This window comes from Carcharodon carcharias, chromosome 4 (assembly GCF_017639515.1).
Source record: "Carcharodon carcharias isolate sCarCar2 chromosome 4, sCarCar2.pri, whole genome shotgun sequence".
Taxonomy (NCBI): domain Eukaryota; kingdom Metazoa; phylum Chordata; class Chondrichthyes; order Lamniformes; family Lamnidae; genus Carcharodon; species Carcharodon carcharias.
In genome coordinates this window covers 191,736,647-191,808,735 of record NC_054470.1, presented here as the reverse complement: position 1 = coordinate 191,808,735, position 72,089 = coordinate 191,736,647, and the positions used below count along the sequence as shown (strand labels likewise).

Here is a 72,089-nt window from a genome sequence, read left to right as displayed (position 1 = left end):
CCTACACCACATGGACTGCAGCGGTTCAAGGAAGCAGCTCACCACCACCTTCTCAAGGGCAATTAGGGATGGACAATAAATGCTGGCCCAGCCAGTGATGCCCACATCCCGTGAATGAGTAAAAAAAACAGTCATGACAATCAATCTCCAAGTGAAGGTAGATTGGAGAAGCTGGGACCATTCTTCTTAGAGAACAAAAGATTGAGGGAGGAATTTAATAGAGGTATTCAAAACCATGAGAAGTTTGGACAGGTCGATAGGGAAAAGCTGTTCCTGTTGGTGGAAGGATTGAGAACCAAAGGACACTAGTTTAAGGTAAATGGTAAAAGGAACAGAGGCGGCCTGAGGGAAAAACGTCTTTACGGAGAGAGTGGTCAAGGTCTGGCACTGCCTGAGAGTGTGCTGGAGGCAGACTCAATCATGGCTTTCAAAAGGGAATTGGATAAGTGGGACCCTGGGGAAAGGGGCAACAGAGTGGGACTAGCTGGGTTACCCTTGCCCAGAAGCAGCATGGGCCTCCTTCCGTGCTGTAACCACTCCATCGAAAAAGTTAACAAAAAATAACCCGGAGACACTATTCTGTTCACTCAAGTGTGCTCTGCTAAGACAAACCAGATTCTTCATTTCGCATTCATCTCACCGCAGTGTTGATTAAACACGGGACGTTGTGTGTATGACAAAGTGGGAGCACCTCTTTACAAATCCGGGGTTATGTTATCACTCAAGGAGATAGTAACAACTCGCATCTCCCTGGCACCATTGGTGACCTCGGGTTGCCCTAAAATGCTTTGCTGTCAACAGTAGTACTTGTGAGCTGTAGCCACCGTTATAATGCAGGAAGTTTGGCATCGCTGGGGCAGATGGTTGTATAGTGGAAATGTCACTAGACTAGTAACCAAAAACATGGAGACATAAGTTCAAATCCCACCATAGCAGCTGGTGAAATTTGAATTCAATAATAAATTTGAAATGTAAAGCTTGTCTCAGTAATGGTGACCATGACAAATATTGATTGTTATAAAAGCCCATTCACTAATGCCCTTTAGGGAAGGAAATCTGCCATGCTTACCTGGTCTGCCCTACATGTGACCCTTAAATGGCCCAGAAAACCACTCAGTTCAAGGACAATTAGGGATGGGCAATAAATGCTGGCCCTGCCAGTGACACCCACATCCCATGGAAAAATAAACTTTAAAAACGCCAATTACAGCAATGTAATTATTGCCAGACAACCTTTTATTTTAAAAGTGATATTGGGTAAGGATAAGTGTTGGCCAGGACACCAAGGAGAATTTTCATGCCCTCCTTCAATATCATGCCAATGGGATCTTTTACATCGAGGGCAAGCAGGGGCTTCAGTTTAACATCGGCACCTTCAACAGGTTGGCACCTTCAACAATGCAGCATTCCCTCACTGGGAGGATTAGTCATAGAGTCATAGAGTCATAGGGGTCTACAGCACAGAAAAAGGCCCTTCGGCCCATTGAGTCTGCACCAGTCAAACAAGTACCTAATTCCATTTTCCAGCACTAGGCCCATAGCCCTGTATGCCATGGCATCGCAAGTGCACAGCCAAAAACTTCTTAAATGTTATGAGGGTATCAGCCTCCACCACCCTTTCAGGCAGTGAGTTCCAGATTCCCACCACCCTCTGGGTGAAAAAATTCTTCCTCACATCCCCTCTAACCTCTTGGCCCTTACCTTAAATCTATGCCCCTTGGTTATTGATCCCTCCGCCAAGGGGAAAAGTTCCTTCCTGTCTACCCTATCTATGCCCCTCATAATTTTATACACTTCAATCATGTCCCCTCTCAATCTCCTCTGCTCCAGGGAAAATAACCCCGGTATATCCAATTTCTCCTCATGACTAAAACTCTCCAGCCCAGGCAATATCCTAGTAAATCCCCTCTGCACTCTCTCTAGTGCAATCACATCCTTCCTATAATGCGGATTCTAGAAATGCATGCAATACTCTAGCTGTGGCCTAACCAGCATTTTATACAGTTCCAGCATAACCTCCCTGCCCTTATATTCTATGCCTTGGCTAATAAAGGCAAGTATCCCATATGCCGTCTTAACCACCTTATCTACCTGTCCCGCTACCTTAAGGGACCGGTGGGCATGCATACCAAGGTCCCTCTGATCCTCGGTACTTCCCAGGGTCCTACCATTCATCGTGAATTCCGGAGCCTTGTTTGTCCTGCCCAAGTGCATCACCTCACACTTATCCGGATTAAATTCCATTTGCCGCTGATCAGCACATCTGACCAGAACATCTATACTCTCCTCACTATTTACCACCCCACCAATTTTCGTGTCATCCACGAACTTACTGATCAATCCTCCTACATTCAAGTCTAAATCGTTTATATATACCACAAACAGCAAGGGACCCAACACTGATCCCTGTGGAACCCCACTGGACACAGGCATCCAGTCACAAAAACACCCCTCGACCATCACCCTCTGCTTCCTGCCACTCAGCCAATTCTGGATCCAATTTGTCAAATTGCTTTGGATCCCATGGGCTCTTACCTTCGTTATCAGTCTCCCTGCAGGACCTTGTCAAAAGCCTTGCTGAAGTCCAAGTAGACTACGTCAACTGCATTGGCCACATCTACACACCTGGTCACCTCTTCGAAAAATTCAGTCAAATTGGTCAGACATGACCTCCCCTTAACAAAACCACGCTGACTTTCCTTGATTAATTCCTGCCTGTGCAAGTGTAGATTAATTCTGTCCCTCAGAATTGCTTCCAATAGTTTCCCCACCACTGAGGTTAGAATGAAAGTATGGATTTTGTGCTCAAGTCTCTGGAGTGGGACCTGAACCCGTTGTGTTGCCAATTGAGATTTGGCTGGCACTATCTGATAAACAGTCGTGCTTTTCCTGGCTCTATACAAATATATTAAAAAAATTAAACACAATCTTCACTATGCCCTCACCACACCCCACCCCAACCCACTACCTCCATCCCGCTGACAAGACATATCTAATTAACCCGAGCAGAGCAGACCTGACACCTACTCTATACAGAATAGCCCAATGACCAGCTCCACAGTGGCAGCAGTGGGTGTACCATCTACAAGATGCATGGCAGCAACTCACCAAGCCTCCTTCAACAGCACCTTCCAAACCTGTGACCTCTTCCACTGAGAAGGACAAGGGCAGCAGACACATGGGAACACTACCACCTGCAAGTTCCCCTTCAAGGGGGAGCTAGCGACCTGCTCAGCTGCACCCTCATTTTCACCTTCGATGCCCTATGCTCTCTCATGCTGGCCACTCCCCTAGTTCAACCCTCATCTCTGCAATCTTAAGTCCAGGGGATGCAGATTGAAATGAATATGGTGGAGAACAGGTTTATCCATTCACCATCAGATCTGCTGGGTCACACAAAGCTCCATTGGGATTAAAAAGAAAAGTGCTGGTAAAACTCAGCGGGCCCGGTAGCATCAGAGTTAACGTTTCGAGTCCATAGGGCTCTTCTTCAGAACTAAAGAGAAGTAGAAATGTGATCTGATGAATTTTATACGGTTTATGAGGGGGTGGAGTAGGTGGAGCAAGATAGAAGGTCTGGGATAGGTGGGGGCTAAGGAGAGATTGACAAAGATGCCTTGGGCGCAAGACGAAGGGAGTGTTAATGGTAGCGGTAAAGAGTAAAGAAGGTGCTGATAGTGGCATAAAGTCAAGAAAGCAGAATGTGTTAATAGCAGAACAAGGGTCAATGCTCTGTGAAAGCACAACGTAGAAACAAGTGACAGATGTCCCTGTGTGGGGGGGGGGGGGGGGGGGGGGGGGGGGTGCGGTTGTGGAAAAAGGATCAAAAAAAGAACAAATAAATAAGAGTAAAACAAAAATAAATAAATAAACAAATAGATTTTTAAAAAGAGGTCAAGATGGAGGAAAGAGTTCATGGTCTGAAGTTGTTGAACTCAATATTCAGTCCGGAAGGCTGTAAAGTGCCTAGTCGGAAGATGAGGTGTTGTTCCTCCAGTTTGTGTTGAGCTTCACTGGAACAATGCAGCAAGCCAAGGACAGACATGTGGGCAAGAGAGCAGGGTGGAGTGTTAAAATGGCAAGCGTCTGGGTCATGTCTGTGGACTGAGTGAAGGTGTTCTGCAAAGTGGTCACCCAGGCTGCGTTTAGTCTCCCCAGTTTAGAGGAGCACACATTGGGAGCAACGAATGCAAGAGACCAAATTGAAGCAGGTGCAAGTGAAGCGCTATTTCACCAGAAAGGAGTGTTTGGGCCCTTGGACGTTGAGGAGGGTGGAGGTAAAGGGACAGGTGTTGCACATTCTGCAATTGCATGGGAAGATGCCATGGGATGGGGATGAGGTATTGGGGGTGATGGAGGAGTGGACCAGGGTGTCCCAGAGGGAATGGTCCCTACAGAATGCTGACAGGGTTTGAGGAGAAGATATGTTTGATGGTGGCATCATGCTGGAGTTGGCAGAAATGGTGGAGGATGATCCTATAAAGCTCTAATGGCTTTCACTGTGAAAATTGCTCAATGTTCCAGGATCATCCTGAATTACTAAAGGTAACCCCCAATTTCTTCTCTTTACTGTAAGTCATCTTCTTAAACCCTTCTCCCTGTCTCCTCCACCCTCACCTCCAACGAGAATTGCAAGGAGCTCATGGACTTCTTTGTGATGAAGATCGAGACAATCTAATCAGCTGACTTACCCTTATTCTCACAGCCGATTGAGCTACACTTTCTCTAACATTGCCCCCCGACCTCCTGGCGTTGCCCTGAACTTGCTTGCATCTTTAGTTTCTCTCCTATCTCCACTCACCGCCTTTGCAATCTCATCTTGCCCAGGAGATCCACCTCCTGTTCTCACGACCCTATTTTGACTAAATTACTAACCCTACAACTTCTAACACAAGAACACAAGAATTAGGAACAGGAGTAGGCCATTCAGCCCCTCGAGACAGCTCTGCTATTCAATGAGATCATGGCAGATCAGATTGTGGCCTCAACTCCACATTCCATAACCCTCGACTCCCTTGACGATCAAAAATCTATCCAGCTCAGCCTTAAATATATTCAATGACCTTGCCTCCATTGCTCTCTATGGAAGAGAATTCCATGGACTAACAACAGTCAGAGAAAAATATTCTCCTCATCTCTGTCTTAAATGGGAGATCCTAATTTTTAAACTATGTCCTCTAGTTTTAGCCTCTCCCACGAGGGGAAACATCCTGTCAGCATCCACCCTATCAAGCCCTCTCAGGATCTTATATGTTTCAATAAGATCACCCCTCAATCTTTTAAACTCCAATGGATACAGGCTCAACTTTTTCAACCTTTCTTCATTAGATAACCTCTTCTTCCCAGCAATCAGTCAAGTGAACCCTCTCTGAACTGCTTCCAATGCAGTTAATTCCTAATTCTAATTAGTTCCTAATTCTAAGTTAATTCTAATTCTTTTTTTATCAGGGGAACAAAACTGTACACAATACTCCAGATGCAGTCTCACCAAGGCCCTGTACAGCTGCAATAAAAGTTCCCTTCTTTTATATTCCACTCCCCTTGTAATAAATGCTAACATTCCATTTGCCTTCCTAATCACTTGCTGTACCTGCATGCTATCCTTTTGTGATTCATATACCAGGACGCCCAGATCCCTCTGTACCATGAAGTTCTGCAATCTCTCTCCATTTAAATAGTACACTGCTTTTCAATTCTTCCCACCAAAGCGGACAAGTTCACTTTTCCCACATTATACTCCATCCGCCAAATTTTTGCCCATTCACTTAACCCATCTATATCCATTTGTAGGCTGCTTACGTCCTCTTCACAATTTATTTTCCTACCTATCCTTGTGTCATCAGCAACTGTCCCTCTCTCCTTTAAATCTGCTGTCATCACCTCCCTCATAAAAGAAAAAACAACTCTTAACCCCACCCTCCTTGCAAACTATCGTCCCATCACCAACCTCCCTTTCATCTCCAAAATCCTTGAATGTGTTTTCGCCTCCCAAATCCATGCCCAACTTTCCTGGAACTCCGTGTTTGAATCCCTCCAATCAAGTTTCCTTCCCTGTTAGAGTATCAGAACAACTCTTACCAAGGTCACAAATCACATCTCAGCCTCCTCCAGAGGTCTCCAGCATCACTGATGCCAGTCTTCAGCCAATTCGATTCACTCCATGTGATATCAAGAAACGGCTGAAGGTACTGGATACTGCAAAGGCTATGGGCCCTGACAATATTCCGGCAATAGTACTGAAGACTTGTGCTCCAGAACTTGCCGCGCCCCTAGCCAAGCTGTTCCAGTACAACCACAACACTGGCATCTACCCGGCTATGTGGAAAATTGCCCAGGCATGTCCTGTACACAAAAAGCAGGACAAATCCAACCCAGCCAATTACTGCCCCATCAGTCTACTCTCCATCATCAGTAAAGTAATAGAAGAGGTCATCAACAGTGCTATCAAGCGGCACTTGCTTAGCAATAACCTGCTCATTGATGTCCAGTTTGGGTTCTGCCAGGGCCACTCAGCTCCTGACCTCATTACAGCCATAGTTCAAACATGGACAAAAGAGCTGAACTCCTGAAGTGAGGTGAGAGTGACTGTCCTTGACAGCAAGGCAGCATTTGGCTGAGTGTGGCATCAAAGAGCCCCAGCGAAACTGGAGTCAATGGGAATCAGGGGAAAAACTGTCTGCTGGCTGGAGTCATACCTAGCACAAAGGAAGATGGTTGTGGTTGTTGGAGATCAGTCAACTCAGCTCCAAGACATCACTGCAGGACTTCCTCAGGGTAGTGTCCCAGGCCCAACCATCTTCAGCTGCTTCATCAATGACCTTTCTTTCATCATAAGGTCAGAAGTGGGGATGTTCGCTGATGGTTGCACAATGTTCAGCACCATTCACTACTCCACAGATACTGAAGCAGTCCATGTCCAAATGCAGCAAGACCTGGCCAATATCCAGGCTTGGGCTGACAAGTGGCAAGTAACATTCGCGCCACACAAGTATCAAGCAATTAACCATCTCCAACAAGAGAGAGTCCAACCATTGTCCCTTGATGTTCAATGGCATTACCATCACTGAATCCCCCACTGTCAACATCCTGGGGGTTACCATTGGCCAGAAACTGAACTGGGCGAGCCATATAAATACTGTGGCTACAAGAGCAGGTCAGAGGCTGGGAATCTTGTGACAAGTAACTCACATCCTGACTCCCCAAAACCTGTCCACCGTCTACAAGGCACAAGTCAGGAGTGTGATGGAATACTCCTCATTTGCCTGGATGAGTGCAGCTCCCACAACACTCAAGAAACTAGGCACCATCCAGGACAAATTTGATGGCACCACATCCACAAATTCACTTCCTCCACCACCGATGCAAAGTAGCAGCAGCGTGTACCATCTACAAGATGCACTGCAGGAATTCAACAAGGCTCCTTAGGCAGCACCTTCCAAACCCACAACCACTACCATCTAGAAGGACAAGGGCAGCAGATACATGGGAACACCACCACCTGGAAGTTCCCCTCCAAGTCACTCACCACCCTGACTTGGAAATATATCGCCGTTCCTTCACTGTCGCTGGGTCAAAATCCTGGAACTCCCTCCCTAACAGCACTGTGGGTGTACTTACACCACATGGACTGCAGTGGTTCAAGAAGGCAGCTCACCACCACCTTCTCAAGGGCAAGTAGGGATGGACAATAAATGCTGGCTCAGCCAGCGACGCCCACATCCTGTGAATGAATAAAAGAAAACCTATGTGACTGTGACAAAGGTAAACTTTCCCTTCTTGTCCTCCTCGGCCTATCTACAGCCTTTGACATGGTTGACCACACCACCCTCCTCCATCACCTCCCCACTGTTGTCCAGCTGCTCTCAGCTGGTTCTATTCTTATTCTTCCAACTGTAGCCAGTGAATCACTTGTACTGGCCCCTCCTTCCATTTCTGCACAGCTAACCCTGGGGTCCCCCCAAGGATTAATCCTTGGCTGCCTTCTACTACTCATCTGCATGCTGGCCCTGGGTCCCATCATTTGAAAATACAATATCAGTTTCCACATGTACGCTGGTGACCCCAGCTCTCAGTCACCGCCACTTCTCTCGACACCTCTACTGCATCTAATTTATCAGACTGCTCATGGACTGCAGAGATTCAACAAAGCAGCTCACCACTACTTTCTCAAGGGCAATTAGGGATGAGCAATAAACGCTGGCCTGACCAGTGACACCCACATCCCATCAATGAGTTAAAAAAAAAACGTCCAGTACAGGATGAGCAAAAATTTCCTCCAAGTAAATATTGGGAAGGCTGAAGCTATTGCTTACAGTCCCTGCTCCAAAACTTGTTCCCTAGCTACCGACCCCATCCCTCTCTCTGTCAACCATCTGATGCTTAACTAGGCTGTTCACGACCTCTGTGTCATATTTGCCCCCAAGATGAGCTCTCAACCATTTATCTGCCCTAAAACTGCCTATTTCCACCTCTGCAACATCGCCTGACTCTGCCACATCTTAGTTCTTCTGCTGGTGAAGCCCTCATTCCTGCGCTTGTTACCTCCAGACATGACTATTCCAATGCATTCCTGACCAGATTCCCACATTCCACCCTCCGTAAACTTGAGGTCATCCAAAACTCTGCTATGTCATGTGCCAAATATGTTCATCCTTCACTCCTGTGCTCACTTACATTGGCTCCCAGTTAAACAGTACCTCAGTTTTAAAATTCTCATCCTTATTGTCAAATCTCTCCATGGCCTGATCTACCTCCACATATAACCCTACAAGACATCTACACTCCTCCAATTCCAGCCTCTCGAGCATCCCTGACCCCATCAGTGATGACCATCCTTTCAGTTGCCTAGGTCCCAAGCTCTGGAATACCCTCCCTATACCTCTCCACTTCTCCACCTCATTTTCCTCCTTTGAGACAGTCCTGTAAACCTACGTCTTTGACCAAGCTTTTGGTCATCTAACCTAATGGGCTAAATTTTCCCCCTGTCGCGGGGGGAAGTTGAATGGCGAGTGCAATGCGCTATGCACTTCCTGTGCGGGTGGGGGGAGAATCCCTAAACCTGAGAGTGCGCTCTTTCACACATACGCACGACAGAGCGCACTCATCTCCCTGAGGCTAAGTGCTGCCTCAGGGAGATCGGCTCTAAATGTTAAAAAAGATAAAAATAGAAAAATAAGATTTCCCTAACTTGTCCCCTCATGTGAAACTGTCTCATGAGTTGGGACATGTCCATAATTTTCACAAAAACTTTATTAAAATTTTTTAAAAGCTACATCAAGCCTCATCCCACCAGTGGATGAGGTTTCATGTTTTTTCCAGTTGCCGCCGGGGCTCCTGGTCTGTCCGACAACCTTAAGGCTGGACGGGCAGGTCCTTTAATTACATAATTGACCCTGTCAATGGGTCTCAATTGGCCAGTGACAGGTCGGCGGGCGGACAGCTGATTTTGCTGCGGGCCCACCTTCCTGAAAATTTAAATGGGGAGGGGTGACATCGGGAGATCCCCCCCCCACCCTCCAACCCCCCCACCCCCATGTCATCCTGCATGTCAATGAGCGGGGGTGTAAAATCCTGCCCAATATCTCCTTATGTGGCTCAGTGTCAAATTTTGTTTATTATGCTCCTATGAAGCACCTTGGGATGTTTCATTATTTATTATTATTATTTAAAGGTGCTATACACATACAAGTTGCTGTTGTTCTTTAATAGTGCTGGTGATGAGTGATGAGACCTCGAGGGTCTCTGGGGGCTCAGCAACAAGTCATTCCACAATCAATGCTCTTACAGATTAGGTGGTGTCTATTCAATAGGCAGTGGTGAAGAGGTCTTGTGATGCAGTGGTACAGTCCCTACCTCTGTGTCCAAAGCCCTGGGTTTAAGTCCCACACCAGCGCTTGCTGACTATGGAAGGAGTGTTCATGATGTGTTTCAACAGGCTGATAACCAGTCTGGGGACCCTTCCATCACCTCCCCTCTATTCCTCAAAGTATGTGTGAAGATCTGCTTAAAGAAGAATTGTAGCTGGATAAACACTGGCAGTATACATACAGACACTTGGGGTCCCTAAGTCTTGTCTCTTTCCACTTGTGCTGATGCTGTTTGATGTTTCAGATGAGAAATTACCCCAAGGTTCTCTCAGATGCACATTAAAGGAGCCCACGGCGTTATTTCGAAGAACAGGGGAATTCTCTTTGATATCCCTCAACCAACAGGATGTATCTGTTGATTCTCAATGCTGTTTGTGAGATCTTGCTGCGTGCAAATTGGCTGCCATGTTTCCTACATTACAACAGTGGCTACACTTCAAAAGTGCGCCATTAGCTCGCGAACGCTTTGCGACATTGTGAACTCTACTCTGGAAATACAGAACCTCTGGTTTTCTATTCATATTTTGGCTCAGAGGCTCTTGAAAATCGTGGTGGGTTTCCAAACATTTCAGGTGCTGAACTTTGATGCTGCCATAGCATACACAGCTTCTGCTAATTGCCTTGGGTGGTAGGGGATCAGTCTACATCACGAGGTGCTATGCTTACATCCGATCTGGCTCAATCCTGTTTCCTTTATTGTTTCTGTTTGCAGGTTAAGGTTGGAGGTTAAGTGAATGCGTCAACTCTACTGCTGTACTGTGAATGTGCCAGCCTCAAGCAAAATCGCTTTCAATCTCTTCTGTAACCGGCGCAAGGTTTCCTGGTGTTATTTTCACCTTCCTCAGGAATCTCAGTGTGATAAGAACTGGGAGCTAGGTAGAAAATTAACAGGCAAGACCTCAAATGGAGTAATCTCCAGATTACTCCCAGTGCCATGTGCCGCCAGTGAGTACAGGAATAAGAGGATCAGGCAGACAATTGCATGGCTGGAAAGATGGTGCAGGAGGGAGGGTTTTAGATTCCTGGGACTGGCTCTGAGGGAGATGGCACTTGTACAAGCCGGACGGGTTGCACCTGAACAGAGCTGGGACTGAGTTCCTTGCGGGTGTTTTGCTAGTACTGCTAGGAGTGCTTTAAACTGACTCGGCAGGGGTATGGGAACCAGGAGAGAATATTAGAGAGGAATACCAGAGTGCACAAAATACTGGAAGAGACAGATAACACCAGAATAGAGAATAATAAGTTAATAGGTGAAGTCGGGGTGAGGGAGAAAGTAACAAAATCTAAATCAGGGTTACTATGCATGTATGTGAATGCACGGAGTACAGTAAATAAGATTGGGGAGGTACAGGTGCAGATTGCCATGTGGAAATTTGATGTTGTGGCGATAACAGAGACCTGGCTCAAGGAAAGGCAGACCTGGATGTTAAACATTCCTGGGTACAATGTGTTCAGAAAAGATAAGAAAGGAAGGAAAGGAGGAGGGGTGGTGGTATTGGTTAAGGGGAGCATTGCAGTGCTGGAGAAAGAGGATGTCCCAAAGGGTTCAAGGACAGAACTAATTTGGCTAGAGCTAAGCAACAAAAAGGGTGCAATTATATTGCTCAGTGCAGTCTATAGACTGCCAACTAGTGAGAAGGATGTAGGAGAATAAATTCGCAGGGAAATTGCAGAGAGACGCAAGCAATATAGAGTAGTTATAATGGGGGTCTTAAATTACCCAAATGTAGACTGGGACAGTGGTAGTGTAAAGGGTGGAGAGGGGAAAAGGTTCCTAGATTGTGTTCAGGAGAATTTTTTACAGCAGCATGTGTCCAATCCAACAAGAAAAGACCTGGACCTGGAAATGAGATGGGCCAATCAAGTGTCAGTGGGGGAACATTTAGGAGATGGTGATCATTGTATTGTACATTTTAGGATGATGATAGAAAAGGACGCTAGGCAATCAAGAGTAAGAATAATTAACTGGACAAGAGCCAACTTTGATGGGGCAAGACCTGAGCTGGGCCAGATTAACTGGAATGAAAAATTGGCGGGAGAAACTGTAGCTGAACAATAGGCTACCTTCAAAAAATAATTGGTTTGGGCACAGTCAAGGTATATTCCATCGAAAGGGAGAGATAGGGCAAACAAATCCAGAGCTCCCTGGATGAAAAAGGAGGTAGAAATTAAGATAAAGAAGAAAAAGTGCACTTATGACAGGTGTCAGGTAGAAAATGCAATTGAGAACCAGGAGGAATGCATAAGGTTCAGTCGAGAGGTGAAAAAGCATATTAGAGAAGCGAAGAGGGATTATGAGTAAAGACTGGCAGCCAACATAAAGGGCAATCCCAAAGTCCTCTATAGACATATAGATAGTAAAAGGGTAGTAAAAGGAGGAGTAGGGCCAATTAGAGACCTAAAAGGAAATTTACGCATGGATGGAGGAGCCATGGCTGAGGTGAATACTTTGCATACGTCTTTACCAAGGAGGTAGATACTACCCAGGCCATGGTGACAGATGAGGAAACTCTGTCACTGGAAGGATTCAAAATTGATAAGGGGGAAGTGTTGAATAAACTGTTGGTACTTAAAGTTGACAAGGCACCGGGACCGGATTGGATGCATCCAAGGATATTGAAGGAAGTGAGAGTAGAAATTGAAGGGGCACTGGCCATAATCTTTCAGTCTTCCCTCAAGGGTGGTGCCAGAGGACTGGTGAATTACAAACATTATGCCCTTGTTCAAAAAAGGCTGTAAGGATAAGCCCAGCAATTACAGACCAGTCAGTTTAACTTTAGTGATGTGCATGATTACAGAAATAATTATTCAGGATAGACTTAGTAGCTGCATGGAAAAATATGGATTGATAAGGAAGAGCCAGCATGGATTTCTAAAGGGGAGATTGTGTTTAACTAACTTGCTGGAGTTTTTTGAAGAGGTAGCAGAAAAGGTCAATCAGGATAATGCTGTTGATGTGGTATACATGGACTTTCAAAAGGCATTTGACACAGTGCCACACAATAGCCTTTTGAGAAAAGTTATTGCTCATGGAATAAAAGGGACAGTAGCAATGTGGATACAAATTGGCTGAAAAATAGGAAGAAGAGAGTAATGGTCAATGGATATTTTTCAGGCTGGAGGAAGGTTTGTAGTGGAGTTCCCCAGGGGTCGGTATTGGGACCCTTACTTTTCCTGATATATATTAATGTGCAGGGGACAATTTCAAAGTTTGCAGATGATATGAAGCTTGGGACTGTTGTAAACTGCGAGGAGGACAGTGTAGAACTACAAATGGACAAAGACAAGTTGGTGGAGTGGGCAGATAGGTGGAGATGAAGTTCATTGCGGAGATGTGTGAGGAGGTGCATTTTGGTAGGAAGAACATGGACAGACAATATAAAATAAGGGGTGAAATTTTGAAGGGGGTGCAGGAGCAGAAAGACCTGGGTGTATATGTGTATAGGTCTCTGAGAGTGGTAGGACAGGTGGAGAGAGCAGTTAATAAAGCATAGAGTATCCTGGGCTTTATTAATCGAGGCAGAGAGTACAAGAGCAGAATTTATATAAGACACTCATTAGACATCAACTGGAGTATTGTGTATGGTTCTGGGGTGCCACATTATAGGAAGGATGTGAACACATTGGAGGGAGTGCTGAAGAGGTTTACAGGAATGGTTCCAGGGATGAGAAACTTCAGCTATGAGGATAGATTGGAGAAGTTGGGACTGTTCTCCTTGGAAAGGAGAAGGCTAAGAGGAGATTTGATAGAGATGTTCAAAATCATGAGGGGGCTGGACAGAGTGGATAGGGAGAAGCTGTTCCTGCTTGTAAAAGAATTAAGAACAAGAGGGCACAGATTTAAAGTGATTTGTAAAAGAAGCAAATGTGATGTGAGAGAGAACTTTTCCACACTTTGAGTGGTTTGGGTCTGGAATCCACGGCCTGGAAATGTAGTGGAGACATGTTCAATAGAGGCATTCAAGAGGGCATCAGATGATTATTTGAATAAAAACAATGTGCAGGGGTACAGGGAAAAGGCAGGGCAATGGCACTAGGTCATAATGCTCATTCAGAGAGCCAGTGCACACACAATGGGCCAAATGGCCTCCTTCTGTGCCATTTAAATTCTGTGATTCTGTGAAAAATTTGGCCGTGCTGGATTTTTCCCCACTTTTTTTCTGTATTCTGACTCCTGATTTTCCACCCCTGAGTCCTTCCCTTTTAATCCTTGGTACAAGTTGCATCAGCTGAGTTCAAGCAGGCGGTGGCATTAATGGTGGGGCAAGAGGTGTGGTGATTATAGCCAGTATTGGATCAGACAGGGAAAGAGAATTAAGCAGTCTCAACTCCCAATATGGCTATCCTCTTGGTGCAAGGCTTGCTCATCTGATTGATCCTGAACTGTTCACCACTTGACCACCAGCCTGCAACCTCTCCCTCCCTCACATGACATAATATAGAATTACATTGACCCATAAGCATGCGGTCATCTGATTCTGACCTCTTGAGCATCCCCTCATTTTAATTGTTCTACTATTGGTGGCCACGCCTACATCTGACTGGGCCCTAAGCTCTGGAATTCCCTCCCTTCACCAGTCTGCCTCTCTACCTCACTCTCCTCCTTTAAGGTACTCCTTAAAGAAGCTACCTCTTTGACCAAGCTTTTGGCTATCTGATGTAACATCTCCTTGTGTTGCTCGGTGTCTAACTTTGCTACATAATGCTCCTGAGAAGTGAGTAGGGGTGTTTAATCAAGTTAAAGGTGCTATATAAATGCAAGTTGTTGTTGTCTATGGCTATTCCATCCAGTTGGTCCACTATGCCCCACACAAGCCCCCTCCCATTCCTCTTCATCTCGCATTTATGCCATTGGTCACCCATCCTCCTTACACACCATTTGCCCTGGCCAATCGAAGAGCAACCAGACTCTGTCACCTGACTGGGTGATTATTGGCAGCTGAACAACCTTGTAACCGCCCCCCCCCCCCCCCCCCCCCATCTCCAATCATTTTTGAACTAATTAAGGAAAGTGTTTAAAGAAAGTTGACAGAAGTCAGAAACAAAAACAGAAACACCTGGAAAAACTCAGCAGGTCTAGCAGCATCGGCGGAGAAGAACACAGTTAACGTTTCGAGTCCTCATGACCCTTTAACGGAATTGGTTCTAGTTCTTTAACAGAACTGGTTCTAGTTCTGTTGAAGGGTTATGAGGACTCAAAATGTCAACTCTTTTCTTCTCCGCCGATGCTGCCAGACCTGCTGAGTTTTTCCAGGTAATTCTGTTTTTGTTTTTGTTTTGGATTTCCAGCATCCGCAGTTAATTTTTTTTTTTGCTTTTATCTATTGACAGAAGTCATTTTTTGCTTTTACATTCATGTTTCTCCTGGGTTTGCACAAAGCAGCTGAGGGAGATTAACCTTTCATTCCTGGAGATTCCAGGGCAGCTCTGGAGAGTTGGCAAACTCACTGGGAGCCGGGAGCAGATTCTCATTGGGTACGTTCCTTGGCAACGTTCAACATCCCACCCCCCCCTCCCACCCCCACAACCAACCCTTAGACTCCCAGTGTCCAGTTTGCCCAGCACACTCAGTTATCAAGTGCAAGCTTTGCACCGCCTTCAGGATAGAGAGGGGGGTGGGGGGAGTGAAGAAATTGACTCAAAACAGCCACACACAATGTGTTGAAGGAGCTGGTGAGAGAGAGAGAGAGAGAGAGGCGGGCTCGGGTTTTTTTTTGTCTGGATTCACCCGCACTGCAGTCCTTTCTGATCTCCCACTAAGAACAGGCAGTCAGGACCTTGGCTCACACACTCCCAACATCGCACTTCGCTTAACAAGCTGCAAACAGCGACAACAATACTATGTTAAGCCTAACTTTATTCCAGAGCACCGTGTGTGTGTGTGTGTGTGTGTAAACAGGGAGGGGGGGGGGGGGGGTTGGTGGGGAGGGAGATGGGAGAACTAAATAAACCAGTACAATGTCTAATTTATTTCTACAACATGCTGGGTTCTGCCAAGAATCATCGACATCAGGCAGTGTGGGCTATAAACTAATATGGTCTCGACTGAAGTGTGAGCAGGCGGGAGGTGGGGCGGTGGTTGGGATTTAGAGGCGCGCACCCGTAATTCGCCTCCCAGCCAAGGTTATTGTGGCGTTGTTGAAATCTCTCAAATCTCGACATTGTGTGCGAGTCAGTAACTGCCTGGGGCGACCCAACAACAGTCAAGAGCTTCTCGCTTATAAACCAGGAGCGGTGGGTCTGGCGCTGGAGGATTTTTTTTTGGGGGGGGGGGGGGGGGGGGGGGGGGAGCGCCAAAGATGGGCCGTTCGGCCCATCGCGCCCATGTCGGCTCTTTGAAATAAAACATCTTTCTTCTCTCTCTCTCTCTCTCACACACACACACACTTGGACACGTCTTTTCCAAATCCACAACGGAGAATGGGAAGAGTGAACACCAAATGCTGATTATTGTCCGAATCAACGAGGCTTATTAGAGGCAACAGGGAGAGTTTCACAATAACCCCTTTTTTAAAAAAATATATATATAGAAACTAAAATTCCACAGTTCAGAATTTGGTGAGGAACTGTCTCACCTCTTTAGAACCGTCCTGCTTAACACCAGACAATATTCGGCCAGTCAGCACCCCCCAGGGTTAAATATTGTCCGGTGACCCAGCTTAAGCTTCATATAGCATCCCCCCAGCACCCCCCACCAACCCTAGCCCAGTTTCTGCTGATCAGCTGCAAGAAGATTCGAGATTCGGGTCCCGCCACAAAGCCCCTTCCATTACTATCGAGCTCGCTATTCCAATTCAAGCATCTAGGAGTAAAAATTAAACCTCTCGCGTCATTATTTCCCCCAATTGAAACAGAAAGGCTTTAAAAAACAAACTTTAAAACGCGTTTATTAAATGTGATCGGGGGACAAAAAAATTAGTGTGAGCATTCAGCTTTGCCCTGAGAATTGTCCTCAATCGATGACACAGTCCGGGAGTGCCCAGATACCCCCCCTTCCTCTCTCTCTCTCTCTCTCCCTCCCTCCCTTCCTCTCGGATTTCCAATCCTACAATTCGGAATCTGAAACAATCCCCATTCCCTCCAAAATACAACATGTCGCCTTCACAAAGAGGCAAGAAACAGGTCCTGTTTTTTTTAAATATATATATCTCTTAAACAGAGACCACCCCCCCCCCAACACACACACACACACACACATCAAATAATTGTCATTTTAAATCGCCGCTGTGACCCTCTCCTCGAGAGGGACCTCACTCCAAGCACAACCGATAGAAGCCTGGATCCCGCCAGGGGTTTTTTTTTATAGTGAAGGAAGATTTCTTCAAAGCAGAATTCATTTATTTAAAAAAAAACCCTTCCTTCCATCTTTGCACTATTTTATTGAATCCGAATCTAATCAGGTATCACTCCCCCTTCCTCCATGAAATCACATTTTACTGAATACTAATGATCAATTATTGTCGAAATCCAGTCATTCATCGTTATATACCGAATATGCACATCTAAATTCTCCAATAAAATACTTTTTCTCTCAATCTTTGATGACGTCCCCCGCCTAACGCCTCGCTGTTATCCAATATCTAATGTTAGCCCAGATTCAAAGCAGAAGCTGCGTTGGCGATCGTTGTGACATCAGTGTCAATCCCTCACCAATAAAAGATGGTTATTTATTAAAAAATGTATTATTAATAAGAAGCGGGCTGAAGATTGCGCGCTCGGTGTTGTTCCCAAGGTTATTCTCAATGTTCTGCCCTTGTTCCAGTCCAATGGAGATTAGACAATCCCGCTAATGTGTTGTGTGTGTGTGTGTGTGTGTTTAAAATGGTGTGTGCGCGAGTGGAAGAGAACACAGTACACTCAAGGAATGGTCTACAGCAGATATGGCCGATATCTTGTATAAACGCTGCTAGGGATTTGGGATACTGATATCCAGTCCCGAGCTGTCAGAGAGGGTGCAACAGAGGTGATTGGAGGGCGATCGGATGAAATCCTGCGGTAGGGTAAATATTCACTCCTTAAACCCGTTTCTCGTAAAACTCCCCTTCAAAACAATAGTTGGATTTAAACCGGTGGCTGGTACACAGACAGACAGTATTTTGGGAAGTCGGTGGTGGTGGTGGGGGGGAGGTGGGAGGGTGGGTTGTGTGTTTGGAGGGAGTGAGGAGCATAGATTATCATCTATTCCATCCTTTGGTCGGGGGGGACAGAAAGATGGCATTAAATAGGGAAGTAAATAAAATGGTGAATTTTGCCCTCCTTTCTTTCTCTCTCTCTCTCTCCCTCCCTCCCTCACGGCTGATGTGCGCTGACTGTTTATTTCTTAATTTTGCTATTTTTTTTTTGTTGTATATTTGTATATGTGCGTGTGTGTGTGTGTGTGTGTGCGCGCAGATAGAAAATGTGATAGTACTTGCAAATGGGAAGAGGGGAGAGTTGCTTCAGGGAGAAATGCCCTCCCCCCCTTCCTCAAACCCCCCACCTCCACCCCCAGACCACATGGGGAACCTTCCCTGGCCAACTGTAGAGCTGGCTGGATTGGCAGCGTGAGCTCATGGTCCCTTATAAATGGGCCGGGAAGGGAAGGAGCGCAGCAGCTCATTCATTTCAGACATTGCTGCAGGAGGTAGGAGAGATCAGGGGAGGGGGTCTCTCTCTCTCTCTCTCTCTCTGTCTCTCTTCATTTTCCACCACCCCCTCCACCCCTTCCCCACTCTCTCTCCCCTCCTCCCTCTCTCCTACCTACCCACCCCCATTATATATATATTTTTTTTTTATTTTTATTTTTATTTTGTGTCTGTTTCGCTTTGGCAGAAGGAAAGGGTCCGCCAGCTATTTTTTATGCATTTTTTACCTGCCACCATGGTTTGCGAAACGAAAATCGTGGCGGACGAGGAGATGCCGGGCTCCAAGGGCGACGCCATGGTCTCCTCCAGCCAGATGTGGCCAGCGCCCGGGTCCCCGCCGCCAGTGGCCGCTGCCCCCTCTGGATCGTCCTCTGGATCGCCCCCGCCAGAGGAGCCCGAGTCAGACGAGTTGCTCCAGCCGCCGCCGCCGCCGCCGCTGCAACCGCTCCAGCCGACGCCGCCGCCGCCGCCGCCGCCGCTGCAACCGCTCCAGCCGCCGCTACAGCCGAAGCCCGAAGCCGTCTTCATTCGGGAGTTTCAGCCCGGGGACCAGGCGAGTGTCCGCCGCATCTTTTACGAAGGGATCATGGAGCGGATCCCCAACACGGCACTGAGGGGGTTAAAACAACAGCCGAAGATGCTCCTCTTCTATTCCTGCTTGACCGGTGAGCGAAATTTTCATCACCGTTTTAACCTGCACGGCGAAAAATGTTTCTACACCCCACTATTTCGCCCCCCCCCCCATTACCCCCACTTTAAGATGCATTTTTACACCCATGTTATTATCAGGAATATATATATATATATGTGTGTGTGTGTGTGTGTTTCTACCCAGCAAAACGTGATGGACTAAGCAACCCTTAATTTAAATTATTTTTAAAACAAAATATATACCACTGTGTGCAAATTGTATTATTTAATTATTATTTTTTATTTTAGAACAAAAAAGGCACTTAATATGGCGGTCATTTTAATCTTTTAAGAGTTTTCAGTCTGAAATCATTTGAAAAATGAGAAAAAAACACAGACGATCGCGAAACTGCATTGCCAATGTAAGTGGAGCTCAGCTTGATGCTGATGGACGGGCGCTATACTGACAGGCGGTGCGCGGAGTGAGGCGGGGGGGGGGGGGGTGGGGGGCGGGTGGGGGGTGGTGGGGGAGAGTGGCAGCTGGAAAGCGGCCCGGGTGTGCCCTCACTCCACAGCGGCTACACTCGGGTCTCCGGCAGAGACCCACTGGCGCGTCAACCCACAGAGCTCCTGCTGTGCATGGGGGTATAGCAAACTGGAATAGTCCGGGCAATGCGGAGCAGGTCTCCTCCTGATATCCCGCCAGTTTATTTTACCCAGATTACCCTCACCCAGATTACCCTTACCCAGATTACCCTTGCCCAGTTTACCCTTACCCTGAGTATCCTTACCCATATTACCCTTACCCAGTTTACCCTTACCCAGATTACCCTTACCCTGATTACCCTTACCCAGTTTACCCTTACCCATATTACCCTTTACCCAGTTTACCCTTACCCAGTTTACCCTTACCCAGATTACCCTTACCCTGATTACCCTTACCCAGTTTACCCTTACCCTGATTACCCTTACCCAGTTTACCCTTACCCATATTACCCTTACCCTGATTACCCTTACCCAGTTTACCCTTACCCATATTACCCTTTACCCAGTTTACCCTTACCCAGTTTACCCTTACCCAGATTACCCTTATCCAGTTTACCCTTACCCAGTTTACCCTTACCCAGTTTACCCTTACCCAGTTTACCCTTACCCAGTTTACCCTTACCCAGATTACCCTTACCCTGATTACCCTTACCCATATTACCCTTACCCTGATTACCCTTACCCAGTTTACCCTTACCCAGTTTACCCTTACCCATATTACCCTTTACCCATATTACCCTTTACCCAGTTTACCCTTACCCAGTTTACCCTTACCCAGATTACCCTTACCCATGTTACCCTTTACCCAGTTTACCCTTACCCAGTTTACCCTTACCCAGATTACCCTTACCCAGATTACCCTTATCCAGTTTACCCTTACCCAGTTTACCCTTACCCAGTTTACGCTTACCCATGTTACCCTTACCCATATTACCCTTTACCCTGATTACCCTTACCCATATTACCCTTTACCCAGTTTACCCTTACCCAGATTACCCTTGCCCAGTTTACCCTTACCCTGAGTACCCTTACCCTGATTATCCTTACCCATATTACCCTTTACCCAGTTTACCCTTACCCAGATTACCCTTACCCTGATTACCCTTACCCAGTTTACCCTTACCCATATTACCCTTTACCCAGATTACCCTTACCCAGATTACCCTTACCCATATTACCCTTACCCATATTACTCTTTACCCTGATTACCCTTACCCATATTACCCTTACCCATATTACCCTTACCCATATTACCCTTTACCCAGTTTACCCTTACCCAGATTACCCTTACCCAGATTACCCTTACCCAGATTACCCTTACCCAGTTTACCCTTACCCAGTTTACCCTTACCCAGTTTACCCTTTACCCAGTTTACCCTTACCCAGATTACCCTTACCCAGATTACCCTTACCCAGATTACCCTTACCCAGATTACCCTTACCCAGATTACCCTTACCCAGTTTACCCTTACCCATATTACCCTTTACCCAGTTTACCCTTACTCAGTTTACCCTTTCCCAGATTACCCTTACCCAGTTTATCCTTTAACAGATTACCCTTACCCAGTTTACCTTTATCCAGTTTATGTTTACCCAGATTACTCTCACCCAGATTACCTTTGCCCAGATTACCCTCACCCAGATTACCCTTATCCAGTTTACCCTTGCCCAGATTACCCTTACCCAGATTAAACAGTTTACCCTCACCTGGATAAAGTTACCATGTTAAGGATACTTTTGTAGGGATAATCTGATAACTCTTGTATAAATAGCCTCACCCATGAAACCTTAACATGGTATTTTACCCACATTTGCTCTTTAACCCATGTACACTTTATATGGCACCTCAACCATGCATGCTCACTCATGTAACCTTATCCATTAATCTTCCTCATAACAAGTATGTTTACCCACGTTATCCCTACCCATGTACCCATACGATTCCCCTTACTCATGCATCTTCAACATTACACCCTTACCAATGTATTTTATCTATGTACCATTATCCAGGTTCCCCTTACCCATGTACCCACACCCATGTACTTTATCCATGTACCCCTTACCCAAGTACCCTATCTATGTACCTTATCCAGGTACCCTTTACAGATGTACTTTCCACACGTATTTTTACCCATGTACCCTTACGCAGATTACTTATAACATGGTTACTTCTACCAATGTACCTTACCCCATGTACTCTTTACGTGGGATGGCTTTACCCAGGTTATCACTAACATGCTATGTGGTATTCTTACCCAGATTCCCTTTTCACACGTGTGCCTGGTGAGACTGCTCTTGATCTCTCGGTCTAATTGGCTTTTCGGCATTTTCTGTGTTATACCTCACACACTCTGGCATGCAGTGATGGTACACCCCATGCACACAGACAGGGAATATCCCCAGCGGCAGTGTTTACTGTTCTCTGTACGACCCGAGATCCCCACCCCCCCCCCCAACACACACACACACACACACACACAGATAGGGAACAGCCCCAATGGTAATCTGCACCTTCTCCTATGTCCCACTAAAGGGGACATGACATGTACCTTTTCAACATGCGCCTTCCTGTCTTGTGTTGCGTTGCGACATGCGCTCCGCGCCCCCGCAGTTCTCGAGCCAGCCTGCGGCGCGTTCCTGTGACCCACGTGCGCGCGCAGCACGTTCACGAGATACACAGAGAGAGAGAGAGGGAGAGAGAGAGAGAGCGGAGAACGCGCTGCGCGCTCTAGTCAGCAGTCATCTGTGCACCACCGGCTGGAGGGGGGACTGGGAGGAGAAATAGCCCCAAGGATGGTGAACAGAGCTTTTTTTTTTAGAATTTTAAAATACTACCCAAGATTGTACCTAGTTCCACGCCAGACTCTTTTAAACAATATTAGGTTTGTGAGCAGTTTGCTGTGTAATGTTAAATGTGAGGACACAGTGTGTATTGAGGTAAGGATGTTCTGTTAGAAGGTGTCACACTGTTTACAGTGTCACTCAGCATAGCCTGTGTTAACAATTTGACCAAACTGTTGTTTAAATGATGTGGTCAGTTTTGATGGTAGACAGGTAAAAAAAAACACAGAATATAACTGTGTTTGGGAAATCTTGCGACCATCTCCTGCAGTTGAGACAACAAGTTATGTAAGTATATACATATATATATAGGAATTATTACTTTTCAAAATAGGCAGTAAATGTATATATATTTTTATATATGTGTGTGTCTCTCCTCTGGGGTTGTTCCGAAATAAACACTCCATTCTCTTTTCTGACAGGTATCGTTTATTTCTCTCCCTTGTCTCCATAGTAATGTGCTTTTATCTGACCAAGTCCGTGCTGCTGACCTGCTGTGTGCCCACCTTACTATTGGGCGCGAGATATTACTACAGTAGGAAAGTTATCCTCAGCTATCTTGAGTGTGTACTACAAACCGATATGTCAGATATAGAGCAGTATTACATGAAACCTGCAGGTGAGTTCTCAATTTTCAGAAACCTTCAGTGGAGGGGAGGGGGTGTGGAGGGTGTGGGAGGATGGTGGTAGTGGGTGTGTGGAGGGTGGTGGGTGTGTGGAGGGTGGTGGAGGGTGTGTGGATGGGTGTGAAGTTGGGGAGGGTGGATGGGTGTGGGAGGGAGGGTGTGTGGGTGGGTGTGAGGGGGAGGGTGTGTGGATGGGTGTGGGGGGGAGGGTGTGTGGATGGGTGTGGGGGGTAGGGTGTGTGGATGGGTGTGGGGGGTAGGGTGTGTGGATGGGTGTGGGGGGTAGGGTGTGTGGATGGGTGTGGGGGGTAGGGTGTGTGGATGGTGGGGGGGAGGTTGTGTGGATGGTGGGGTGAGGGTGTGTGGATGGTGGGTGGAGGGTGTGTGGATGGTGGGGGAAGGGTGTGTGGATGGTGGGGGGGGAGGGTGTGTGGATGGTGGAGGAAGGGTGTGTGGATGGTGGGGGAAGGGTGTGTGGATGGTGGGAGGGGGAGGATGTGTGGATGGAGGGTGGGTGAGGGGGTGTTGCAAGGTCAGTGAGTGGGCTGGGATTATTTTCTGTTTACTTTGCTCTTTTGCAATCTCTGAATTAAAGGTGTGTTGTGCAGGATGCTTTCAGTGATAAAGTGGAAAGCAATATTTGCATGTGAGGAGTTTTGCATTGAAACTTGTGAAATAATCCAGAATGCATTTGGTTCAAAGGACACCTCAGGTTTTGGCTCCCTGTGCTATAGAATTAAGAGACTTGGATTTGTAAGTTTTCATACAAAAGGGTAGTGATCATTTGCTTTCCCCAAGAAGTCATGGGCACTGGGGATCAGTTGAAGACTGAGATTGATAGACTTTTGCTGGCTAAAGGTATTGGGGGATATGGAACAAAGGCAGGTAAACGAGTTGAGGTTCAGATTGGATGGACGAATGTAATCAAGGGGTCAAATAGTCCACTCCTGTGTCTATGTATCTGTGTATCGCCCTCAACAGCTCACCCCTCTCACCCACCTCACCCCAACACAATTCCTCATTTTTGCAAATGCTGATTAGCAGAAGGAGGAATTAACCCTGCGTCTGCCCTGTGCATGTGCTAGCTACTCTCAGTCAGGGAATAGTGAATGATACGTGTGTGAACCAATGGCAGAGGGAGAAAATTAATGAACTGGGCGGTGGGGGTGGGGGTAATGGGAGGGGTAGGGGCAGTGGTGAAGAGCAGCTGATTTCTACCTTTGAAGCCATGTTAATATTTAATTGGCAAACAGTCTGGCCTGTTTAGCAGAACCATCTCCATTGCTGCTCCTCTCGTTTCAAATAGAGCTGGAAATATTGTCTTGTGAAGACCCAATCCTGTTCACCTGGTGTGGTAGCAGCAGGTTTACCACCTTAACTTGAACTTCTCCACCCTAACAATTCAATGAATGCAACCTCATGTCTTGTTAAGAAATGAATAAACATCTAACTTTGAAGAAAATCCCAAGTGTTCCTGCATGCTTAGCCATCCAAAATATCGCTCCTTTTGTAAGAATGTTGTCACTTGTGTTTTAAATCATGTCTTTGGCTGCAGCAGAAACAATGATTGCGTATATATTTTAGTTTAATATTATAGAGATGTGACTTCATGTAGGACATGTCTGCAGTCTATCCATCATAATTCAGTCCTCTTCCATACACAAAAATGAATTATTGCACCGTTTTAAATAAGACAAAACAATGCAGCAAATTAGAAATGTAATGTTATTGCTTTTTGATTTATAAGCTAATTTGAATTAGGTGACAAAGAATAGACCATAAATTTAACCATCTATAATATATCAAAATCTCACCTATAGTGTGCACTTGCTGTGATCTTCCACTTATTTTTGGTCACATTGTCCCAGTCACACTTTACTACTAATGTATGTATTGATATAAAATAGTATGTCCTCTTTATATATATATATATATATATATACATATATATAATTTATAGAAAAAGCATTTTAAAAACCGGATAGGCATGATTATAAGCATGTGTAATGGTGGAAATATTTCTACGTCAACCTAGCACAGGCTAGTTGTAAAAGTCATTGACGCAGGTTCAAAATCACACATTCACTTTTACAATAGCCAGTGATGCTCAATCACAAACCCATGAATGTTAATGTGAACTGAGACGGTAATCGTTACTGTAGTAAATGTTGGAAGAAATGCTTGTGATAATAAAAACAGAAAATGCTGTAAGCACTTAACAGTTCAGGCAGCATCTGCAGGGTGAGAGAAAGAGTTAACTCTTCAGCCTTTTTACAACTTGCTGTGCAGTAAGATGGCAGGTAGTTTTCAGATTCAGAGTTCCAGCTACAGGGAATTGAGGAAACCATTATATCATTAATTCTGGGGCAGCCCACAAGGATGGCTCAGTGCAGGTTCATCCCTCACTGGGTATTACTTACACGTTATATAGGTAAACATCATCCCCCTGTAATATGGTTCTTTGTCTCTCCCAGGAGGTGTGGGAGATGAGTGATGCAGAGGCATGAAATGAGATAAAGGATGGTATTGAGCATATAACACAGAGAAGTAATGTTAGACTTCTATCAAATCTTGATTAGACCACAAATAAGAAAATAAAAACGGTTGGTTTTCAGAGTTGTTGGAAGAAGATATGCGCACTAGGACCTGGCTTTTCCTGATATGCATTTTGATCTAGACAGGATTACAGGACTCAGTTTCAGAATTTGCGGATTACACAAAACTTGGAAGCATTGAGAACTGTGAGGATGATAGTGATAGAGCTCAAGAGAACAGATACAGGCTGGTGCAATGGGCAGTCAAACTGCTGGTAAAATATACTGTGGGTAAGTGTGAAATGATTTATTCTGGTAGGAAGAACATAGAGAGACAATGTAAAATGAAGGGTACAATTCTAAAGGGGGTTCAGAAGCAGAGGGCCCTGGGGTATATGTGCATAAATGATTGAAGATGGTAAGACAGGGTGAGAGCACGGTTAATAAAGCATATGGGATTCTAGGCTTTATAAATAGGGGTATAGAGTGCAAAAGCAAGGAAGTTATGATGAACCTCTATAAAACAGTGGTTCAGCCTATGTACAGTTCTGGGCACCACACATTTGGAAGAATGTGAAGGCATTAGAGAGAAAGTAGAAAAGATTCATGACAATGGTTCCAGGGAAGGAGAAACTGGGACTGTTCCCCTTGGAGAAGATTGAGAGGAGAGGTGATAGAGGTGTTTAAAATTGAGGTCTGGATAGAGTGGGTAGGGATTGGTGGAAGGATCAAGAACAAGAGGCCACCGATTTAAGGTGATTGGCAAAAGAAACATAGGCACAGGAGTAGGCCATGAGGCCCAACGAGCCTGCTCCGCCATTCAATTATATCATGGCTGATCAGCGACCTCAATGCCACCTTCCCATGCTAACCCCATATCCCTTGTTGTCATAAGTATCCAGAAGTCTTTCAACTTCTGCCTTCAACATGCTCACTGGTTGAGCCTCCACAGCCCCTCTGGGCTAGAGAATTCCAAAGATCCATCACCCTCTGAAGAAATTCCTCCTCATCTCAGCCTTAAATGACCTGCCCCTTATTCTGAGACTGTGTCCCCCAGTTCTTGACTCACCAGCCAGGGAATCCACATCTACCCTGTCACAATGTAGGAATTTTGTAAGCTTCAATGAGAACCAAAGCAATGGCAACATGTGAAAATTTTTTTAAGCAGCGAGTGTTTAGGATTTGGAATGTACTGCCCGAGAGGCAGATTCAATCATGGCTTTGAAAATAAAATTAGATCATTACCTGAAGAGAAAAAAATGTGCAGGGCTATGGGGAAAAGGTGAGGCAGCTGGACTAAATTAGTTGTTTTCTCACAAGCTGGCATGGAGGCAATGGCCTCCTTTAATTCATTTGTTTGTGGAATGTGGGCATCACTGGCATTTATTGCCCATCCCTAATTGTTCAGAGGGCAGTTAAGAGACAACCATGTTACCATGGGTCTGGATTACATGTAGGCCAGACTGGGTAAGGAGGGCAGATTTCCTCTCCTAAAGGGACATTAGTGAACCAGATGGGTTTTTACAACAATTGACAATGGTTTGGTGGTCATCATTAGACTTTTAATTCCAGATGTTTATGGAACTCAAATTCTACCATCTGCCATGGTGGGATTCAAACCCAGCTCCCCAGAGCATTACACAGGTTCTCTGGGTTACTAGTCCAGTGACAATACCACTATGCCACCACCTCCCCTATAAGGGCATAAGAAATAGGGGCAGAAGTAGGCCATATGGTCCTCAGGCCAACTCTGCCATTCACTGAGATCATGGCTGATCTGATCTTAGCCTCAACTCCATTTTCCTGCCTGTTCTGCATAACTCTTGAATCATCTATAGTGAATCTGTCTAACTCAGCCTTGAATAGATTCAATGATCCAGTCTCAACAGCTCTTTGGAGTAGAGAATTTCAAAGTTGAAAGGCCCCCTGAGAAGCAATTTCTCCTTACCTAAGTCTTAAATGGGAGATCCCTTATTTTGAAACTGTGTCCCCTGGTTCTAAATTCCCCCACGAGGAGAAACATCGTCTCAGCACCCTCCCTGTCAATCCCCCTCAATAAGATCATCTCTCGTTCTTCCAAACTCCAGTGGGTATAGGCCCAACCTGCTTGACCTTTCCTCATAACACGAACCTCTCACCCCAGGAACCAGCCTAGCGAACCTTCTCTGAACTGCTTCCAGTGTAAGTATATCCCTCCTTAAATAAAGAGATCAAAATGGCACACAGTGTTCTAGGTGTGGTGTCTAGGTGTAGCAAACTTCCCTCCTTGTAATAAAGGCCAATATTCAATTTGCCTTCCTAATTCCTTTTTGTACCTACATGCTAACTTCTGTGCTTCATGTAAGAGGACACCCAGATCCTTCTGTACCACAGCATTCTGCAGTTTCTCTCAATTTAAATAATATTCTGCTTTTCTATTTTTCCTACCAAAGTGGATAATCTCACATTTCCCCACATTGTACTCCATTTGTCAAATTTCTGCCCATTCATTTAACTGTCCCTTTGCAGGCTCTTTGTATCCTGCTCACAACTTGCTTTCCTATCTATCATCAGCAAATTTAGCTACAATACAGTCAATCCCTTCATCCAAGTCATTAATATAGATTGTAAGTAGTTAAGGCTCCAGCATTGATCCCTGTACCACACTTGGAGTTACTGTGCACATTTCTGGTCTCTATATTATAAAATGGATATAGAGGTAGGGGTGAAGGTGAGACAATGATTCACAAGGATAATTCTGGAACTGAGAAGATTATGAATTAATTATGAAAGGATAAACAGTTGGGTATCTTTTCCCTAGAAAAGAGAAAGCTGAGGGGTGTCCTAATAGATATCTTTATGATCAAGGGTGTACATAGAGAAGATGTTTCCATTTATAGGAGAGACCAAAATATACAATAGTCACCAATAAGGAATTTGGGGAAAAACCTCTTCCCCCAGAAAAGGGTTCGAAACTAGAGGCAGCTGCCACATGAAGTCAAATAGCATGGGTGCATTTAAATAGAAGATGGGTAACTACATGAGGGGGAAAGGAAAAGAAGGTCATACTGATAGGGTTAAAGGAAGAGCAGTGAAAGGAGGCTCATATGTGGAGAATGGGCTGTTCCTGTGCGGTTTTTTATACTTTATTCTTTCATGGGATGTTGGCGTTGCTGGCAATGTTGCCCATCCCTAATTGCCCTTGAACTGAATGGCTTGCTCAGCCTTTTCTGAGGGCAGTTAAAACTGGAGTCGCAAGTAGGCCAGACCAGGTGAGGACAGCAGATTTCCTTCCCTAAAGGGCATTAGTGAACCAGATGGGTTTTTATGACAATCAGCAATGGTTTCGTGGTCACCATTACTGAAAATTGCATTTTTGTTAAAATTCCAGATTTATGAATTGAATTTAAATCCCACCAGCAGTCATTCGAACCCATGCCCCCACTACAGCACCATTGCCCCTAAACTTCATGTACAGATCTATAGTAGTTTCCAGCTGAGGAAGGACTAAAGTCTATCTAATTCACCTTCTACAATCCTGCTTGTCGCTTGTTATAACAATAATGGAGTTGTTGATGAATCATGACAATCAGTCTCTATGGGTCTGATGACCTTTCCTTGTCCTAGATACATAAAGAATTGGATTGAATCTCACTTCACCCCATTCAAGATAATTAAACTATTATTTTCCTGTGATAATTGAGTGAATATTCCATCAGTTAATTAGTAACCTAAACCTACATCATCCAGCAGTAAAATAATTAGCACCAGCACTCTCTAGATTTCACAATGAAATTTTAATTTCTTCACTCAAATTCAACGGAAATCAGTCCATAGTCTCTGAGGATATATAGTATATAATATAGATCATGTATATAGTATGTAACTGCACATCAAACACATTGCTACAATCCATAAATAGGCTTATTCCATATTTCCTTATTTGCCTCATTGAGATCTCCTCCTTAGAAAAGAAAGACTTGTATTTATATAGCACCTTTCACAGACATCCAAAAACACTTTACAACCCAATGAAGTATTGTCACTGCTGTAATGTAGGAAAGACAGCAGCCAACTGCATATAGCAAGCTCCCTCAAACAGCAATGCGATCATATTATTGTGGTGTTGATTGGTAGATAAAGATCGACTAGGAGACCAGGGTTAACATAGAGCTAGAAAATCTTCCATACAAGAAGGTGGACAGGGGCATGACTCCATAGCTCATTCAAAAGTTAAGACCACCTACAGTCCCTCTGTATCCTTGAATTGCATATTCAAATCCTGGAGTGGGTTTTGAACCTAGAACCTTGTGACTCAGAGGTAAGAGTGCTCCCAGCTGAGCTGCAGCTGACATGTCAGAGGCAGACAGGACATTTTATAGAGGTGTTCAAAGTTTTGAGGGGTTTTGATAGAGAGTAAATAAGGAGAAACTGTTCCTGCTGGCAGGAGGGACAATAACCAGAGGGCTCAGATTTAAGATGATGGGCAAAAATCCAAGAGGGAGGTAGGAGAATTATTTTCACACAGCGAGTTGTTATGATCTGAAATGCACTGCCTGGAAGTTTGATTCAACAATAACTTTCAAAAGGGGGATTGGATAAACACTTGTCGGGGAGAAATGTGCAAATCTCTGGTCAACCAGCAGGGGAGTGGGACTAATTGAATTAGTCCTTTTAAAGAGCCAACACAGACAAGATGGGCTGAATAGCCTCCCTCTGTAGTGTATGATTCTATGATTGCTTTGCTATCAGTCTCAGTCTGTGACTCACAGCCTTTTGATAATTTCTCCATAATATCTTAAAACTACTGTTCGAAATTATTCTCAACCTGGGATAAAATGGCCACTCAGGGCTCAAAAACATGTTATGCTTTAACTTTCGAGAATGTTGCAAAATACCTTCAGCAGAGAAATCGAGTTTTGGAACTTTTGAAAAACATATTTTTTCCACACATCGTCACACTGCTGTGGGTCTGGACGCACATGCAGGCCAGACCAGGTAAGGATAGCAGATTTCCTTCCCTAAAGGACGTTAGTGAACCAGATGGGTTTTGACAACAATTGATGATGATTTCAGTCATGGTAACCCTGAAGCTACCATGGGGAATGAGGAAATGATGGAGGCATTGAACAAATATTTTGTCTCTGTCTTCCCAGTGGAAGACACAAGTTCCATACCAGAAATAGACAATAACCTAGAGGCTAAAAAGAGTGAGGAAATTAGGGAAATTAATATCAACAGAGATAATATATTGGAGAAACATAGCTGAATAAAATGCAACAAATCCCTGGGACCTGGGGCCTACACCCTAGGGTGCTAAAAGAGATAGCTGCAGGGATAGTGGATGTGCTAGCTATGATACTCCAATTCCTTAGATTTGGGAGCGGTCCCATTAGATTGAGGGAGAGAGAAAACAGTGAACTATAGGCAGTTAGCCTAACATCAGTTGTTGGAATCTATTATTAAGGAAGTCTTAACAATGCACTTAGAAAAGCAGAGTGTGATTAGAAAAGTCAATAGTGTTTTACATAGCAACATAGAAAATAGGAGCAGGAGCAGGCCATTCAGCCCTTCGAGCCTGCTCCGCCATTCATTATGATCATGGCTGATCATCCAACTCAATAGCTTGCTCCCGCTTTCTCCCCATGTCCTTTGATCCCTTTTGCCCCATTTACTAAAGGGAAATCCTGTTTGACAAATTTATTAGAGTTTTTTGAGGATGTAACTAGTAGGGTAGGTAAAGGGGAAGCAGTAGCTGGATTTCCAAAAGGCATTCGATAAGATACCGCACAAAATATTAATAGGAAAGATAAGGGCTCTTGGAGTTGGGGGTAAACTGAGCTTTTTCAAGTTGACAGGCAGTGAATAGTGGAGTGCTGCAAGGATCAGTGATGGGGCCTCGGCTACTAACAATTTATTAATGACTTAGACAAAGAGTCACTGTAATGTATTAAAGTTTGCTTAGACTGCAAAGTGATATAGACAGGTTAGGTGAGAGGGAAACAAGATGACAGATGGAGTATAATGTCGGGAAATGTGAAGTTATTCACTTCGGCTGTAAGGATAAAAAAGCAGAATATTTTTTAAAAGCTGTGAAACTTGTAAGTGTTGATTTTCAAAGAGACTTGGGTGTCTTGGACAAGGAACACAGAAAGTTAGCAGGCAGGTGCAGCAAGTAATTGGGAAGGCAAACAGCATGTTGGCCTTTATTGCAAGAGGATTGGAGAACAGGAATAAAGAATTCTTGTTATAATTGTACAGGGTTTTGGTGAGACCACATCTGGAATACTGTGTGCAGTACTTGCATTGGAGATGGTACAGTGAAGGTTCATGAAATTGGTCCCTGGGATGAGGGGGTTGTCCTATGTTGGAAGGCTGAGTAAATCAGGTTTTTATTCTCTGGAGTTTAGAAGAATGAGAGGCGATCTCATTGAAACCTACAAAATTCTGAAGGGGCTTGATAAGGTGCATGCTGAGAGATTGTATCTGCTGACTGGGGAATCTAAAACACAGATTCAGGAACCAATCATACAGGCTGAGATGAGGAGAAATTTCTTCACTCAAAGGGTTGTGAATTGGTGGAATTCTCTACTCCAGAGGGTTGTGGGTGCTCCACCATTGAACACATTTAAGGCTGGGATGGACAGATTTTTGGTCTCTCAGGGATGTCAAACTGAAAGGCAGGGAAGACTCAATGGACCATATGACCTATCCCTGCTCCTAGTGCTTTGTGTTCCACATTTATTGATTGCATTTAAATACCATATATTGTTGTGGTGGGATTTGAACCCATGTCATCAAACCATTTAGCCTAGGCTTCTAGAATCTAATACAGCAACATTAGCACTACACCACCATCTCCCCCTAATGTATGCAATGCTCAAATCAGGGAAATGCAGACCAGGTTGATTTGAACATAGACACCCGCCTCTACCCATCCACCTGATAGTGGCCTTTTAAGTGTTTAAGGAGAGACAGTGGCACAATAGGAATGTTGCTGGACTAGTAATCCAGAGGCTTAGCATAATGTTTCAGGGGTGTGGATGAAAATCCCAGCACAGTGGCTGGTGGAATTTATATTTAAATAATAAAAAAAATCTGGAATTGAAAACAAGCCTCTGTAAGGGTGAACATTTAGACTATCAGTGATTGGAGTAAAAACCCATCTGGCTCACTAATGTCCTGCAGGACATTACCATCCTTCCCTGGTCTGGCCTACATGTGACCCCAACAACACTCAAGATGCTCAACACCATCCTGGTGTAGAGCAGCCCGCTTGACTGGCACCCTGTCACCACCTTCAACATCCACTCCCCCCACCACCGACACACAGTGGCAGCAGTGTGTACCATCTACAAGCAACAACTCACCAAGGCTCCTTTGATATCACCTATCAAACCCATTACTGCTACCATCTAGAAGGACAAGGGCAGCAGATAGATGGGAACACCGCCACCTGGAAGTTCCCCTCCAAGTCACTCACCATCCTGACTTGGAAATATATCTTCGTTCCTCCACTGTCGCTGGGTCAAAATCCTGGAACTCCCTCCCTAACAGCACTGTGGGTGTACCTACACCACCCAGACTGCAGCAGCTTAAGAAGGCAGCTCACCACCACCACCTTCTCAAGGGCAACTAGGGATGGGCAATAAATGCTGGCCCAGCCAGTGAAGCCCACAGCATATGAACAAAAATTACAGCAAGTAGTCTGAACACATTTATAACCTTTATACTTATTTTTTAAAAAGCCTTTTACTTTTGGTTTAAAGAGACAACTTCACACATGTTCTAGCGCGGCTGATGTTTAGTAAGTAGAAGGATGTTCATCGCGTGCTGTGTAACAGATCACTGACCCACTGCTCACATTTGAACTCTGAACCCTGATGAAAACCTGACAGGTCCGCCCCAAATCCTTTACAGGATTTCTTCCAATTCATTATGTTTACTGCACATTCCCCTGCCAGCCAAGCTTGTGCACTTTTCATGAGTGAAGGAAGTTTAAACTCAGTATGGTGCTTGAAAAACTCTCCAGTTTAAATGTGTTGCAGCAGGGTTCACCTGCAACAACACAGCGCCTTTAATGTAATAGAAACCTCCCAAGGCAATATTAGGGCTGATGGCCAAAAGCTTGGTCAAAGAGTCTGTTTTTAAGGGAGGCCTTAAAGGAGGAAAGGAGAGGTTTTTGGATGGGAATTCCAGAGCTCAGGGCTTTGGCAGCCACCGACAGTGGAGCGGCTAAAATCCAGGATGTTCAAGGGGCCAGAATTAGAGGAGTGTAGGTGTCTCAGAGAGTTGTGGGGCTGGAGGAGGTTACAGAGATAGGAAGAGATGAGGCCATGGAGGGATTTGAAAACACGGATGAGAATTTTAAGATCAAAATGCTGCTTGACCAGGAGCCAATATGGGTCAGTGAGTACACGGGTGTAGAATTTGAGAGACAGCCAGAACTGTGTTGGAATAATCAGGTGCAGAGGTAATGAAGGCATGAATGAGGGTTTCAAAAGAAAACGAATTGGGACCGGTATAAAGTCTGATGATGTTACGGAGGTGACCTCTACACCTGACCCCACCAGAGTATCTAGGATTAAATCATAAGATGATTAAAAGATAGGAGCAGGAGTAGGCCATTCAGCCCATCGAGCCTGCTCTGCCATTCAATAATTGTGGCCTCTACTCCACTTTCCTGTCTGTGCTCCTTAACCCTTGACTCCCTTGTCGATCAAAAATCTGTCTAACTCAGCCTCGAACATATCCAATGACCCAGCTTCCACTGCTGTCTGTAGAAGACAACCCCAAAGACTGTATCAACCCTCGAGAGAAGAAATTCCTCCTCTTCTTCCTCTTAAGTGGGAGACACTTTATTTTTAAACTGATGAATTTAGGATGAAGTCCGTTACTTTAGTTCTTCAGTGGGTTCCCACGCCAGTATCTTTGGTTGCCTGTGGGGTGGGGGTGCGGGGCAAAGGAAGTGGGGTTGGGGGGGGGGGGAATGCAATTAGGCCAGTCATTAGGCCAGTCGACAATTATTCTGTTGACTTTCAGTTTACGTTTCTTTTTCACTCACTTTGTTTTGAGCGCCATCCTATGATGAACATATCACGGCCTGGGATGTTTGAATCTTCCCTTAGTCTGTTCCGATGCTAATCTCTAACTGCCCACAGAGACTCAGATTGACTCGCTCTTCAATTTTCTACTGTTGTGTCGAAGTTCTTCACTCCTCCACTTTACCAGCATCGCGGTGGGAGCTGGGCAAAGTCAGGAACTGATAACCGACAGTCGAATCTCCATCCTAACATTCCATCACACAGTAAACTGTGTGTTCTGCCACTTGGGGATTTCCTGAAAATCTGGGAGATATTTTTGACTTTGTGTGACAAGAAACTGACAATTTGAAATTAAAATGGGGAGAGATGTATATCAGGATTGACATAACATGTTTCACACTATAATCCAAAGTCAAAACTACCTCCATTCTTTCAATAACTTCCCCCTCTTTCTACAGATTATCAGCACCTTTCACTGTGAATGGAACTTGATTCCAGTTCCCAATTGTGATAGCTGATATGAAGAATTCCTTCCAGGTATCCACAGTGTCAGCTGTGCTTTATTGGTGGTGGGGGGGGAGGGGGTAAGCATTTTTTTACCCCTGAGCCAGAAGGTTGTAGGTTCAAGTCCCACTCCAGAGACTTGAGCTCAAAAGAGCAAGGTTGACGCTCCCAGTGCAGTACTGAGAGAGTGCTGCATTGTTGCCTTTTCAATGGCATATTAAACCGAGACCCTGGCTGCCTCTCAAATTGCTGTCAAAGTTCCTGTGACAATACTTCATGGAAGAACAGAGGAGTTCTGCCCAATATTTATTCTTCAACATCGCTGAAATGGATAATCTGGTCATTGTCACATTGCTGATTGTGGGAGCTTGCTGTGCGATAATTGGCTGCTGCATTTCCTACATTACAACACTGCCCACACTTAATTGGCTGTAAAGCGCCTTGGGATGTTTGGTTATGGAAGGCGCTTTATAAATGCAAGCTTTTGTATTCTTTTTACCGTCAGCCGATCCTCACTAGCTAGAATGCTACTGGGTTAACAGGGTTAAATTACGAGGACAGGTTGCTTAGACTGATCTTGTATTCCTTTGAATATGGGAGATTAAGGGGTGAGCTGCTTGATGAGTTTGAGTTGATTAAAGGGTTTGATATTGTAGCCTCTGGTTGGGGAGTCCAGAACAAGAGGAATAATATCGAAACTAGAGTCAGGCTGTTCAGGGGTGACTTCAGGAAGCGCTTCTTTACACAGAGGTAGTGGAAACCTGGGGGATCTCTCAGCCCCAAAATGCCGATGAGAGTCTGAGTATTCAGCTGAAGCTTCCAATATTGAGATTAATAGATTTTTATTAGGCAAAAGTATTAAGAGTTATGATTTGACTGAATGTTGGAATAGGGCATGAGGGGTTGAATAGCCTCCTCCTGTTGCTATATTCCTATCACCCAAAGTCAAAAGTACCTACACCATGTGCAAGGAAAGCCAATTTAAGGGTAGTAATGTGTGCGTGACATTAAGAGCACACAACGTTTCTACTGTCCATGCTCTTGAAATTAGTCATTGTGGCTGTTGTACTCGAGCTCGACAATATAAGAGGAATTCTTGCTGCTCAGCATGTACAGGGACAGGAAAGCAAAACTGAAATTAGATTTATCTTTGAAGGATCACAGATGCATTTCCAACTGCATTATGCCGTACAGAGCATGAAGCAAAACCACAAATGAGTCAATTCTCAAAGTTGAAAATACAGATCATCTCCCATACAGATCATCAGATGTGAACTTTTTAAATTCATTCTCAGGATGTGGGCGGCGCTGGCAAGGCTGACATTTATTGCCCATCTCTCCTAGCTGCCTGAGATGGCGGTGATGGTCTTCAGCTCTTTGTCCTGCTTTATGTTGCTACTGAGTCACTTGAAAGACCATGTCAGGGGCTGTTAAGGGTCAACTATACCATTGTGTGACTAGAGCCACGTGTAGGCCAGAGCGGGTAAGGATGGCAGATTTCCTTTCCTAAAGGACATCAGTGAACCAGATGGCTTTTTACATTGCTTAGTTGACAGCTCTTGCTCTGTGATCTGTTCTGTCAATTGTGATTCCGGCAAGCAGGGCTTATGATAAGATGCTAAAGTATTGAAATGAGGTTCCCGACATGCGGTGGTGGGAAATGCAGCCCTGCCATCGACAGGTGGAGCGGACGATCGCAAACTGGTCTCACGACGGCGTGAAACCGATTTTTGGTCTTCGCACCATATTGACCCCCCTACCCACACCTGCCAAGATACCCAATGCCAACAGGGCTGGAAAATTCTGGCCTCAGTAACTGTGTTGCATTTCAAGCATTATGCTGATTGCTATTTAATGGATGCTGTTCGGGCTGTTAACTAAACCTGGCCCATTACTCATTACTAAGATGGCCTAACCCCACCCCCACCCTCACTCCCCACCCCCACCCCCACCCCCACCCCTCTGACCTGGGCCATTTTGTTTATCTCAATCTAAGTGAAAGTTAAAATCTATCATTAAAGTCACTCTGCCTTTGTTCATCTAATTGCCAAAGAAAAAGCCCTGGATGACTAAAGAGATGAAACAACATAAAACTAAGATAAGAAACATACAAAAATACAAAAAGTAGCACAGACCCTGGCAAGCGGGACAGATATAGAGAACAGTAAAACAGATGGCAAGAGTTACAAAAAGGATTAGGAAAAAAAAACCTTGCAAGAGATATCAAAATCAACACAATTATCATTCATTTCTACAATCTACCACTTCATAGGTGCTAACAAGGGACCTATGCACAAATCTTAAATCCTTTCCCATTTCTTCATTCCGTCCATAAAGTCTTCGCTGCCCGCTCAGCTCTTGATATATCCTTTCTTACCATTGAAGTGATTTTGTCTTTAATCGCTAAGGCTTCTTCCATCAAACATTTTGCCTCGTGTTCCCTAGGATTCCTTTTCAAAATTGTGGTTAGATGTCTTTCACATGCAATTAAGTGGAACGCCAAGACTCTGGTTAATGCCTCTTCTGAAAGACAGCACCTCAACCAGTGCAGCATTCCCTCAGTACTTCACTGAGGCATTGGCTCCAGAGCGAGATTTGAAACACTGACCCTTCTGATTCAGAGTCAAAAATCCCCAACCGCTGAGCCACAGTTGACATTGATGCCTTTGAAAACTAAGGTATGGATATGGGCTTAGGAAGCTCAATAGCTCTCAGCCTTCAAAGGAGCTGAAGGAAAGGGGGATCCGAGAGGACTGCAGGATACTGGGCATATGAAAAACTGCAAACCTGGAATGCACATGTAAGTTAAACCAAGATCGCGGGTCAAAAATGGGGGCTGGTATAAAGTTGTGGATATCTGCATTCCTCCATTTCTTTTTATCTATGCACAGGGTGTGGGCATCGCTGGCTGGGCCAGCATTTATTGCCCATCCCTAGTTTCCCTTGAGAAGGTGGTGGTGAGCTGCCTTCTTGAATCGCTGCAGTCCGTGTGGTGCAGGTACACCCACCGTGCTGTTAGGGAGGGAGTTCCAGGATTTTGTCCAGCGACAGTGAAGGAACAGGGATATATTTCCAAGTCAGGATGGTTAGTGGCTTGGAAGGGAATTCCAGGTGGTGATGTTCCCATCTATCTGCTGCCCTTGTCTTTCTGGGTGGTAGAGGTTGTGGGTTTGGAATGTGCTGGGCATCTTGTAGATGGTACACACTGCTGGCATTGTGCATCAGTGGTGCAGAGAGTGAATGTTTGTGGATGTGGTGCCAATCAAGTGGGCTACTTTGTCCTGGATGGTGTTGAGCTTCTTGAGTGTTGTGGGAGCTGCACTCATCCAGGCAAGTGGGGAGTATTCCATCACACTCCTGACTTGTGCCTTGTAGATGGTGGACAGGCTTTGGGGAGTCAGTTACTCATCGCACGATTCCTAGTCTCTGACCTGGTCTTGTAGCCACAATATTTATATGACTAACCAGTTCAGTTTCTGGTCAATAGTAACCCCCAGGACGTTGATATCGGGGGATTCAGTGATGGTAACGCCATTGAATGCCAAGGGGTGATGGTTGGATTCTGTCTTGTTGGAGATGATAATTGCCTGACACATGTGTGGCGCGAATGTTACTTGCCACTTGTCAGTCCAAGCCTGGATATTGTCCAGGTCTTACTGTATATCGATGCAGACTGGCCTGTGATGAATCTTTGATTTTTGTTGCCTCACTTTTGGCATCCATGCCTTCAGCTGCAGACCCTAAGCTCTGGAATTCTCTCTCTACACCTCTCCACCTCTATCTATCTCCACTCCTGTGAGGAGCTTCTAAAAACCTACCTCTTTGACCAAGCTCTTGGTCCTGTCCTAATATCTCCCAACATGGCTCAGTGTAAGACTTTGTAGCTAATGTTGCTGTGAAGCACCTTGGGACATTTTGCTTTGTTAATGGTGCTATATAAATGCAAGTAGAGAGTAATCAACAGCTGGACTGAGCTCAGGATAGGACAGTAGTGGCAAAGAAGAGTCACCAACCAGCTGTGGTAGTGAGACTAGAGATTTCAATGCATGTTTGAGCTAAATGGACCAGATGACCTCCCACAGATGTACTGATTAATCTTTGTGATTGTTTGGGGCTGCATCATGAGGTCTGAAAAGGACCTAAATTAAAAGTGTCAGCACTTTGGTTTCACCTATTGTTGTCCCAGCGCTCTGCCTATCAGATCAGTTCTGAGCTGCTCCATGTCTGTGCATCATTGCTGTCCCTTACTGTAACAGTATTAAGAAAAACCTGCATTTATATAGCATCCTTCATGACCTCAGGATATCCCGAAACACTTTACAGCCAATGAAGTACTATTGAAGTATGGGCACTGAAGATAAAAAACATGACAAAGCAGCCAAGGGAAGATAGAGTCAAGCTGCCAAAGGTTAACTTACAAAACCAATGAAGTACTTCTGAATTATGGGCACTGTTGTAATGCAGGAAATTTGCACACGGTAAGATCCCACAAGCATCAATATGAAAATGGCCAGATAATTTGTTTTGGCGATGCTGAGTGAGGGATGAATATTAGTCCAGTTCACTCCACTGCTCTTCTTCTAACTAGCGCCTTGGGGATCCTTCAGGTCCACCCGAGGGGGCAGTTATGCCTCAGGTTAAGGTCTCATCCGCAAGGCAATTGTACTGGATAATTCAGGACAATAAACAGCACAAAAATGGCATGGGAATGTGAGCAAAATCAGTTCCATTTTGCGAATTGAAGGTTAGGTCAGTGCAAAGGGAAGACTATTCCTGCTAATATTTAACTTCCACTTTGAATTTTCAATCACACTGCTTAGCATTTAAAATGGCCAAAAGGTTCAAAGGCTTTGTAAATTAACCTTTGGCAGCTTGACTCTATTTTCCCTTGGCTGCTTTGTCGTGTTTTTATCTTCAAACGATTCCGAATTCCATTGTGTGCATTTTCAAAAAATGGTAGCGGGCCAGGGGCATGTAGATGCGAGCAAGGCAATTAACTTATTAGCAAGTCCTGTTACCTGCTCGTTTTGAATCTAAAAGGAATATTCCCTGAGTGTTACGGGTACCAGCAGTGCAGGTTTGAGACCTGCCGAGATTTACAGTTAAGGCCTCGTCCTGGAGTGATTTGTTTAGCGTAGACTTTCATTATGAGAAAAGTCTATTGAGCCTCTGTTGGGGTAGAACAGGAGGAGGCCATTCGGCCCCATGGGTCTGTGTCATCTCTCAGTGAAATCATCACTGATCTTGTCTTAACCCCAACTACACGCCTTAGTTCAATAACCCTTAATTCCTTTAACCAACAAAAATCTATCAATCTCAGTTTAGAAATATTCAGTTGAGCACCACTCCCCCCAACCCCCAACCGCACCACCACCACCCCCCCCAGCCCTGCCCCATCTCTCCCCCAACACCTCCAACCTCAACATTTTTTTGGGGGAGAGAGTTCCAGATTTCCGCTACCCTTTAACAAAAGAAAAGGAAATTAAAAAATAATTGCATTTTTATAGCGCCTTGCATGACCTCAAGATGTCCCAATTCACTTTACTGCCAATGAAGTACTTTTTGAAGTCTGATCGCTGTTGGAAGGTAAGAAATGCAGCAGCCAATTTGCGCACAGCAAGCTCCCTCAAACAGCAATGTGACGATGACCAGATCATCTGTTTTTGCGATGCAGCTTCAGGGATAAATATTGGCCAGGACACCGGGAAGAACTCCCCTGCCCTTGTTCGCAACAGTGCCTAGGCTTTTTTTTTTCACCTGGGAAGGTGGTCAGGATCTTAGTTAGTCTCATCAGAAAGACAGATTCTCTGGCAGTGCAGCGCTTCCCTCTCTACTGCCTTCAATCAGCCTTGATTTTTGCACTCAAGTCTCTGGAATGGGTCTATGACCATGCCCCTCCCTCCCCCCTTTCTGATGTGGGAGTGAGAATGCTATCCAGTGAGCCTAATGAGTCAGAGTTCTCTTGTTGCTTAGTCATCTCACTGTCGATTGAGTGAACTCTCTGCCCTGAATGGTGTTGAGCTTCTTGTGATTTTTTTTGTTGCAGCTGCTCCTATTGGTCAAATGTTGAGTACTTCATAATGCTCCTGATTTGAGCTTTGTAGAGGTGGAGAGGCTTTCAGAAAGGAGGCAAGCCACTCATCATAGAGAACCCAATCTCGGCCTTGCTGCTATAGGACCATGGCTGGTCCAGTTCAGCCTCTGGTCAGTGGTGAGCCCCAGCAAGTTGATAGTGTGATGGAGTGGGGAGGGGCTTGGGGGGGGAGGTGGGGGGCGCAGGTGTGGGGGCAGGGGTAGGGGAGCAGTGTGATGGTGATGGAGAAATAGCTGAGTCTTGTTGGAGACACTGGAAGGTGAGCAAATCCCAGGAGGGAATCAGCATCTCAGTACAGAAGGAGGTGGCAGGACAGGTTGAGAGAGCGGTTAATAAAACATATACTATCCTAAACTTTATTAATAAGGCCATAGAGTACAAAAGCAAGAAAATTATGTTAAACTTGTATAAAACTCTGGTTTGTCCTCAGCTGGAGTATTGCACCCATTTCTGGGCACCACACTTTAGGAAGGATGTGAAGGCATTAGAGAGGATGCAGAAAAGATTCACTCGAAATGGTTCCAGGGATGCATTCTGTCCGTTTACCTCTGATCTCAGCACTGGGATTAGCCCCAGGCTTTCCAAGGATTGGGAATCTCCTAGTGGGCGGGAGTTCATAGTCACAGCTTTCAACGTGTTCAATCTCGCTCTGATGTTGGGAGTACATCACTGCAAATTGGGACACGATGGTTGGAGAAGGCATGTTCTCTTGAACTGTACGGGATCGAGACAACACAAAATGAGATCAACCTTGACTTGGGAAGTTTTACACAGCCTAACTTAATTCCCCAACCCAACTGTCAAACATAAAAGCAGCAGCAGCAATAACAAACAGCACTGTGGTTGTACCTATACCCTACAGGACGCTGTAGCTTCTCAAGGGCAATTGTAACCCACACCACAGGGGACTACAGTGGTTCAGCCAGCGACACCCACATCCCATGAAAGAATTTTTAAAATTACATAGCACCTTTAACAAAATAAAACGTCCCAAGGTGCTTCACAGGAGCATTATAAAACAAGACATGACACTTTGTCACCTAAGGAGATGGCAGGTCAGATGACTAAAACCTTGGCAAAGAAAGAAAGTAGGTTTTAAGGAGCATCTTAAAGGAGGAAAATGAGATTGAGAGGCAGAGAGGTTTAGGGAGGGAATTCCAGAGGTTGGGGCCAGGCAGCTGAAGGCACAGCCCACAATGGTGGGGCGATTAAAATCAGTTTGCTCAGGGGGCCAGAATTAGAGGAATGCAGATATCATCAAATGTTGTGGGGCTGGAGGAGATTACAGAGATAGCGGATTACAGGAAGGGCAAGACCAGGGAGGGATTTGAAAGCAAGGATGAGAATTTTAAAATCAAGACATGGCTTGAACCGGAGCCAGTGTAGATTAGTGAGCACAGATTAGTAATAGGGGAATAGGACCTGATGTGAGTTAAGGCACGGGCACCAGAGTTTTGGATGACTTCAAGTTCATAGAGGTTAGAATATGGGAAACATGCCAGAAATGTGTTGGAATAGCTGAGTCTAGAGGTAACAAAGACATAAATGAGGGTTTCAGCTGCAGATGAACTGTGACAGAAGTGAAGGTGAGCAAAGTTATGGAGCTGGAAATAGACGGTCTTCTTGATGGTAGGAATATGTAATCGGTGAGGTGAGAGTGACTGCCCTTGACATCAAAGTAGCATTTGACTGAGTGTGGCATCAAGGAGCCCTAGCAAAACTGGAGTCAATGGGAATCGGGGGAAAGCTCTCATTGGTTAGAGTCATACCTAACATGAAGGAAGATAGTTGTGGTTGTTGGAAGTCAATCTCCTCAGTTCCAAGACATCACTGCAGGAGTTCCTCAGGGTAGAGTCCTCGGCCCAACCATCTTCAGCTGCTTCATCTGACCACACCAGAGGGACTACAGTGGTTCAAGAAGGCAGCTCACCACCACCTTCTCAAGGGCAATTAGGGATGGGCAATAAATGCTGGCCTAGCCAGTCACCCACATCCCATAAACGAATAAAAATTATATCGGAGATTCAGAAGCTCATCTTGGGGGTGATCTGTGACACCAAGGTTGCGAACAGACTAGCCCCGGGCTGTTGGCAGGGTGAAGGGTAGTGTCTGTATGCAGGGAATGGGCTGTTGGCAGGGTGAAGGGTAGTGTCTGTATGCAGGGAATGGGCTGTTGGCAGGGTGAAGGGTAGTGTCTGTATGCAGGGAATGGGCTGTTGGCAGGGTGAGGGGGTAGTGTCTGTATGTAGGGAATGGACTGTTGGCAGGGTGAGGGGTAGTGTCTGTATGCAGGGAATGGACTGTTGGCAGGTTGAGGGGTTAGTGTCTGTATGCAGGGAATGGGCTGTTGGCAGGGTGAGGGGTAGTGTCTGTATGCAGGGAATGGGCTATTGGCAGGGTGAGGGGTTAGTGTCTGTATGTAGGGAATGTGCTGTTGGCAGGGTGAGGGGTTAGTGTCTGTATGCAGGGAATGGGCTGTTGGCAGGGTGAGAGGTAGTGTCTGTATGTAGGGAATGGGCTGTTGGCAGGGTGAAGGGTAGTGTCTGTATGCGGGGAATGGGCTGTTGGCAGGGTGAGGGGTTAGTGTCTGTATGTAGGGAATGGGCTGTTGGCAGGGTGAGGGGGTAGTGTCTGTATGTAGGGAATGGGCTGTTGGCAGGGTGAGGGGTAGTGTCTGTATGCGGGGAATGGGCTGTTGGCAGGGTGAGGGGTAGTGTCTGTATGCGGGGAATGGGCTGTTGGCAGGGTGAGGGGGTAGTGTTTGTATGCAGGGAATGGGCTGTTGGCAGGGTGAGAGGTAGTGTCTGTATGCAGGGAATGGGCTATTGGCAGGGTGAGGGGTTAGTGTCTGTATGCGGGGAATGGGCTGTTGGCAGGGTGAGGGGTAGTGTCTGTATGCAGGGAATGGGCTGTTGGCAGGGTGAGGGGGTAGTGTCTGTATGCAGGGAATGGGCTGTTGGCAGGGTGAGGGGGTAGTGTCTGTATGTGGGGAATGGGCTGTTGGCAGGGTGAGGGGTTATTGTCTGTATGCGGGGAATGGGCTGTTGGCAGGGTGAGGGGTTAGTGTCTGTATGTAGGGAATGGGCTGTTGGCAAGGTGAGGGGGTAGTGTCTGTATGCAGGGAATGGACTGTTGGCAGGGTGAGGGGTTAGTGTCTGTATGTAGGGAATGGGCTGTTGGCAGGGTGAGGGGTTAGTGTCTGTATGCGGGGAATGGGCTGTTGGCAGGGTGAGGGGTTAGTGTCTGTATGTGGGGAATGGGCTGTTGGCAGGGTGAGGGGTTAGTGTCTGTATGTAGGGAATGGGCTGTTGGCAGGGTGAGGGGGTAGTGTCTGTATGTAGGGAATGGGCTGTTGGCAGGGTGAGGGGTTAGTGTCTGTATGTAGGGAATGGGCTGTTGGCAGGGTGAGGGGTTAGTGTCTGTATGTAGGGAATGGGCTGTTGGCAGGGTGAGGGGTTAGTGTCTGTATGCAGGGAATGGGCTGTTGGCAGGGTGAGGGGTTAGTGTCTGTATGTGGGGAATGGGCTGTTGGCAGGTTGAGGGGTTAGTGTCTGTATGCGGGGAATGGGCTGTTGGCAGGGTGAGGGGTTAGTGTCTGTATGTAGGGAATGGGCTGTTGGCAGGGTGAGGGGTTAGTGTCTGTATGCAGGGAATGGGCTGTTGGCAGGGTGAAGGGTAGTGTCTGTATGCAGGGAATGGGCTGTTGGCAGGGTGAGGGGTTAGTGTCTGTATGCGGGGAATGGGCTGTTGGCAGGGTGAGGGGTTAGTGTCTGTATGTAGGGAATGGGCTGTTGGCAGTGTGAGGGGTTAGTGTCTGTATGCAGGGAATGGGCTGTTGGCAGGGTGAGGAGTAGTGTCGGTATGCAGGGAATGGGCTGTTGGCAGGGTGAGGGGTAGTGTCTGTATGCAGGGAATGGAGTTTGGGCTGCAGACTGAAAACAATGGCTTCAATCTTCCCAGTATTGTAGGAAGTTTCTGCTTGCCCAATTAGCAGCCTGATAATTTAGCAACTGTGTAGAGGTTGAAAGAGCTGAGCGATAAACAGGAAACTCACCTTAAGAATGAAAACTAAATTGATTGAGAAGGAGGCTTTTTTTTAAAATTTAATTTTAATGTGCGATGCCAGCATTTTATTGCCTATCCCAAATTAGCCTTATTTAGAGGGCAATTGAGAGTCAACCACTTTGCTGTAGGTCTGGAGTCACATGTTGGACAGGCCAGGTGAGGACAGCAGATTTCCTTTGCTAAAGGACATTAGTGAACCAGATGGGATTTTATAACAATAGTTTTCTGGTCATCATCAGACTTTTATTAAATTCAAATTTCACCATAGTGGGAGTTGAACTCCAGAACAATACCCTGTGTCTTTGAAAATCTAGCCCAGTGACAATACCACTAGGCCGCTGCCTCTCCCTACTGGTCAGCCACCTTGAGCCACTGCAGTGTGATACAACCCGGACACTTCAGGGTCAGCCATGTTGGTGTGGGAATGGAGTCACACGTGCGGGTCAGCCCAGGTAAACGTTGCAGCTTTCCTTCCCCAAGGGACATGTAGTGAACTGTTGAGTTTTTAATGACAATCCAGCAGTTTCTTGGGCAATTTTATCAATGCCAGCTTTTTGTTTCCCCTTTTTTAAAAATTGCCTTCAAATTCTCAAATCAATGTGAGATTTGAACCTGCATTACTCTGCATTATTACTCTGCATTATTACTCTGCATTATTACTCTGCATTATTACTCTGCATTATTACTCTGCATTATCACTCTGCATTATCACTCTGCGTTATCACTCTGCGTTATTACTCCGCATTATCACTCTGCATTATTACTCTGCATTATTACTCTGCACTGCCACCAGACAATCTTTGGGTTAAGCACAGGCAAAACTACCAGATCCATTTTTAGGAGAATACAAGGTTATTCTCACACTGATCAGCTCTAAGTTCGGTTTGCTGACCACGGAATCACAGAATTGTTACCAGTTTAGAAGGAGGCCATTCGGCCCATCGTGTCTGCGCCGACTCTCTTAATAAACAGTTCACCTGGTGCCACCCCCTCACCCTACTCTCTGTAACCCTGCTCATTCTTCCTTTTCAGATAATAATCCAGTTGCCTCTTAAAGCTGCCTCCACCACTCACTCAGGCATTTCAGTCCAGCTCCTAACCCCCCGCTGCATGAAAATGTTTTTCCCCTTGGCTCCATTGCCTCTTTTGCCAATTACCTGAAATCTGTGCCCTCTCATGCTTGATCCTTCCACCGATGGGAACAGTTTCTCCCTATCTACTCAGTCCAACCCCCTCATGATTTTGAATGCGTCTATCAAATCACCATGTAAAATTTAATTTGAAGATAATCAAGCTGGTGGCCTGCTTCTCTGTTGCCTTCTCAGCAGACATGTATTTCAGGATTATGACATAGAGGTGTTTTATCAGTGAAGTCATTTCACAGCACTGTGTGAGAACTCCTCCTAACCGGTGCTCAATCGAGATCAGCCTCCTGACTGCGCTGTAGCTTATGTTACTTGCTGGAATTTCTGGACATCTGCAGTAACTTGGGAAGGTCAAAAGCGCTGATAAACCGCACAAGCCACAGATAAGAACACAGCCACCGGCTGCAATGCCGATGTGTGCTCGGATTAAATATGGCAAAGTGCAGAAGGGCAGTCACAGGGGGACAGGGGGAAAGGTTTACTCCACCACACAATGATATTAAACATCTGCAGCAAGTAAATTGGCAGGAGGAACAGTGGCAGTGTAAGCAAAAAATATGACCTGACTTGTGATCCGGAATGCGCTGCCTGAAAGGATGGAAGAAGCAAGCTCCAAACAAACTTTCAGAAGGGAATTGCATAAATATTTGAAGGAGAAAATTGTTCAGTGCTGCAGGGAAAGAGCACAGGAGTGGGACTAACTGAATAGCTCTGTCAAAGAGCTGGCACAGACATGGCAGGCTGAATGGTCTCCCTCTCTGTGCTGTATCATTTCAGGATTTCCGAATAACTGAGACACAGGAACACAAATAAGATATTTATTGTGGAAGGTTAAGCCAGTATACCCCAATACTCGAGTTCTCTATTTCGAATGCGCATTATGGCATCGTTCACTAAAATATTTTATTTTTTTAAGAAGGATAACTTACATGAGCACATTACATTTAAATATCTTGAGCTTTCCCAATAAACACCATTCCATCAATGCCTTCAACTCCTGAGGCCCTAAGCTCTGGAATTCCCTCCCTAAATCTCTCTGTCTCTCTACCTCACTCTCCTCCTTTAAGACTCTCCTTTAAACCTATTTCTTTAGTGTTTTGTCACTTGCTCTAATATGTTTGTCTCTCAGTGTTAAATTTCATCTGAAACTCCTTAGGTTAAAGGAGCTGTATAAATGCAAATTTAGAGAAGGGAGGAGAAGGTAGTTACACCCATACAAGCATAGATGGCAAAGATGTCAAACGGGCAGTAGCGACTGTCCATTATACACCCGATATACACACGGTCCATTATACACCCAACATACACACGGTTCGTTATACACCCGATATATACACGGTCCATTATACACCATATATACACGCGGTTCATTATACACCCGATATACACGCGATTCATTCTGCACCTGATATACACACGGTTCATTATACACCCGATATACACGCAGTTCATTATGCACCCAATATACACGCGATTCATTATGCACCTGATATACACACAGTTCATTATAAATCCAATATACACCCAGTTTATTATACACCCGATATACACACGGTTCATTATAAATCCGATATATATGCAGTTCATTATACACCCGATAAACACTTGGTTCATTATACACCCAACATACACCCAGTTCATTATACACCCAGTTCATTATACACCCGATATACATGCGGTTCATTTTACACCCTATATACACACGGTTCATTATACACCCGATATACATGTGGCTCATTATACACCCAATCTACATGCGGTTCATTATACACCTGATATACACATGGTTCATTATACATCTGATGCACACCCAGTTCATTATACACCCAATGCACACCTGTTTCATCATAAACCCTATATACACGCGGTTCATTATAAATCTGATATACACCCGGTTCATCATACACCCAATATACACCCAGTTCATTATACACCCGATATACACGTGGTTCATTATAAATCCGATATATATGCAGTTCATTATACACCCGATAAACACTTGGTTCATTATACACCCAACATACACCCAGTTCATTATACACCCAGTTCATTATACACCCGATATACATGCGGTTCATTTTACACCCTATATACACGCGGTTCATTATACACCCGATATATATGTGGCTCATTATACACCCAATCTACATGCGGTTCATTATACACCTGATATACACATGGTTCATTATACATCTGATGCACACCCAGTTCATTATACACCCAATGCACACCTGTTTCATCATAAACCCTATATACACGCGGTTCATTATAAATCTGATATACACCCGGTTCATCATACACCCAATATACACCCAGTTCATTATACACCCGATATACACGTGGTTCATTATAAATCCGATATATATGCAGTTCATTATACACCCGATAAACACTTGGTTCATTATACACCCAACATACACCCAGTTCATTATACACCCAGTTCATTATACACCCGATATACATGCGGTTCATTTTACACCCTATATACACGCGGTTCATTATACACCCGATATACATGTGGCTCATTATACACCCAATCTACATGCGGTTCATTATACACCTGATATACACATGGTTCATTATACATCTGATGCACACCCAGTTCATTATACACCCAATGCACACCTGTTTCATCATAAACCCTATATACACGCGGTTCATTATAAATCTGATATACACCCGGTTCATCATACACCCAATATACACCCAGTTCATTATACACCCGATATACACGTGGTTCATTATACACCCGATATACACGCAGTTCATTATACACCCAATATACACATGGTTCATTATACACCCAATGCACACCCGGTTCATTATACACCCGATGCACACCTGGTTCATCATAAACCTGATATACACACGGTTTATTATAAACCCAATATACACCCGGTTCATCATACACTCAATATACACGTGGCTCATTATACACATGGTTCATTATACACCCAATATACACCCAGTTCATTTTGCACTCAATATACACACGGCTCATTATACACACGGTTCATTATACACCCAATATACACCCGGTTCATTTTGCACTCAATATACACACGGCTCATTATACACATGGTTCATTATACACCCAATATACACCCAGTTCATTTTGCACCCAATATACACATGGCTCATTATACACACGGTTCATTATACACCCAATATACATCCGGTTCATTTTGCACCCAATATACATACAGCTCATTATACACGTGGTTCAATATACACCCGGTTCATTATACACCCAATATATACACGGCTTATTATAAATCCGATATACACGTGGTTCACTATACACACGCGGTTCATTATTCACCCAATATACACATGGTTCATTATACACCCGATATACACGCAGTTCACTATACACCCGATATACACGCAGTTCACTATACACCCGATATACACGCAGTTCACTATACACCCGATATACATGCGGTTCATTATATACCTGATATACACGCGGTTCATTATACACCCGATGCACACCCGGTTCATTATACACCCGATGCACACCTGGTTCATCATAAACCTGATATACACACGGTTTATTATAAACCCGATGTACACCCAGTTCATCATACATTCAATATACACATGGCTCATTATACACACGGTTCATTATACACCCAATATACACCCGGTTCATTTTGCACCCAATATACACACAGCTCATTATACACATGGTTCAATATACACCTGGTTCATTATACACCCAATATATACGCGGCTTATTATAAATCCGATACACACGCGGTTCATTATTCAGCCGATATACACGCAGTTCATTATACACTCGATATACACGCCGTTCACTATTCACCCGATATACACGTGGTTCATTATACACTCGATATACATGCCGTTCACTATACACCCGATATACACACAGTTCATTATACACCTGATGCACACGCGGATCATTATATGCCCTATGCACACCTGGTTCATCATAAACCTGATATACACCCGGTTCATCATACACTCAATATACACGTGGCTCATTATGCACACTGTTCTTTATACATCCGATATACAACTGGTTCATTATACACACAATATACACCCGGTTCATTATACACCTAATATACATGTGGCTCATTATACACATGATATACAACCGGTTCATTATACACACAATATACACCCGGTTCATTATACACCCAATATACATGCGGCTCATTGTACACACGGTTCTTTATACATCCGATATACACACGGTTCATTATGCACTTGATGCACACCCATTTAATTATACACCTGATACACACCTGGTTCAACATAAACCTGATATACACGTGGTTCATTATAAACCCGATATACACCCGGTTATTTATACACCCAGTATATACCCTGTTCATTATACACCCAATATACACGCGGTTCATTATACACCCAATATACATGCGGCTCATTATACACATCGTTCATTACACACCCTATATACACGTGGTTCATTATAAATCTGATATACATGCGGTTCATTACACACCCGATATACACGAGGTCCATTATACACACACGGTTCATTATACACCCAATATACACTCGGTTCATTATACACGCGATATACACGCAGTGCATTATACACACACAGTTCATTATACACCCAATATACACACGGTTCATTACACACCCGATATACACGCGGTTTATTATACACCCGATATACACGCAGTTCATCATACACCCGATTTACATGTGGTTTGATATACACCTGATATACACGCGGTTCATTATACACCTGATATACACGCAGTTCATTATACATCCGATATACACGCGGTTCACTATACACCCGATATACACGTGGTTCATTATACACCCAATATACACGCCGTTCACTATACACCCGATATACACGCCGTTCACTATACACCCGATATACACCCCGTTCACTATACACCCGATATACACGCCGTTCACTATACACCCGATATACATGCGTTTCATTATACACATTGTTCATTATACACCCGATATACACACGGTTCATTATACACCTGATAAACACGCGGTTCACTATACACCCGATATACACGCCGGTCACTATACACCCGATATACATGCCGTTCACTATACACCCGATTTACACGCAGTTCATTATACACCCGATATACATGCAGTTCATTATACACCCAATGCACACCCAGTTCATTAACACCCAATGTACATGCGGTTCATTATAAACCCTATATACACACAGTTCATTATAAACCCGATATACACCTGGTTCATTACACACCCAATATACACGCAGTTCATTACACACCCGATATACATGCAGTTCATTACACACCCAATATACACGCGGTTCATTACACACCCGATATACACGCGGTTCATTATAAACTTGATATACACGTGGTTCATTATACAAGTGATTCATTATAAACCTGATATACACGCGATTCATTATAGACGTGGTTCATTACACACCCGATATACACCCAGTTCATTATACACCCGATATGCATCTGGTTCATTATAAACCTGATATACACGCGATTCATTATAGACGTGGTTCATTACACACCCGATATACACCCAGTTCATTATACACCTGATATGCATCTGGTTCATTATAAACCTTGTTCATTATACAATCGAGATACACCCATTCCATTATAAACCCAAGATACACATGGTTTGCTATAAACCCGCTATGCACCTGGTTCACTATAAACGTAATACACACCTGGTTCATTATGAACCTGATATATACCCAATTCATCACAAACCTTTTTTTTTTATATTCGTTCTTGGGATGTGGGCATCACTGATTGGCTAGTATTTATTGCCCATCCCTAATTGCCCTTGTTCAGAGGGCATTTTAAGAGTCAACCACGTTGCTGTGGGTCTGGTGTCACGTGTAGGCCAGACCAGGTAAGGACAGCAGATTTCCTTCCCTAAAGGGCATTAGTGATCCATACGGGTTTTTACAACAATTGGCAATGGTTTCATGGTCATCATTAGACTTTTAATTCCATAATTTTTTTTTATTGAATTCAAATTCCACCATCTGTTGTAGTGAGATTCAAACCCCAGAGCATCACCCTGGCTCTCTGGATTACCAACCCAGTGACAATACCACTGCACCACCGCCTCCCCTTGCACCTGGTTCATTACAAACCCAATATGCGCCTGGTTCATTACAAACCCAATATGCACCCGGTTCATTACAAACCCAATATGCACCTGGTTCATTACAAACCCAATATGCACCCGGTTCATTACAAACCCAATATGCACCCGGTTCATTACAAGCTCAATATACAACTGGTTCATTACAAACCCAATATGCACCCAGTTCATTACAAACCCAATATTCACCCGGTTCATTACAAGCCCAACATTTCACCCGGTTCATTACAAGCTCAATACACACCTGGTTCATTACAAACCCAGTATGCACCCAGTTCATTACAAACCCAATATGCATCCGGTTCATTCCAAACCCAATGTGCACCCGGTTCATTACAAACCCAATATGCACCCGGTTCATTACAAACCCAATATGCACCCGGTTCACTACAAACCCAATATGCACCCAGTTCATTACAACCCCAATATGCACCCGGTTCATTACAAACTCAATATACACCAGGTTCATTATAAACCTGATATACATCCAGTTCATTATAAACCCTGTTCATGATAAATCCAGTATACACCCAGTTCATTATAAACCCTATTCATGATACACCCGATATGCACCTGGTTCATGATAAACCTGGTATACATACTGCTCTTTATTCCTTTTTATTGAAGTAATTTGAAGAGAAAATCAGCTGGGGTGTATAATGAGCTGCCAGATCGCTTCCTATTTACAATCCTATGTTGCTATAAGATTCTTCGATCATAAGAAATAGGAACAGGAATAGGTCATTTAAACCATCAAGTTTGCCCCACCAGTCAATATGATCATGGCTGAACTGATTGTCACCTTACCACCTCTTTCTTGCCTGCACCCCATAACCTTTCACTCCCCAGGTAGATCATAAATCTGTCTAACCCAGCCCTGAACATATTCAGTGACTGCCTCCACTGCTCTCTGTGGGAAAAAACTCCAAAGACTAACGACCCTTTGACAAAGAAATTCCTCCTCATCTCCATCTTAAATGGGAGATCCCTTATTTTTAAGCTGTGCGTCCTAGTTCGAGATTTCTTTACAAGGGGAAAGATCCTTTCAGCATTCACCCCCAAGTCCCCTCAGTATATTTTATGTTTCAATATGACCACCTCTCATTCTTCTAAACTCCAATGTGTCTAGGCCCAACCTGCTCAACTTTTCCTCATAACACAACCCTTCACTTCAGCAATCAGATGAGAGAACCCTCTCTAGGTTGAGTATATCCGTCCTTAAGTAACCAATGCCCTGTACAGTTGGAGCAAGACTTCCCTACTTTTATACTCCACCCGCCTCTTACAATAAAGCCCAACATTCCATTTGCCCTCTTCATTATTTGCTGTACCCACATGCTGACATTTTGTGATTCATGCGCAAGGACACCCAGATCCCTTTGTACCACAGCATTCTGCAGTCTCTCTCTATATAAGCAATATTCTGCTTTCTAATCTTCCTGCCAAAGTGGACAACCTCATATTTTCCCACATTATATTCCATCTGCCAGTTTTAAGGCCACTCACGTAATCTCCCTATATCCCTTTACAGACTCTTTCTGCCCTCCTCATCTCTTTCCTACCTATCTTTGTATCGTCAGCAAATTTACCTACAATACAGTTGGCCCTTTCATCCTTTATTCACATTTTTAAAATTCATTTATGGGATGTGGGCTTCACTGGCTAGGCCAACGTTTATTGCCCATCCCTAATTGCCCTTCAGAAGTTTATGGTGAGCTTGTGGTCTTCTTGAACCGTTGCAGTCCATGTGGTGTGGGTACGTCCACAGTGCTGTTAGGAAGGGAGTTCCAGGATTTTGACCCAGCGACTGTCATGAATATAGATGGTTGAGTCCCCAGCACTGATCCCCATGGCACTCCATTAGTTACAGTTTGCCAACTTGAAACTCACTTAAAGCCCATTCACAATAGGTTAAAATTGGCCCTTATTGTTTGTTAAAACAGGAGCTCACCAGGTGGTGGTGTGTGTGAAATCTCAAACGGAATAAATACTGCATAGTATAGACCCTGGGTGTAACAGACTCTAAATCAAATACTGTTTCCCACTTTGCATTATTGGATAGGGAGCCAAGGTAAATGGGGTTGAGATAAAGATCAGCTGTGATCTACTTGAGTGACAGAACAGAGGGATGATCGGCTCCTGTTCACATGCTCCAGTATTTTCCTGAACATGCTAGCCTGGTGATCAAACATTTTTCGACTCCCAACAAACCAACAATAAAGATAGGCAACAGTCCGTGTCGACTTGCTGATCTTCTCAGTGGAGTAGCTAGCTTGCAAACCCTGTGAGTTTGAGCTGTTTTGGTGAATTCCTCATTACGCGCTGATGCCAGTCACATATGCAATGGTTCTTGGTCGGTCTGGCAATGCATCCTGGTGGGCGTGGGTTGTGCTGGGTCCTGGGCTCCATGTTGTAAAAAGGATACCGAGGCAGTGAAAAAGCTGCAAAAACTTGTCAGGAAAGGCAGAATAAGCTGCGAAAAGTGAAGGCTGAGAGGCTGACCTGGTTGATTGTGAAAGGGTAGATGTAGGGAAGATGTTTCCACCTGTTGGGGAGACCAGGAGAAGCCATAAATATAAGACGGTCACTAATAAATCCAATGAGGAATGCAGGAAAAACTTCCTTACCCAGAGAGAGAGAGCAGTGAGAATGTGGTACCAACAAGGAATAGTTGAGGCGTATAGCATCGATACATTTAATGGGAGTCTAGGTAAATGCTTGAGGACAGAGAGGAATGGAAGGATAAGTTGATAGGATAGTTGAAGAGGGGTGGGGGGAGGCTCATGTGGAGCGTAAACACCAGCATAGACAAGTTGGGCTGAATGGCCTGCTTGTGTGCTGTGCATTCTATGTCATTCTTTTCCTCTGCTGCAGGGAATTAAATGCAGCATAGGCTGTCCTGCCATGTCATATGCTCTTGTCAATTGGTCCCAGAGGGCCATTGCCCGGAATGGTGCAGAAACCTCTGGCTTATTTTGTTCATCCGACCAGGAGAAGGGTGACCCAACTGAAACTAAAACACAACAGCGCGCGTGGCATTGATGGTAGTGGAGTACAGCTCAAGGGGCTATGAACAAGGGTTCTATCAACTTGAGGATGGGCCTGTTGGAGGAGAACATGGACCTGGGTTTTCATGGTCCCTCTGATAAGCTGTGACGAGACTGGGCCAGACCCTCACGATGATCCTTGGCCCATATCTCACGTTGACCCCCTCAGTTCAGGTAGCAGTGGATTTCCTAAGGCTGGTGGAGTTGGGGAAGGGGATCAAATGAAACTGAAGCAAAATAAAAGCAGAAGAGATTGTTGTGTTGCTATTCCTAAAGCGTAACAGACTTACACTTGCCATTTAATGAGCGTAGGGACATCCCAAAGCACTTTACAGCCGGTAAAGAACGTTCTGAAGTGTAGGCCGGGATTTTCCAGCTCCGCCGAGCCATTGACCTCTCCGTCCACATCGCTGGGACCGGAAGATCCCATCAGCATGAGGGGGGCTGGAAAATTCCGGCCGGAGTCGCTGTTATGTAGGGAAACACGGCAGCAATCTTGTACACAGTGAGGTCCCACAATTAAATAAATGACCAGATGGTCTGCATATATTTATGGGCTTAAAAGTGAAGTTGGTGAAAATTAAACCAATTTCCTGTGTGACTCGGAACAAGCTGACAAAGGTTTTCTGATTCTGTGCTTGCAGCCCCTGATCCCTGTCCTTTAAAACAGATGGGTGGAAAATGAGAGGTTGGCGAGCACAGGAGCGGAAAACCATGAACACCTCCCCACCTAAAAGGATTCTTCCCGTGACAGAACTCGTGTCTCCAATGGAACAAGTTCTGCAGCCTGATTCTTGTCTTTTGTCATCGGTCTACAGGTATTTTGTGTAGTTGTTATTCACTCAGTACTGCAGCAAAATCTGGGCCCTTCCCAGCTCGCTGGTCTTCACTTGTTGACGGTCATATTGAAGGGCAGTGGTCTGATGTCCCATTTTCCTGCTTTTCTATTCAGCAGTAAGTCCAGATAAATGCTGTTTTGTTATCTTAGCTCCCAGCCCAATACTCACTTAAGTATGAAGTCTGTAATGCTCTTTGCCATAATGGAGTCATTACAGCACAGAAGGAGGCCATTTGGTCCATTTAATCCATGTTGGCTCTCTGTAGAGCATTCCAGTCAATCCCATTCTATACCCCTAGCCCTGCAGGTTAGTTTCCCTCAAATGCCCATTCAATTTCCTTTTGAAAAGATTAATCTTCTCAGCTTCCAGCACCCACATAGGCAGCGAGCGCTAGGTCATTACCAGTTGCTGTGTAAAAAAAAATTCACCCTCATTCTCCTGCATCTCTTGCCCAAAACATTAAAGCTGTGTCCCGTAGTCCTTGTAGACAATTTCAAGATTTATTTTCAGCCCTAAAAATAAAAGGATTCAAGAGATTGTCAGTGAAGACGTGTAAGACTTTGTCTCATTAACTGAAGGCCTATATTCGCATTCAGTTGCTTTGAACTGAAGGCATGGATTCACTCGTTCAATTAGTTTGTGGTGACAGAAAAGAAAAACGTGCATTTATATAGCGACGTTAATGATCTCCCAATGTCCCAAAGTGCTTTACAGCCAATTAAGTACTTTTGAAGTGTACTGATTGTGTGAAGTAGGAAATATCAGAGTCAGTTTGCACACAGCAAGCTCCCACAAACAACAATATGATAATGATCAAGCAATCTGTTTTAGTGATTAATGAATGTGTAAGCATCGGTTAGGAGAGCAAGGATAGCCCTCCTGCTTTTCTTCAAAATCACACCAGTGGATCTTTTACACGCACCCGAACAGACAGACGGCTCCTCAGCCTAACATCTCATTCAAAAGGCAGTATCTCCGACAGTGCAGTAGTCCCTCAGCACTACACTAGATGTGTCAGCCTTAGTTAGCGTCTGCAAGTCTCTGGAGTGGGGTTTGAACCCAGAACCTTCTAACAGTGCTATCACCTGAGCCATGGCTGATAGTGAAGACCTATAACTCATTCCGTTTGCTGGGAGTAAGCAGTTTGTTTAAGATTAAGACCAACAAAGCAATGCAGGAAGTCCCTGACTGCATCTTGCATCTTTCAAACTGTTATTGATTGGTGAGCGTGATGGTTCCTTTGGGAGGGTTACAGCAAGAGCTAGCTCCACAACAGCATGGGAGGCACAGCTGTGCAGTGTGGGATGGAGAGAGCTCAGGAAAGCAATAGCAATAGGGGTTTTGATAGTTAGGGGGATAGGCAGGAGTTTCTGCAGCTGCAGACATGATTCCAGGATCATGTGTCGCCTCCCTGGTGCCAGGATCAAGAATTTTGTCACTGAGCAGCTGCAGGACATTCAGAGGGAGGAGGGTGAACAGCCAGAGGTTGTGGCCCACATCGGTGCCAGTGACGTAGGTAGAATGAAGGATGAGGTCCTGGAGGCCGATTTTAGGGAGCCAGGAAAGATTAATAAGATCGTTCCCGGTGCTGTGAGCTAGTGAGTATGGAAACTGGAGGACAAAGCAGCTAAATGCGCGGCTGGAGAGACGGCGCAGGAGGGAGGGCTTTAGATTCCTGAGACACTGGGACCAGTTCTGGGGGAGATGGGATCTGGGCAACGGAACCAGGACCATTATCACTATGGGGAGGTTTATTAGTCCCGTTAGGAAGCATTTAAACCAACTTGGTAGGGAGATGGGAACCCGAGTGTAGATTCATACGAACATACACACAAGACACAGGAGGAGGCCACTCAGCCCCTCGAGCCTGCTCCACCATTTAATAAGATCATGGCTGATCTGACAGTAATCTGAAATCTGCATCCCACCTACCCCCGATAACATATCACCCCTTTGCTTAACAAGAATCTAACCATCTCTGCCATAAAAATATTCAAAGACTCTGCTTCCACCACCTTTTCAGGAAGAGACCCTCTGAGTGAAAATATTTCACCTCATCTCTGTTTTAAGTGGACAGCCCCTTATTTTTAAACATTCAAAAGAGAGGGAAGCAAAGCTCCTTATTGGGGTAGGCGGTGGTGTAGCGATAATGTCACTGACCTAGTAGAGGCCCAGGCTACAGGTTTGGGGACACGGGTTTGAATAAGTTCAATTAATAAAAAAAAATCTGGAATTGAAAGCTAGCCTCAGTAATGGTGACCACGAAGCGATCGTCGTAGGAACCCATCCGGGTCACTAATGTCCTTGTAGGGAAGGAAATCTGCCGTCCTTACCTGGTCTGGCCTACGTGTGACTCCAGACCCACAGCAACGTTGGTTGACTCTTAACTGCCCCTCCGAAATGACCCTAGCAAGTCTCCCAGTTCAAAGGGCAATTAGGGATGGGTAACAAATGCTGGCCTTGCCGGTGAGGCCCATGAAGGAATATATTTTTGAAAAAGCTGAAAATGGAAGGCAGAAAATTAGGAGCTTTGGTTTCGTTTCTCTCCGCAGTTTTATTAAAACAACCTAGACTCAGCGGTAAAGGGCAGCATCTTTTAAGTTTGAAAGCGATACTGGATGCGGAAAAGTAATGTCTCGTGATAATGGGGAGATGGGCAGCGGAGAAGTGCAAAGTGATGCTGTTGAGGAGGATTAATATGGAAGGACAGCATTACTATAAATAGCATGATTTTGAAAAGTGTAAATCAGCAGAGGAGCCTCGGTGTCCATTCACACAAATCCTTAGAGGTGACAAGGCAAATTGCGACTGTGTTTAGAAAAATGAACGGGTTTGTTGGTTTGAGAAATGGAGGAATTAAGCAGATAAGTCATGTCCTGGACCTTCGCTGATTTGGCCACAGCTGCAGTATTGTGTGCAATTCTGGGCACCACCCTTCAGGAGAGGTGGAAGAGCCTCGGAGAGGGTGCAGAGGAGGTTTACCAGGGGAGATGGACTTCAGTTATGAGGGGAGGTTGGAAAAATGAGAACTGTGGAAAGTCATCGAGTATGCTCAAGACTGAGATCGATAGATTTCTAGGTATTAAAGACATCAAGGAATAAGGGGATAGTGTGGGAAAATGGCATTGAGGTAGCAGATCAGCCATGATTTAGGTGAATGGTGGGGCAGGCTCGAGGGGCTGAATATCCTAGTCCTGCTCCTATTTCTTATGTTCCAAAGGGACAGAGAGGTAACTTAATAGAAGCATTTAAGATGATGAGAGGCTTTAATTTAGTGACTAAAAAACCTATTCCCTTTGGCGAGTGGGTCAATAACTAGAGATCAGAGATTTAAAATCATTGGAAAAAATTGAGAGGAGAGATGAAGAGGGCTGTTTTTCACCGAGAATTGATGGGATCAGGAACACACCAGATGAAAAGATAGTGGGAGCTGATTCCATAAATAATTTTAAAAGGGAATTGGGCAGATACTTAAGGATGTGAAACTTGAAGAGGGTGGGAAGGGGTGGGTGGTGGAGGGTGGTGGGATTAGTATTGTTCAGGTAAAAGGGGAAGATTAGTATAGCACAGATAAAAGGGGGGGTGGGATTAGTATAGTACAGGTAAAAGAGGGTGGGATTAGTACAGCACAGTTAAAAGGCAGTGGGATAGGTATAGCACGGGTAAACGATTGGCCAGGTGGTTAACAGTGAGGTTGGGTGTCTTGGGCTACAGGAAGATATAGATGGGATGGTCAAATGGGCAGATAAGTAGCAGATTGAACTTAACCCTGAAAAGTGTGAGGTACTAAACTTTGGAAGGAGTAATTTGACAAGGAAGTATTCAATGAACGGCATGACACTAGGAAGTTCTGAGGAACAAAGGGACCTTGGCGTGTGTGTCCATAGATCTCAGAAGGTGGAGGGGCATGTTAGTGGGATGGTGAAAAAGGCATATGGGACACTTGCCTTTATCAATCGAGACATAGATTACAAAAGTAGGGAGGTCATGTTGGAGTTGTATAGAACCTTGGTGAGGCCACAGCTGGAGTACTGTGTGCAGTTCTGGTCACCTCATTATAGGAAGGATGTGATTGCACTGGAGGGGGTGCAGAGGAGAGATTCACCAGGATGTTGCCTGGGATGAAACATTTAAGTTATGAAGAGAGGTTGGATAGACTTGGGTTGTTTTCGTTGGAGCAGAGAAGACTGAGAGGTGACCTGATCAAGGTGCACAAGATTATGAGGGGCATAGACAGGGTGGATAGGGAGCAGCTATTCCCCTTAGTTGAAGGGTCAGTCAGGAGGGGACACAAGTTCAAGGTGAGGGGCAGGAGGTTTAGGGGGGATGTGAGGAAAAATCTTTTTACCCAGAGGGTGGTGACGGTCTGGAATGCACTGCCTGGGAGGGTGGTGGAGGTGGGTTGCCTCACATCCTTTAAAAAGTACCTGGATGAGCACTTGGCACATCATAACATTCAAGGCTATGGGCCAAGTGCTGGTAAATGGGATTAGGTAGGTAGGTCAGGTGTTTCTCACGTGTCAGTGCAGACTCAATAGACTGGAGGGCCTCTTCTGCACTGTGATTCTGTAACTCTGAAAATCATGGGTGGGATTAGTTTAGTACAGGTAAAAGGGGGTGGAATTAGTACAGCACAGTTAAAAGGCGGTGGGATAGGTATAGCACAGGTAAAAAGGTGGGTGGGATTAGTGTAGTACAGGTAAAAGGGGATGGGATTAGTATAGTACAGATAAAAGGGGTGGGATTAGTATTGTACAGGTAAAAGGGTGGTGGGGTTAGTATAGTACAGGTAAAAAGGGGGTGGGATGAGTACAGCACTGGTAAAGAGGGTGGGATTAGAATAGTACAGGTAAAAATGGGGTGGGATTAGTATAGTACAGGTAAAAGGGTGGTGGGGTTAGTATAGTGCAGGCAAAAGGACGGGTGGGATTGGTATAGTACAGGTAAAAGCAGGGCAATTGATATAATACAGGTAAAGGGGGATTGGAAAGCACGTTTTTAGACATGGTTACCCCACAGCTTACGGACGTGCAGATACAGAGGGAATGGGTGACCATCAGTCAGAAGAAAGGTGTCAGACAGGTAGTCTGGAAATGCTCAGGGTGCATCTCACCCGAGAACCGTTTTTGTATGTTGGACAATGGTGAGAGTGACGGGGAGTGCAGCCACGCTCATGGCACTGTGAGTGGCTCAGCTACACGGGGTGGGGGGGGGGAAGAAAATGAGGGGAAGAGAAATAGTGGTAGGAGGCTCGATAATAAGGGGAACAGGCAGGCATTTCTGCGGCTGTAGACGTGACTGACTCCAGGATGGTGTGTTGCCTCACTGATACCAGGGCCAAGGATCTCACTGAACGGCTGCAGGGCATTCTAAAGAGAGAGGGTAAACAGACAGGTTCGTGGTACCTATTGGTCCCAATGACAAAGGCAGAAAGAGGGATGAGGTCCTGCAAGCAAAATTTAGGGAGCTAGGAAACAGATTAAAAAGCAGGATCTCAAAAGTAGTAATCTCTGGATTACTTCTGGTGCCACGCACTAGTGAGAATAGAAATAGTAGGTTAATCCAGATGAATGCACAGCTGGAGAGATGGTGCAGGAGGGAGGGCTTTAGATTTCTGGGACATTGGGACCGTTTCTGGGGGCGGTGGGACCTGTACAAGGTGGACGGGTTGCACCTGAACCGGAATGGGACCAACATCCATGCAGGGAGGTTTGCTAGTGCTTTTGGGGAGGGTTTAAACTAACTTGGCAGGGGGGTGGGATCCTGAGAGGAGGTTCAGCAGGGGGAGATGCACAGCCAAAATTAGAAGAGAGAGCAAGTGAGTCTGGAAGGCATAGAAATTACAGGCCAGTTAAGGCACAAGTGAGTTTGGCAAGGTTGGGTGGTATTTATTTTAATGCAATAAGTCTGACGAATAAGGCAGATGAGTTGAGGGCATAAATTAACACATGGAAGTATGATGTCATTGCTTTCACAGAAACATGGTTGAGAGAGGGGCAGGATTGGCAGCTCAATATTCCAGGATATAGGGTCTTCAGGTAAGATAGGGAAGGAGGTAAAAGAGGAGGAGCTATCACAATATTGATCAAGGAATCTATTACAGCAGTAAGGAGGGATGACATCTTAGAAGGCTCCTCAAATGAAGCCATATGGGTAGAACTGAGAAACAAAAAAGGAGCAATCACATTGCTGGGAGTATACCATAGGCCCCCAAACAGTCAGAGAAAAATAGAAGAGCAGATATGGAGGCAAATTTCAGAGAAATGCAAAAATAATAGGGTAGTAATAGTGGGGGATTTCAACTTTCCCAAAATTAACTGGGTTAGTCATAGTGTGATAGGTTTAGAGGGAGCGGAATTCTTAAAATGCAGCTAGGAGAGCTTTTTAAGACGGTACGTAAAAGGTCCTACAAGAGAGGGGGTGGTCCTAGACTTAATTTTAGGGAATGAAGCTGGGCAAGTGGTAGAGGTATCAGTGGGGGAGCATTTTGCAGATAGTGATCATAACTCCATTAGATTCAAGTTTGTTTTGGAAAAGTACAAAGATGGGCCAGAAATCAGAGTTCTAAAGTGGGGGAAGGCCGATTTTAATAAGATCAAATATGATTTGGCCAGAGTGGACTGGGAGCAGCTACCTTTAGGTAAATCTGCATCAGAGCAGTGGTACTCATTCAAGAAGGAAATAGGGAGAGTACAGGGCCAACATATTCCAGTAAACATAAAGGATGGGACCAACAAATCCAGGGAACCCTGGATGTCGAGGGATATACAGGATTGGATAAAGAGAATGCTTATGGCAGATACTGAGGACTCAAAACAGTGGAAGCCTTGGAGGAGTATAGAATGTGTAAGGGGGGTACTTAAAAAGGAAATTAGGAGAGCAAAAAAGGGGGCATGAAAAACATTGGCAGGTAAAATAAATGAAAATCCAAAGTTATTTTACAAGTACATTAAGAGTAAGAGGATAACTAGGGAAAGAGTAGGGCCCATTAAGGACCATAGTGCTAATTTGTGTGTGGAGCCAGAAGATGTAGGTAGGGTTCTTAATGAATACTTTGTGTCAGTGTTCACAAGTGAGAGGGACCACGTGGGTGTGGAAATCAGGTAGAAGGACTGTGATGTAATTAAAGATATTAGCATAGGAAGGGAGGAGGTTCTAAGTGGTCTGGCAGCCTTAAAGGTATATAAATCTCCAGGTGCGGATGAAATGTATCCCAGGCTGTTGAGTGAGGCAAGGGAGGAGATAGCAGGGGCGCTGGCAATAATTTTCAAAACCTCTCTGGCTACAGGAGAGGTGCCAGAGGACTGGAGGACAGCCAATGTGGTGCCGTTATTCAAGAAGGGAGGAAGGGATAAACCAGGCCAGTCAGTCTAACCTCAGTGGTGGGGAAACCGTTGGAAGTAATTCTGAGGGACAGAATTAATCTACACTTGGAGAGGCAGGGATTAATCAAGAACAGTCAGCATGTTAAGGGGAGGTCATGTCTGACCAATTTGATTGAATTTTCCGAAGAGGTGACTAGGTGTGTAGATGAGTGCAATGCATTTGATGTGATCTACTTGGACTTCGGCAAGGCTTTTGATAAGGTCCTGCATGGGAGACTGATAACAAAGGTAAGAGCCCATGGGATCCAAGGCAATTTGGCAAATTGGATCCAGAATTAGCTGAGTGGCAGGAAGCAGAGGGTGATGGTCAAGGGGTGTTTTTGTGACTGGATGCCTGTGTCCAGTGGGGTTCCACAGGGATCGGTGTTGGGTCCCTTGTTGTTTGTGGTATATATAAACAATTTAGACTTGAATGTAGGAGGATTGATCAGTAAGTTTGTGGATTACATGAAAATTGGTGGGGTGGTGAATAGTGAGGAGGGTACCCTTAGATTACAGGAGGATATAGACGGGCTGGTCAGATGGGCTGATCAGTGGCAAATGGAATTTAATCTGGATAAGTGTGAGGTGATGCACTTGGGCAGGACAAACAAGGCACAGGAATACACGATGAATGGTAGGACCTGGGAAGTACTGAGGATCAGAGGGACCTTGGTGTGCATGTCCACCGGTCCCTTAAGGTAGCGGGACAGGTAGATAAGGTGGTTAAGAAGGCATATGGGATACTTGCATAGGAGGCAAGTATCCAAGGCATAGAATATAAGAGCAGGGAGGTTATGCTGGAACTGTATAAAACGCTAGTTAGACCACAGCTAGAGTATTGCTTGCAGTTCTGGAATCCGCATTTTAGGAAGGATTTGATTGCACTAGAGAGAGTGCAGAGGAGATTTACCAGGATGTTGCCTGGGCTGGAGAGTTTTAGTTATGAGGAGAGATTGGATAGACTGGAGTTATTTTCCCTGGAGCAGAGGAGATTGAGGGGGGACATGATTGAGGTGTATAAAATTATGAGGGGCATAGATAGGGTAGACAGGAAGGAACTTCCCCCCTTGGTGGAGGGATCAATAACCAGGGGGCATAGATTTAAGGCAAGGGGCAGGAGGTTTAGAGGGGATGTGAGGAAGAATCTTTTCACCCAGAGGGTGGTGGAAATCTGTGTCTCACTGCCTGAAAGGGTGGTGGAGGCAGAAACCCTCATAACATTTAAGAAGTATTTGGATGTGACTTGTGATGCCATGGCATACAGGGCTATGGGCTTAGTGCTGGAAAATGGGATTAGAATAGTTTGGTACTTGTTCGACTGGCGCAGAATCGATGGGCCAAAGGGCCTTTTTCTGTGCTGCAGACCTCTATGACTCTATGATATAGCACGAGTAAAAGGGGGGTGGTATTAGTATAGTACAGGTAAAAGAGGGGTGGTATTAGTATAGTACAGATAAAAGGGGTGGATTAGTATAGTACAGGTAAAAGGGGGGGTGGTGTTAGTATAATACAGGTAAAAGAGGGGTGGTATTAGTATAGTACAGGTAAAAGAGGGGTGGTATTAGTATAGTACAGGTAAAAGGGGTGGATTAGTATAGTACAGGTAAAAGGGGGGTGGTGTTAGTATAGCACAACTAAAATGGGGGGGGGTGGTATAAGCATAGTACATTCAAAAGGGGGGTTAGTACAACACAGGTAAAATCGGGGTGGGATTAGCATTGTACAGGTAAAAGAGGGTGGGATTAGTATAGCACAGGTAAAAGGGGGTGGGATTAGCATTGTACAGGTAAAAGGGGGTGGGATTAGTATAGCACAGGTAAAATGGGGTGGGATTAGCATTTTACAGGTAAAAGGGGGTGGGATTAGTATAGCACAGGTAAAAGGGGTGGGATTAGTATAGCACAGGTAAAAGGGGGTGGGATTAGCATTGTACAGGTAAAAGGGGGTGGGATTAGTATAGCACAGCTAAAAGGGAGTGGGATTAGTATAGCACAGGTAAAAGGGGGTGGGATTAGCATTGTACAGGTAAAAGGGGGTGGGATTAGCATTGTACAGGTAAAAGGGGGTGGGATTAGTATAGCACAGGTAAAAGGGGGTGGGATTAGCATTGTACAGGTAAAAGGGGGTGGGATTAGCATTGTACAGGTAAAAGGGGGTGGGATTAGTATAGCACAGCTAAAAGGGGGTGGGATTAGTATAGCACAGGTAAAAGGGGGTGGGATTAGCATTGTACAGGTAAAAGGGGGTGGGATTAGCATTGTACAGGTAAAAGGGGGTGGGATTAGTATAGCACAGGTAAAAGGGGGTGGGATTAGCATTGTACAGGTAAAAGGGGGTGGGATTAGCATTGTACAGGTAAAAGGGGGTGGGATTAGTATAGCACAGGTAATGGGAGCCGAATGACCACCGTCTGCCCTATAATTTCCACGATTCTATGAGGTCATGCACAGGACTCTTTCAGATTGTTGGTACTGTACTCATTTAGTTTGATTGATTTGATGGAATCAAAGAATGGTTAAAGCACAGAAGGAGGCTATTCGGCCCATCGTGTCTCTGCTGGCTCTCTGCCAGAGTAGTTTAGCTGGTCCCATTCCCCTGCAGTCCTGCAAATTTTTCTCTTCAGGTGCTTCCCCGATTAATTCCCTTGTGAAACCATGGTTGAATCTGCTTCCAACATACTCTCAGGCAGCGCATTCCAGATCCCAGCACTCACTGTAGGAATAAAGTTCTTCTTCATTTGGCACTTTTGCAATCCCTTATACAGGTGTCCTCTGGTTCTTGGATCCTTCGATCAATGGTTCCCAATGTCCTTCAGGGGAGGAAATCTGCTGTCCTTACCTGGCCTGGCCTACATGTGGCTCCAGACCCACAGTAATGCGGTTGACTCTTAAATGCCCTCTGAACAAGGGCAATTAGGCATGGGCAATAAATGCTGGCCTAGCCAGTGGCGCCCACATCCCATGAGTGAATAAAAAAAATAACAGTTTCTCGCCATCTACTCTGTCCAGACATTCAGTTTGAAGTAAAGACCTGTACTCGTTCAGTTTGAAGTGAAGACGTGAACATCTTCAGCTTGAGCACTTGTTCAGTTTGAATACAAGTCTTCATCTTAAACGTTCAGTTTGTTCAGGATAAAGACCTCTACTCTCTGCATTTGTTTGAAAAGATCTGCGTTCATTCAGTTAATTTCAGCTCTAGACCTGTATTCCTCACGGATATTTAAGAGAATTGAATGCAAAATAATTGTGCTAATAAAAGCCTTGCATTGAGCGATATTCTCACTTGAAGTGGGTTAAGAATGTTATTTCCCAAAACTTCCCCAGAGAACTCATTGAGCAAGGGAAAACGCATCAATGTAACTCGTTACTTGCAAAAATGCCGATCTGTAAAGGAATAACAGAGCCGAAATGTTTGAGAAATGTGGGTGGGCGAGGAGAGTGATCACTGCAGATGGCAACTTTGAGGTTCAATATGGCAGAGTATCTTGGACCCCTCAGTTCACAAGATCAAACAAAATTAATCCTCTGCAGAATTGGGGTAAAATCTTTATTTCCAATATCTTAACCCCTCTCAAACGCTATGGGCAGGATTTTCCCCCCCCGTCGGGGGCGAAGTTGAGGGGCGGGCGCTCGGATTGGTGCCCCTGATCGGGGGTGCGCCGCCATTTGACGTGGGTGGGCCAATTAAGGCCCACCCAGCGTGACGTCCGCACGGAAGCGCTGTGCTCTCCCTGTGTGGGGTGGGGGGAATCCCTAAACCTGAGAGTGCGCTCTGTCGCACATGCGCACAAAAGAGCGCACTCACCTCCCTGAGGCTAAGCACTGCCTCAGGGAGATCGCCTCTACTGTCAAAAATAGCAAAAAAAAAAATTCCCTGACATGTCCCCTCATGTGACACTGTCACATGTGTTGGGACATGTCCATAATTATCTTTAAAAACTTTAATTAAATTTTTTAAAACCTCCATGAAACCTCATCCCGCCCGTGGATGAGGGTTTGATGCTTTTTCTAATTCCCGCCGGGGCTCCTGGCCTGTCTGACAGCCTTAAGGTTGGACGGGCCGGTCTATTAATTAGTTTGATTGATCTGTCAATGGCCTCAATGGGCCATTGGCAGGTCGGCGGGCGCACAGCTGATTTTGCTGAGCCCCTGCCTACCGGAACATTTAAATGGGGCGCGATGATGTCAGGAGATCCGCCCAATGTCATCGCGCGTCATCTGATGCATCGGCGAATGGGCCCTGCCCCCCGCTCACTGATGGGAAAATCCTGCCCTATGGAAACTTGAATAGGTGGGGTAGTGTTTGGGGCTTGGCATTGGGGATGGGGATGGGGAATGAGAGTGGGTGGATCAGGAAAGGAGGGAGATGTTTACACAAATACCCAAAATATTTTACCCCAGTTTTATTGAGCATATAGGTTGATTTCTACGTGCTCCCATCCCTTATAAAGTTCATAATGTTGGATCGTGTTGTGTTTACATAAATAACTTTGAGTGACAGGTATGTAGGACTAACTCTTGAAGATCTTTCTTTGTTTTTATTGCTGACGTTAGTGAGATATTATCAGGGTAGATTTTGACTTGGCGCATTAAGGTCTACAGCGACTGTTAAATCTCATTTGTCTGATGTTTATGTCCATTAAAGTCAATGGACACAATTGCATAGTCAAGATCTACCCTTGTCAACAGAAACCCAGGTAACCCAAAATATTCAGCCAGCTCTTCTTCTTGCCATAGGTTCCTGCTTCTGGGTTGCAGTTCTGGACGGGAATGTTGTGGGCATCGTGGCTGCCAGAGGCAACGAGGAGGATAACACAGTGGAACTCCGCCGCATGTCCGTGGACTTTGACCAGCGAGGGAAGGGCATTGCCAAGGCCCTGGGCCGCAAGGTCCTGGAGTTTGCGGTTCTCAACAACTACTCGGCCGTGGTGCTGGGGACCACTGCTGTCAAGCCGGCTGCCCACAAGCTGTACGAGTCTTTGGGATTCAGATACGTGGGCATCACTGAACACTACGTGCTCCCGGGGATGAACCACTCGGTCTTGGAGAAAATGTTTTTCCAGCTTCGTTACCACCGCTACCGGCTGCTTATCCGTGAAGAGTAAACGTTTCCCGGCTTACCTCTTACCCACTCCCTCACCCCCTTCCCCTGACAAACACCGGAATCGAATGCCCAATGCTTCGTAATACTTTGATGATTCTTTATTCCACCCTGCTGCCCCACTTAACTTCTCATGGCAGTTGGGAGTTACGATCGTGCCAGACTTGCTGTAGGGTGGTGGTGCCTGTGATCAAAGCAACCTGCCTGCAGCTAATATTCTTACCATCTGCAGCATGTCTGGCTGGGGTCAACATTCAGCCCGACCCAAGTAACCGTCAACTAGACCTCCATCAGTACATCAGTCACACAGTACGGATGCGGTAACAATTACTGTATTGGCGTAGGCTTTTGAAGGAGAGCATGGATTGAATTGGGGATGGATCATTGCACATGCATTTAATGTACTGTCAGTGATGATCAATGATCAGTACCCTTTCCTGCCCCCACCCCACCCCACCCACCCCCCCGCCTTGCCAAACTCTTCCCTCCCATGCTAGTGAATGTAGCTCCCTTCATCGCCAGTGTTACCGTGACAGGCTCCGAGATCAAATGATGGTGTTTGAGAAAGAAACACACCCAGTTTGACCTGCTGCATGCCAAGGAAGTGCAGTAATGGTGAGAGGATTACTCCTGGCCCGGTCCGGCCTGATTTACTCGCACCCGGACTCCAACATGCACTTTTTTCTAAAAGGAAATGTTAATATGTGGATGTGCTGCATCCTGCCAAACTAGAGAGTGAGAGTGAGAGAGAGAGAGAGAGAGAGAGAGAGAGTGAGAGTGAGAATCAGAGAAAGGTGCATCCAATAACATGACTCTTATTTCCATTGTCTTCACAAGCCAGCAAGATTTAGTCATTTGGATGTTCTTGATCCCATGTTGCATATTGTAAAATAAGCATTTAGTTTGTTCCACCTCCTGGGTGACAGTGAGTAAACAATCCGCATGCGTACTGAAGTATCTATGCTGCTGTTAGGTTTTTTTTAGTTCATTTTTATTTTCTGCTTGAGCTGAATGATGTCATTGGAGCAGAATGGAGGCTGCAGTTTCTAGGGAAACGCATTCGCCACCCCCCCTACCCTCCCCCACCCACCATATCAATGATAAATGCAGAGTCCAAAAATAGCAAGTAGGGAACCAGAACGGCTCTTGCAAACAATAAAAAGATTATATACTATCACAACACAAAATCCATAAGCAAAAAAAAAATCTTATCATGAATTACTAATAATAGTCGTGATTGGTCTCTGCTGCCTTGCTTAGTGTTGCTATGGTAGTTGCTTTAATGACATCAACCTTGTGACTGGTAGAATGCAGAAGCAATGCAACTGGCATGTGTCTGTACCCTAAGTGTATGTGTACAGTGCCTGCCTGAACAATAAGACAAAGGATATAGATCCTTAAACATGAAATAAAAACTGTGTATATTTTAAAAGCATTTTTATTTTGCATGCTGAATGTCTGTCTTGAATTCTGAACAACAACAAAAAAAAGGTAGCTGAATTTTAGTTTTAACAATGGAAATGTTCTACATATATATATAAAAGAAAAAACTTCTGGAAATGCACTTCAGTTACTTTCTCAGAGACACCGATCCTTGATGATTTGTAAAGGAGGATTTTAGTAACAGTACTTTGTAATAGAAATGCTGTGTGTGTCCTGTGTGTGTGTGTGTGTGTGTGTGTGTGTGCGTGTGTGTGTGCACGCGCGCTTGTGTGTGTGTGTGTGCCTGTGTGTGCGTGTAAAAAAAGAAGAGATACTTTTTCACAAAGTCATTCCTGGTTAAAGGACAAAGATTGGTTGCTTTGTTTATTTTTGTTACGCTGATGTTTCCTGAAAGATACCGAAGTTCAGCTGGCACAAGCCAATTTTTCTTTTTTAAGAGTAATATTTTATTGGCAATGAATATCTCTTGGCTTTTAATGTACATTCAAGCTGCAGCATATCTGAAGTAGTGAAAATCTCTCACATCAGTCCAAATTATTTTTAAGTCATTTTCTGTACATAGATTGTACCTCGCTGGCGATGGTGAGTTTGCTGCAGTTCTCAAACTAGCGCAATATTGGTCTACAATGGTTCTGCAGCTCTTGTAACCAAGCACGGTCCAAATCCACGAGTGAAAGGACTGTTTTATTGTGTGTCGCTCCTAGTGGAACTCCGATGAATTTATTTTTATTTTCAAGTTAATTTTTGTAACAATAGGCTCTTCTGTTTTTCTCCTCAGTCTCTCTGGATCGTGGTCTGGCGTTTAACAGGGCTGTACCCAAGATGGCCACTGGGAGGCGCAAGAGGGTGATCGTCGAATGACCTTTGGCGCCTCCCCATGGTGACACCCGGCCAAGATCAGGAACTCAAGTGGCCTGTCGGGGGCAGCGGGACTTGAGTCTCAACCCCTGTCATAGTGTTAGTGTTGAAACACGAGTGTGGAATCAGTGGGATCACTAGTTTTTGCTACAGAATAAAGTATGTTAATATGTGTATATCTCAGATAGCTCCATTTAAAAAAAAAGAAATTGACTCTAATTTAAGTAGAAGTGGATTATTTTTGCTGTTGCATTGGATAGTGTGTCGCTTTCAAGAATCCCTAAAACACCCATTTGTTTTACATCAGCCTGGTCATTCAATAGATGAATTAAAATTAGACCTGATATGAGAAAGTTAATAGATCTTGAGGGATGTCCTAACTTGGGGCTATCTCTCTCAATCTGGGTCAGTTGTCTTATCGTGCAATATGCTATAACACAACAGGTTCAGAGATGTGAAAAAGATGCTTGATTCTGAATGTCCTTCCTTCAGAATCTGCACTTTTGGCTGTTTATACTTTTTACTCCTGGCGGTGAACCTTTAATTGATTTCAGTGCTTGTTTTAAGACGCGAGCTCTGCTATTCAAACCAATAGGTTGGGCTTGAAGAGTTTGAGTGACTTAGGGTCTTGTTCTGTCAGATTTGCACCACTATCCTTGGCTCTCCAAATCCAACCTGAAGATTTTTTTTTAAAAAGGAAGGTATGTTGCTCCACTTTTATTACTTCATCCTGACTTTTTAAAGTCTTTTCCGCACCTTCTCGGCCAATCACAGTTGGTTCCCTGCT

The 72,089-nt window shown here is 45.0% G+C and overlaps 1 protein-coding gene across 1 annotated transcript; it reads left to right on the top strand.

The window, feature by feature from the left end:
• Nucleotides 1-17,772: 17,772 nt before the first annotated feature.
• nat8l (N-acetyltransferase 8-like) lies at nucleotides 17,773-69,437 on the top strand. Its single transcript, XM_041186553.1, has 5 exons — nucleotides 17,773-17,861; nucleotides 18,678-18,842; nucleotides 18,942-19,155; nucleotides 22,962-23,126; nucleotides 68,638-69,437. The coding sequence occupies exons 2-5, from the start codon at nucleotides 18,705-18,707 to the stop codon at nucleotides 69,003-69,005; spliced, it is 885 nt and encodes a 294-aa protein (XP_041042487.1). The 5' UTR covers nucleotides 17,773-17,861; nucleotides 18,678-18,704; the 3' UTR covers nucleotides 69,006-69,437.
• The last annotated feature ends 2,652 nt before the right edge of the window (nucleotides 69,438-72,089 follow it).

What these genes read in the sequence shown, in the direction of transcription:
- nat8l (XM_041186553.1), top strand. Translation starts at nt 18,705, where the DNA reads ATGCATTTTTTACCTGCCACCATGGTTTGCGAAACGAAAATCGTGGCG. An exon ending in CCCCGCCGCCAGTGGCCGCT is followed by an intron (nt 18,843 to 18,941) that starts GCCCCCTCTGGA and finishes CAACCGCTCCAG; the next exon opens with CCGACGCCGCCGCCGCCGCC. An exon ending in CTTCTATTCCTGCTTGACCG is followed by an intron (nt 19,156 to 22,961) that starts GTGAGCGAAATT and finishes TTGTCTCCATAG; the next exon opens with TAATGTGCTTTTATCTGACC.